This window comes from Hirundo rustica, chromosome Z, assembly GCF_015227805.2.
Source record: "Hirundo rustica isolate bHirRus1 chromosome Z, bHirRus1.pri.v3, whole genome shotgun sequence".
In the NCBI taxonomy this organism is placed as follows: Eukaryota; Metazoa; Chordata; class Aves; order Passeriformes; family Hirundinidae; genus Hirundo; species Hirundo rustica.
The window spans coordinates 86,018,477-86,083,418 of NC_053488.1; the positions used below are offsets into that span (position 1 = coordinate 86,018,477).

At 46.2% G+C, this 64,942-nt stretch overlaps 3 protein-coding genes across 6 annotated transcripts; 2 read left to right on the top strand and 1 right to left on the bottom strand.

Annotated features, from left to right (window-relative positions):
- Positions 1–4,680: 4,680 nt before the first annotated feature.
- LOC120765865 (non-histone chromosomal protein HMG-14A) lies at positions 4,681–12,661 on the bottom strand. Of its 4 annotated transcripts, none has more exons than XM_040091064.2 (7): positions 12,612–12,661; positions 12,356–12,399; positions 11,136–11,165; positions 10,432–10,461; positions 9,922–9,972; positions 6,607–6,750; positions 4,681–5,395 (listed from the first exon to the last, which is right to left on the bottom strand). In XM_040091064.2, exons 2-7 carry the CDS (start codon positions 12,368–12,370, stop codon positions 5,348–5,350), a joined length of 318 nt encoding a protein of 105 aa, XP_039946998.1. In that variant the 5' UTR covers positions 12,371–12,399; positions 12,612–12,661; the 3' UTR covers positions 4,681–5,347. The 4 variants fall into 4 exon arrangements, with proteins under 4 accessions (XP_039946998.1, XP_039946997.1, XP_039947000.1 ...); XM_040091063.2 differs by having other exon boundaries at positions 12,356–12,458; positions 12,612–12,628; XM_040091066.2 differs by lacking the exon at positions 12,612–12,661 and adding an exon at positions 12,502–12,591.
- An 8,637-nt stretch (positions 12,662–21,298) lies between these two features.
- Positions 21,299–51,687, top strand: SH3BGRL (SH3 domain binding glutamate rich protein like). Its single transcript, XM_040090902.2, has 4 exons — positions 21,299–21,425; positions 43,828–44,013; positions 46,645–46,725; positions 49,611–51,687. The coding sequence occupies exons 1-4, from the start codon at positions 21,381–21,383 to the stop codon at positions 49,641–49,643; spliced, it is 345 nt and encodes a 114-aa protein (XP_039946836.1). The 5' UTR covers positions 21,299–21,380; the 3' UTR covers positions 49,644–51,687.
- A 2,680-nt stretch (positions 51,688–54,367) lies between these two features.
- Positions 54,368–58,518, top strand: LOC120765627 (TLR adapter interacting with SLC15A4 on the lysosome-like). The gene is made up of 4 exons (XM_040090680.2): positions 54,368–54,439; positions 55,664–55,719; positions 56,873–57,080; positions 57,185–58,518. The coding sequence occupies exon 4, from the start codon at positions 57,230–57,232 to the stop codon at positions 58,151–58,153; it is 924 nt and encodes a 307-aa protein (XP_039946614.1). The 5' UTR covers positions 54,368–54,439; positions 55,664–55,719; positions 56,873–57,080; positions 57,185–57,229; the 3' UTR covers positions 58,154–58,518.
- Positions 58,519–64,942: the final 6,424 nt, after the last annotated feature.

Sequence of the window (64,942 nt, forward strand, 5' to 3'; positions counted from 1 at the left end):
AAACAAAACCTTGTCGATTTTGTGAGATTTTGGCTCTGGGATAACTTCGGAGCAGCTCTGGCTGAGAATTCCAGGCTTGTTTTACACTTCATCCCCAGTGGAAGCAGCACACCTCACTTGCCAGGAGGGAGGCACTTCCAAAGGGGAACAACCATGCCCTGGAACCCCCTTACTGGGAATGCTGCCGAGAGCGGGAGGTGGGAGTGGACTTGATCACTGAGCAATCCAACATTTTTCCCTGTGTTATTTATGCTTCCTCCTCTCCCCCCCTTTTAAGAACGTCTGGAATTGTTTAAGATGTGTCCAATTGTATTAAGTTGCCTTTGAGAGCTTTATGGTGTCAATTGGATTCCCACTCTTAGGAACAGAGCTTTCCAATTTGCCATTTTCCCCTTTTCTATCACATTAGCACCAACTTCCTTTCAGTGCTTTCAGGTGTTACCTCAGCCTGAAGTTCATGCTAATCCCTGGACATCACTTCCATTTGACACAGTTCCAGTGATTCCCTGGTCGGCGCTGCCGGAGGAAGGGAGTGCCATTTCTCTGGGATCCTCTCCCAGCAGCCCTCCCTCGCTCCCTGTCATCTTCCAGCAGAGGTGGATAAATCAGGGCAGACCACAGAACCATGAAATCAGAGTGGTTTGCATGGGAAGACCTTAGAGCCCGTCTCATTCTATGCCCTGCCACGGGCAGGGACATTTTCCACTATCCCAGGTCGCTCCAAGCCCTGTCCAGTCTGGCCTTGGACTCTTCCAGGGACAGGGCAGCCTCAGCTTCTCTGGGAACAGACGAAAGGTGTGGGAGCAGTTCTGATCCTCCGCCCATCCCCTCCTTGATTCACCCTAGCCCAATCCAAGTCACACCCCTTCATAAGCAGGGGACGGTGGCCACACAAGTCACCAGTGACATCTGTCCCCTTGTCCATGCTCCCTTGTGACCACCTCCAGCTCCTCCGGGTACTAGGACAGTCTCTGGAAGCCGCGTTGGCGCTGTTCTCTCCAAGGACAGAGGCTCCTCGAAAGCCGCCCAGCACCGGGCCCGGGGTGTTCCCGGCTCCTGGAGCCCATCCAGGGCATCAAGTTTCAGAGCAGGGGTTCCCTGCAGCTGCACGGGAGAGGAGCAGCACCACTGGGACAGTCAGAGGGAGTAGCCATCGTTCCCATTGCAGGGATTCAATTTTCTTTCTCCTTCATCAGATTAACACCAGTGTTACTCCATTAACTGCCAGGGAGCTGCTCTTGATCTGACAATCAGACCTGTCCATGTGTCACAAAATCCCAGACTGGTTTAGTTTGGAAGAGACCTCAAATGTCCTCGTGTTCTGCCCCCTGCCACAGGCAGGAACACCTCTCACTATCCCAGGGTGCTCCAAGACCCATCCAGCCCAGCCTTGGACGCTTCCAGGGATCCAAGGGCAGCCACAGCTTCTCTGGGCAGCCTGTGCCAGGGCCTCCCCACCCTCATGGGGAAGAATTTAATCCCAATAACCAATCTAAATCTATCCTCCTTCATCTTAAAGCCATTCCCCGTGTCCTGTCCCACCATCCCTTGTCCAGAGTCCCTCTCCAGCTCTCCTAGAGTCTCTTCAGGCACTGGAAGGGGCTCTAAGCTCTCCCCAGAGCTTTTGCCTCCCCAACTCACCAACACACCCAACGCTCCCAGCCCGGCTCCAGAGCAGAGGTGGGTTTTTTTTTTTTTTGTTTTTTTTTTTTTTTTTTGTGTTTGTTTGTGTGTGTGTGTGTTTGTTTTTGTTTTTGTTTTTGTGTTTGTTTGTTTGTTTCTTTTGGGGTTTTTTTTGTGTGTGTGTGTGTACAGTCGCTTCTCTCAAAGGAGCAAAGGTAGATGTGGGATGAACCTGCAAAATCCTTCCTTTTATGTGCTTGGAGGGGTTGTTTTATTTTATTTTCCCTTGTTTCCCCCTTTCTTTACATCCCAAGGACCTCGCTGTGATTTCCATTCTCTGCTTGCTGAAGCAGCTGTGCCTTTTCCCTCGCGATCCTCCTGTGCTGCTGTTGCACACTGCTGATGGTGGAAACCAGGATGAAGTCTGGAGGTGCCAACTCTGATTTCCCCATTCCTCCCAGGACAGTGACCAGTGCTTTCAAAGTGGTTTTCAGTGGGTTTATTGTTCTGAGCAAACAAAAGCAAACGCTTGCCCAGCTCTGTTGAAGATCCTGTGAGCACACTGTGTGAGGACACTGCTGCTCTGGGAGCCTGCACCAAAGGCTGGATCATGGAATTACAGGAACATTTAGGTTGGAAATCCCTCCAAGTCCATTGAGTCCAACTGTACCCCCAGCACTGGCAAGGCCACCACTGGCCATGTCCCCACGTGCCACACCCACAGTTAAATCCCCCCAGGGATGTGACTCCAGCCTGTGCCAGGGCTGGACAACCCTTTCTTCTCTAATATCCAACCTAAACCTCCCCTGGTGCAGCCTGAGGCTGTCTCCTCTCATCCTGAGAAGCTGCGTGGACGCCTCACCCTGGCAGGGTGCTGCCAACACTCAAATCGTGTCCCATGGCATCACCTCAGAACCATCACTATCTTCACACTCATGAACCTCTTCACCGTTGCATCTTCAAGGTCCCCAAATGTTATGATGGAAAATGATAATCAGATCCACAGCAATCTGTGGGTCATTCCTAACCAGCGTCAGATGCTGCAACACCTGGAACACAGGGAAGAGCCGGCCAAGGACTTCAGGGAAGGCACTTTCTCCACAAATCCCAAATAAACCTGGAAGTAGGTTGGCTCAAGAGTTTGAAACCTCTCCTTTTCAAAGTAAGCCAAGCTTGGGAGCTGCCTTGGATTCAGTCTAGACACCAGGACAGCCGTGGAGGAGGGTTTGGCCTAAACCAGACAATCCATCAGTTGTGCAACTCTCTCAATACCCCATGGCTTCGAAAAGTTATGAATCTGAGCAAAATGTTCTTGGGCAATTTTCTGTACTTATTTGAAAGAGGAATTTGATTAGAACAATAGTTATAGAATTAAGAACAACTCCCACTCTGGCACTCAGAAATAACCAAAACCAAACAGTCAGTTTTATGTTCTGTGTAGCAACCTCTGCACTCAGACAGAGAGACACGATTTGGGATCAGAGTGACCTCATTCCAAAGGGCGTTTGTACCTTGGCGGATGGATGGATCCTGTGCTGAGAAAATACCAACTAAATTCAGCGTCTGCTGCTTAAATCACATGCTTGAGATCCTGGTGACTGGAGGCTGGAGGGATGGTCCCACAGCACCGGGGCTGGGAGAAGGGGCTTCACCTTCCTGCAGGACCGCAATCCCGTTCGAAGCCCTTTCAGAGAAACCACTGGGGCAGGAAATAACACAAATCTAAAATATTTCCAATACGCATTCTCTCCCTGGAGCAGTACGGGCCACTGGGATGTCTCACCGGCTGCTGGCTAAACCCATGGAGTCATGGAATCCTGGAATGATTTAGGTGGGAAGGGAACTTAGAGATCACCTAATCCATCCCGTGCCATGGGCAGGGACACCTTCCACTGTCCCAGGTTGCTCTGAGCCCTGTCCAGCCTGGCTTTGGGCGCTTCCAGGGATGGGGCAGCCACAGCTTCTCTGGGCAGCCTGTGCCAGGGCCTCCCCACCCCATGGGAAGCATTTATTCCCAATATCCCATCTAACCCTGACCTGTTAAAACCATTTCCCCTTGTCCTGTCACTATGTTCCAGTATAAAAAGTCCCTCTCCCTCGTTTTTATAGCCTTTTTAAGCACTGGAAGGGGCTCCAAGGTCTCCCAGAGCCTTCTCTTTTCCAGGCTGAACATCCTCCATCCTCAGCTCTCCCAGCCTGTCTTTGTAGAGTGGAAATTCAGTGAATCATTTTTAGATGTCAGTCAGGATGAACTATAAGAACATTTGGACTATTGGATCATGTTCCAGCTGGGATGTTCAGTCCCCCCCGGTTTTACCCATATCTCAGCACACTTCCACCAGGCACAGGGAATCCAGTTACTGCTCCATCAATTTTCACTGGAGGAGAGACCGTGTCCCAAAATCTCTTCTGGATTAAGGGAATACACTGCCAAGGAAAAAGCCCCTGAGAACTCCCTCACCTTCACTGCTGAGGAAGCTGGAGCCCCGGTAACCCTGAGCATTTGTACAGAACAACAGGTGGAGCAGCAGGAATAAAAATCCCCAGTGCCTCACGCCTGGAAAACAAAACATCCTCTAGTGGCCCTGGGGGACTGATCTGAACCCCACTGAATCCAAAACACTCTCGCTGGGATGCTGTTTGGACACAAAATACTCAAGCTCTTGGAATTCCCCATTGCTGGGCTGAGGAACAATTTAATGAGAGAGAGGTTTCTGCATTGCAGACATTTTTCTTCTTATTAAATAGATCCTGTAGTTGGTGATGGATGCGAAGAGACTTTCTATAAAAGCAGCTTTTTGCAGGAGTTGAGAAAGTTGTACAAAAAAGCTGTAACAACAGAACTGGGACTTAACCCCAGTTCACTGCTCTGGTCCAGTTCTTTCCCAGAATAAGGAAACCTGGATTAATGGGAAGTCACACAACTGAGGCAGAGAGGGACTCCAGCCCCAGCCAAAAGCCCAAAGCTTTCCAGCTCCTTGGGCTCTCCCTCTCCCACTGCAGCTCTCCTGGAATTTGGGAGCTATCTAGCAGCACAAGCAACAAACCACAATCAGCTTTTGAGGAGTCTTTTTTATTAAGATAAATCCAGCAAAATTCCTAACAGTGGGTACATACAACCAACCTGCCCTTTTTGAAAAGAAATGTTTGTATTTCATTTAAAAACAGGATTACACTTTTATTTATTTATTTTTCTTTTTTTTCTTTTTTTTTTTTTTTTCAAAACTGACAAAATAAAATTACATTTGGGAAACAACAGATTTCCAGCTCTTAGGTTTTTTCATGAAAATAGCTCACCTTCTTTATAAAAGCAACCCACAGAACCACTGGAATGTTTCACACGGTTATTTTTTTTGAGACCTCCCCACTTTAAGAAACCATACAACACATACAAGGGAAAAATTAAAATCTGAAGTCTGTAAGCATGACTTACACAAAAAGGGACACACTGACAGAAGTCAAAAGCTACCACCACTTATTCTTTCCATGTACCATACAAACTATTACAATCACAAAATTTAAAAACAATGACTTTTTTTTGTTGTTGTTGTTTTGTTTGTTAGGGATTTAATTCCCAAGTAACCGAGATGAAGATGTTCCATAATTAAATTCATGCTAAAAAAACCTGCATTTATAAAATAGTTGATAAAAATATTCCTCTCTGTTAACAATACAGCATGGAGGTACGGATACCAAATGATGGAGATACAGGGCAGGGTTAACATTACTCGGACTTGGCTTCTTTATCATCAGATGCTTCAGCAGCTGGTGCCTAAAAAAGGGGTTGGGAAGAATAGAAATATTATTGGTAATGCTAATTGGATTCCAATCTAACCGGCATCAAAAAGACACCAGTTTGTTAATACAGACATGGACAAGGCTTTGTGTGGATAGACAGGAAGCACGGAAAGTATCAACACAACTGTGGGCTGGTAATTCTTAAAATGAAAACATGGGAGTATTAATTAGTGAGGTAATTTTGAAGTAAGTGCCTGCAGAGAGGCAGAGGTTTGGAATGTGTTTTAATTAGGATCAACGATATGTTAGGGGAAGTTCAAGCCCTCATGATGGGGCACTGGAAGAATCAACCACAATCCTGCTCTGTCTAAACTTTGGGGAATCACTGCTCACCTTTCTCTACAAAAATGTGCTTTTACTTTTCAAGTCCACACACCAAACCTGCAAGACTCCCTCAAAGCCCCTCTGAAGCCACGTAGTGCTTTAACCAAGCAGCTCCCGATCTTGTTTTAGAAATGAAAGAATAAAGGAGCCTTGGCTGGACGGTGACACTCAACCCATGAAGAGACACCACTGTCAGCGACAGAACACAATGGGCTGGGCTGTGCTACGGGCAAAGAGAGCCCTGAGAAAACACTGCTTCACTATCAGCAAGGAATGCGCTGGGACAATCCCTCAGCAGCTGGTGGAGCCTGCAGCTGGACCTAGCAAAAGGCAGCTGAGATAAGGGAGCTGCCACAGCAAGGACGTGTGAGAAGAGGCTGCTGCAGATAAGAGACAAGACCGAGTCTACTTTGCAAATCTCTTGTTGAATTGTTCTGAGGCAAATAATAGTTTTAAAGAATTGTGTAGAACTCAAAAACAGATTTCTGGCCCAGCACCAACCCGTGCTGAGCAGCAGAGGAACCCAGCAGTCCAGAGGGGATGTGCAAAGTCAGCTCAGGGCTGGAGGGTGATGGGCTCCACTGTTCCTCAAATCTTGGGCACTGCTGTGAGCCAGCCCCAAGAGGGACCAGGGCCAGCAGACAGCACCTGCGGAAGGGCTCCAGCACAGAGCAGGAAGGAGCTGGAAGCAGAAGGCCGTTCCTGCAGGCTCTTCCTGGGAACTGCCCGGGGCAGGTACCACAGCTGCTCTGCCCTCACAGTGTGGCAGTGACCCCCCACCCTCTGGAGCCCAGCAGAGCTCCTGCAGCTGTACTTCCAGCACATCTGGCTCTGTTCCCAGCTTTAGTGGAGCTGAAGTACCTCATTAGTTTTGGTATCTCCATTTTCAGAGTGGTTTTCTTCTTTAGCATCCTCTTGTTTAGTTTCCTCTTTGCCTTTGGCTCCTTTCTTCCCTTTTGTTGCTGCCTTTTTGTCCTCCTTTTTATCATTTGCTGCTTTTTCTTTCTGTTGATAAAACAGACAGTGAGATATTAAATCCTAATTTCCACCTTGTACATCTTGTAGCATGTTCTCAACTCCAAAACTCACTGCAAAACCTCCTTCCAGCCCCCAAACTTTCTGTTGAAAAAGATGAGATCGAAGTTTCACAGGAAAAATGTTCTCCTTCTGTCTGTCCTGAATGTGTTACAGGGAAGTGCAGAATATAAAAGCAGCCGTGGCTGGGGTTAAAAGAATTCTTATTTTAAATAGGCATTCAATTAAATTAGCTAAAAAATGTTAAACTGGCCTGTACTTCTGCCCTGCTGCTGAAAGGCAGCCACAGAACGAAACCAACATGTGCAAACACCAGAATACTTCAGATGTGCTGTTAATGTAGCAGTATCTATTTAGAAAACTGTAACAAAGCTGTAGGCAAAGGTCTCTTCCCTTTCCCTGCCAGAAATATTCCTTGTGATAATAAACCACTTCCATGCCAGAAAAACTGGGGTTCAACATTTGCTAACCACAAGAGAGTTGCATTTATTAAAGTGCAGTTCCTTATAGGTGGATCAGGCTAAATCAAAACAAAACCCGAAACTTGATGCTTCTGTAGTAATAACTTTCCGTAGGCAAGGTCAGATCCTGACCCTCGTTAGTTTCACTTCCAAGGATGTGCCCCTTGCTGCCAGTGAGTAACAGCACTGGCTCAGCCCCTTGCTTGATTAACCTACTTCCCACAGAAGAACCAGAAACCCTGCAAGACCTGCTCACAGCTCTGAGTGAGGATAAATGAACATCACTGCATATACATATATCCACTCAGGAGATTTGTCTCAGTGGCTACAAATTACCAAAAGGTTACAAAAGAAGTTTACTTTCTTACTTCAGTCCCTCAGTTATTAATGCACAGTTAATTCACCTTAAAAATGATCTGCTAAAGGCAGACTCAGTGTTAAGGGGTAAAGTCACCTGACTCTTAAATTATTAAAAAATCACCAAAATTAACAGCAAATCCTCCAGTAATGCAGAAAATTTAGGGTGGGGTCAGTACATATTCAGTGCGTGAGGGTCTCTCTTTCCTCTCCAACCTCTCACTCCTCAGTCTGAGGGATTTCATCCCATCTGGAAAACTCTGCTACAGTGTGGTGTCAGGAAACGCTGTCTTGGGAATACCCAGCATCCTGGTGCTGTTTGGCAGTGAGATTTAAAATTACAATTTGTACTACGGCACTGCTTATCTGTTCCCTTATCCCAGAAAAAGAATCCAAACCACAACAAAACACTAACAGAGATAAAACCAATTCTCTGTGCTGGGAAAGTCCCATTTCAGAAAACACTGGAGGAGAATCCAGGGAAACCGACTTCCATGGCTGGACTGACTGGAGAGAAAGGGCCCCACAGGATGCAACAGGTCCTCAGCTACAGCATTTGTGTTAATTCTCCTCAATATTTTTTCTCTAGAGATGGCAACAACAGTTCAACAATCAGGTCGTGCATTTTAGAAATGACAAAACTCCTTTGCCAGCTCCATGTTTTTCAATATTGCAAAATTTAACAGGTGAAATCTACTCTGACACACAGGAAACCATTCCAAGATACTGAAGGCTGACAAGTAAAGCACCTGGGGCAGACAGGAATTAAAAATGCCTCCATAATTCTTACTCCATCACCCTTTCACTGGTGTTGATGCAGTTTGAGGAGCTCTGGAGAGCCAAAAACACAGCTCAAGTGTCCTGGCTTCAAACAACACCTCAGGAGCACCAATGCTTCCAAAGTCCAGCTGTGGGCAATTCCCAAGGCACAGCTCCCAGGGGATTCCTGCATGATCCCAAAGGGAGACCACACCACTCAGCTGTGCACTGGGGGCCCAAATGAAGCTTTGCCAGTCCCTTACAGACAACTCTTGCATCCCTGTTCCTACAGCTTTTCACATTCAGGCAACGCAGCTTTAGTGTTTAAACCCCGCAATGTTTCCGTGAAAATAAAAAACCCAAACTTGGGAAAAGACCCAAATACAGTAACGCGGATCACCCACTGCTGCCCTGCCCTGTGTGCCACCAGCACCTGCCCTGGGGCACCAGCCACTACAGGGAAGCGCAGTGCAGAGTGTCCAGTGCTCCATCCAGCCAGGAATGTGGTCTAGAATTCCAGCTGCACGGCCAAGATGGAACAGGAAAACCTCGCTGTGCACAGCAGCACCGAGATTACAGAGCTGAGCCCAACATGACACCTGGGGTTCTCTCTCTTTTCCACGGCATCTCTGCTGCTCCGCACAGAGGATGTGGAGGGGAACAGGAACACCTGGAAGTCTGCTGGGCCACAGGCAATTGCAAATTCCTTTTCAAAGGAAAAGGAAAGAGCTCCTGGTTCCTAGCCCATCATCTCCCTCTGCAACCAAAGCATCTCTCCCCGCTGTGCTTTGCCCGCCTCATTATCTCAAACCACAAGGAAAATATGTGATGGGAACAGGTTAAAAACAATCCCTTAAATTTCCTTTTGTTTTGCTGTTGTTTGTGTGTGGTTTTTTTTTTTTTTTAATCTGCAAAATCCTAAATGTTTACAGAAAAATCTAACAAAAATGCACTGCAACCTGATGGCTGGGAAGTCTGATGAGAAGGGGATGGAAAGAAATCCCTCGTGGATTGCAGAACTGCCCCCTTTGAAATTTCAAACTGTTGCTCCAAACTAAAAATGAGCTTTAACTAGTTTCTTTTTTAATTATACTGTCAGACATGCCAATGTTTTTGACATTTACAGAAATATGCGGCTGAAGGGGTCTCTAGAACTCTGAGTGATTAAAACGTGATAAACTGATAACTAACTGCAGAGAAGGCCTCAGAATGTAAATCTAGTAAGAAACTGTAATTAAAAGCACAATTTCCAATGCCTCTTCTAATTGAGTCTCTGATCTCTATTCCAAGCATCATTTTCCCAACAATGCACTATATGAAACTTCAGAATGGCCTTGTAAAGCAGCAGCAAAGCCTCACCACAAGGGATTTCAAGTCTGCCCAGTTTACCACATTCCTTCAGTAGAAATTAGATAAAATTATGTCTTTCCCATTCTTTTAGCTCACATAATTCCATCTTAAAGCTTTCGGGACAATAATGACAAAGCAAAGTGGTTAACGTGGAGGGGTTTATCCCTGTAAATACCTCAAGAAGGAAAATATAACTTCAGTTCAAGACCCTTACCTTAGGTGCTGCCTTTTTGGGCTTTGGCTCCGGTTTGGGTGGAGCAGGTTTCTGCAAAAAAACCCACAAGAAACAAGGTGAATATCAGAAATAAATATTTATTTTTATACTTTCATGAGCATTATGTTGTTAACTTTTAAAAACTATTTGTTGGCCCTGTGAAATATCAACGGGCAAATTACCAGGCAAAGGAGAGAGCAGGTGATTTACAGAGCCACGAGCATTTGTATGGAGAAGCCCTACAAGGCACAAATCCATCCTGAAATCTGTATTCCTTAACTCTGGATCCTTGTGCCCAGATGGAATGTGCACTAACACAGACGTTGTATCTTATGTGACAAGCCTGGGATGTGGGGATGCTCAGAGAACAGAAACGTGGAAAGGGAATTTTAAATATTGCAATACTCCAAGTGTGCCTTTCCCAATTCTGAGGGAAAAACCCCAATAGTTTATTTTTAATTGTCTCCATCCCAAGTGATAAAATATTAAAGGATAAATACAGATACTCACAGCAGATAGTCTGGCTGACCTTCTCTTTGGCTGCGGAAGGAAAGATATGTCAGTAAAATTCGGAGAGCACAAAAACCACATCTTTCTCGTACCTGTCACCCCAAAATAACGTGGCATCATGAAACCACATAGAAATCTATGATTTGTGAAATTATGGGCATTATGGTGAGGACCTTGATGCTTCCCCATCCCTGGAAGTGTCCAAAGCCAGGTTAGATGGGACTTGGAGCAACCCGGGATGGTGGAAGATGTCCGTGCCCATGGCAGGGGGTGGCACTGGGTGAGTTTAGGATCCTTCCAACCCAAACCATGATGTGATTCCATGATCCTTGTGCGTCTAGCTCAAGATATTCTATGACTTCCTGTAAGTGCATCTTTGCTCAGCAGTTCTCTGCTGCCACCACTTTACTCTGCTGACACGGTAACGGCTGAAGTTTCTTTGCTTGCAAGAATGATAAGGCTAAAAGGGACGTGTTCCCACCCGAACCTGGCCCCGACCTCAGCCCAGGGAAGCTGCTGGACCCCCAGCACCACCTTGGGTGGCACCACCTGGCATCTCAGGGGACAGTGATGGCCCCGAGCACCCCAAAACCAGGCAAAGGCCACCCCCAGGGGCTGAACACCCCTCTTGAGCTGCCTGGGTTTCCCAATTTCTGCAGAAGCCCACAGGAATTCTTAGAGTGGGGACCACGCACAATTCTTACCTCCTCCTTTGCCTCGCCTTCAGCTGGAGCCTGCAAAGAAAGTGAGACACTGACGTGAGAAGGCAACACCATCCCCTGTGACTCCACCCGAGCCCTGAGGGGAGCGGGGTGGGGGGGGGCTCACAGGGCCTCCCAACACCACCCGCAGCAATGGCGGCCTCCCCCCATCCCCGCTGCCTCAGGAACTACAACTCCCACAATGCCCCGCGGTCGCCGCCGCTACGCCACCACGCCGTGTTCGAAAAGTTCCCGCCAATTTCCCCTCACACAACAAGGTCGCCGCGGGCCCCGCAAGGACAATGAGGGACAACCGGGAAGGCGGCGATCGCGCCCGCCCGAGGCGTTTCGACTCGGTCTAGGCCCCCGGCGGGCCCGTCCGGGGCCGTGAGGCGCCTGGACCGGGTCGAAACCTCTCGGGCGGGCGCCCCGATGACTGAGGCACGACTGCGTCCCCGCCCCGCCCCCCTCAGCCCGCGCTGTGAGGGGAGGGGGGGCCGCCCCATATTCCCGCTGCCCCAAAGTTCCGGACTACGGTGATAAATCCCTTTTCCCCGCTTTCCATGAAGGCCAGTTTCAAATTCTGCGCCGCCTAATGGCCCCAAATTACCATTGCACAACCATCTGGTATGACAAGAAGTGGGAGGCAAAAAAAAAAAAAAAAAAAAAAAAAAAAAAAAAAAAAAAAAAAAAAAAAAAAAAAAAAAAAAAAGAGAACAAAGGCAAACGCAGGAGAAAGAGGCGACATTTAAAGGCGAATCCAGCCGTGAATGGCGCGATGGGGATTAAAAGGCTGGCGGAGGTGGGTGGGGGGCTCTGGAGGGGTCGTGGCGCAGGTTTTGGGGGGGGTTCGCTACCCCGCGTTCTCCACAGGGGCAGCACAGCACTATGGCTGTTTGTAATCCAGCATGGAGACACTGCTGCTCCAGCCTTCTCCTCCTTCCCAAACAAAACAGCCCAAAAGTGAACTCGCCGCGCTGCCCTGCCCGCCCCGAGCCCTCTCCCGCCGCTCCCCGCTCCGCTCTAGGACATACACCAAAAATTAAAAATGCAAAAAAAAAGAAACCAACCAAAAAACCCAAAAACTCCACACACACGCGCGCGCGCGCGCTAATTTTTTTTTTTTTTAACAGCTAAATTTCCGCGATTGCCGCTTTAATCTCTCCCCCTTCGCTCCCCATCTGCCTTCCCTCCGTTTTTAATTATTTTTTTTTCGTACTTACCTTTCTTTTGGGCATAGTTGCACCTTAATAGTTGATTGCAAAACCTAATAGAGATAAGATACCGAAAAATAAATGGAAGCGGCGAAAAACTGTTCCGACCGTCCTGAAAAAAAAAAAAAAAATAGACAGGAAAAAAAAAAACCCACCCAAAAATAAAAAGGAAGATGTTTAAGGGACCAAGAGTTAATTGCGGCAAAAACTGAACCAAAAAAAAAAAATCCCCCCCTCTTTATTGCAAACAGTAAAATACACCAACACGCAACCAAACTGCATGAATGGGGAGCGCGAGATGGGCCCGGCCGCTGACTGACGGCCGCAAAGGCCAATCGGGGAGCGGGGAGCGGCGCGGGGGCGGGGCGTGGGCGGGGCTGCCGTAGCGCGAGCGCCGCGCGCTTTCCGCGTGTGCGCGGTCCGGAGCGCGGCCCCGGCGCCGCCGCCTCCGCCCGCCCGCCGCAGGGCCCCGCGCCGCCGGCCCTGCCCGGCCCGCCGCCCTCCTCGGGCCGCCCCAGAAACTTCCCCGAAAGTTCCCGCAGGCCGCAGGACCACAACATGGCCGCCTCGGCCCCGCGGCCTGCGGGAGCGCGGCCGGCGCCGCCGCTTCCCGGCCCTGCGGTACCTGTTGGAAAGGGCCGCGGCCCGCCCGTGGGCTCGGCCGGCGCAGGGAGGGGGTCGCGGCCTTTGTCCGGGCCGGCCCCGCGTGGGGTGAGCGGGCGGTTTAACTGGCCCGCGATTGTCTGAGCGCTTCGGGCTCTCGGTGGTCTCTTGGGCTCTTGCACCTCGGATGACGCCGTTGGGGTTGGCCCCGGAGCGGGGCCTGCGAGCCTGAGGTTGTTCACAAGGTGAAGTCTCACATTTCGGCACGGATTAAGGAAAATCAGCCCTCGTTTTCATCGTAGCTGCAAATGTCTGGCAGTGCTTCCACCATCAATTTTGTGTATTTCCGAAGGGAAAGCACAAGGTGTATTAATATCGCCTTCAGGACCAAAGCACTTCGCAGTAACACTTGAAGCAGGAGCTTGCTGCTCTGAGGTGTCACTGTTCCTGCCCAAAGCCAGGACAGCCCTTTATATAACCTACAATAAAGTTGATTCTGCAATCTTCCTAGAAAGCTAGTACCAGCCTTAATCCTCCCCAAGTTTTCCCCAACATCTAAACTCTACTTTGGTTGTGAATTTCAGCTTCCTTGTTCCATATCCGTCAGATCCAAAGGACGATTAACGAGCATCAAATTCCAGTAACACTTTACAGACTGCGTCGTTTCACATAATACTATAACTTTCTCCCTAAAACTTAATTTTTCTAGACTAAACAAATTCTTGGAGGTGTCATGATCTCATAGGCCTTATTTTCTAAACCTTTTGTCATTCTCAGACTCCTCTGGACTCCACTTCGCGTTTCTGTCCAGGCCTGTGTCCAGTAATCAGGTTAATTAGGTAACAGATCTGAGCGTGGCGTTCGCAGAGTCAGCAACAGCATCACCATGTTGGTTCAGACTCCTCCTGATCCCCTGTAATCCTTGGATCCCTTTCAGTGCTGCTCCCTGAACAGCTGTTCCCCAGTTCTTGACAAATTCATGGTGACTTTTTGATTTGTCACTTGTTACGTCACCTCCCTCTCCAAGGACTGAGATGTCAATAGTTTATTATCTTCTTGCACTTTGCAGTTAAGCTGAGCAATTTTCCGTCCACGGAGGTACCCTTCTTCCCCTTCCTCCAGTCAATGTTGATCCATCAATGCCGTGATTATTTTGTTAAAACACACCAGTTATTTAAGGATGGCTCTGACTGGCCTCCTTAATTATGGGAAAGGCATTTGCCAGCCTCAGTGCAACCACGTAACCAAATTCAATCATGCCTCCTTTGAGTCCTCCTGCATTAATCAAGATTTTAAATAGTGTTTCCAGTAGTTTTCTCCATCTTTTGAATTAAATCTGGCCTGAAACACATTTCAGCTCTTGGTCTCTGAGTTCTCTGTCACCATCAAGATTTGTGCTTGTGTTGCCTCAGGAGGTTTGTCCTGCCGCCCTGCAGTTACTCTTTTATCCTTTCTATATTCTGGCAGAAGTCTTTGTGGAAAAGAAATGGGAATTTACTGAAGGGACTGTCACCATCTTCTGAACAACTTACACAACCAACAGTTTGGATCAAAGTGCGCAAGTGAAGCACAGATTTAAAATTCACAACTGATTTTTGCATTACATTTGCTCTGCCTTCTTTTTCACCTTTACATTTTCTCAAACACTTTTATTTAAAGTAATAATTAAAAAATGCATTAAACCACGAAGTGACCTAAGTAATGCCTAGTGAGAAGGTGATTTCCCTCTAAAGAGACAGGATAAGCTGCTGTGAGATGCTGTTATACTTCAAGTTACAATGGCTGTTACTATGAAGGAAATTACAGACCTGCTTGTAGCCAGGAGAATGAGTTTATTCTGGACTATTAGTTTGTAATGTGACTTTTTGGATGTTTTTGCCCAAAATGGCATTTTTTATTCAGTACAAAAATCACCTAAAACTGAATTTATGAATCATCTCAAAGGAACAAATCAAAAATGAATCTTCTTTTTATATGTGCCATTGTTTCAATGAGAAAATTCCATGCTAAAATTTGATTTCTCTTTCTATAAGGAGTCGTTGACTCCAGAGGTAAAACCATCCCGCCTTTAAACAGAAACGTGGGGCTACATCAGACCAAGAGTGACCAGCACAGGATGGTCAGTCCCGACAGCCCACACTGAACTTACAGAGCGATGCTCAAATGCTGAGGAATGGTTTGAGAATCGGGAATGGCCTGCAGAGGAGGAGAGCCTGCTCCTGATATCAGAGATCTGTAGTACTTCAGGAATGTTTTCCTGGACCACCTTCTTGAACTGCAGTAGATCAGAACATTCCTGAATAAAGGCAGAACAGACGTGACCGCCTTCTCACCTTCCTGGAACAGGCAGTCAGACACATGTTCCTTTCTCATCCCTTTGTGTTGAAATTCATGGGGGTTGGAAGGTTAGGAGATTCTTTTCCACACATTCTGCTCTCAGCCTGGTTCGTTTAACTGTGCGACAGCCCCACAGTCACGAGTTCAGAGGAAGGGAAATTAGGATTCTGTGTGTGTTGTAGTCATGGCACATATGACCAGTAATAATATATATATTTTGTGGCAAGATACCACATTTTTGTGTTCTGTGCCTGGTGTTTAAAGTGTCCTTCTGCCTTATTTTATATAACTTTTGGGATGAGTGGATTATTGATCTACAGAAGAGGTTTGTGCTTGGTTAATTTTATAGTTTGTCCTGGGTAAAAATTGATTTTTGTGTCAAATTCAGTATTGATTGCAATAAAACATTTAGAGCTTATTAATTTGGGAAGATGAGGGTGAGGAATTTAGGATTCTCACTGAGTCTGTTTATCTGTGCTTCAGTAAAACCTTTGGCTTAGTTACTGCTTCTTACCTGGTCCCCGATAGTGAAGGCGTGATGAATTGTATTAAACACAAAACACAGGTAAGAGGATACAAGAATCTAGGTGCATCTAGGGACTTCCGAGCTTCTATCCCAAAGCAGGAGCTCACACTGGAGTTGTCTGGACTCCCCTGATAGTCAAGAGAAAAATGCTGGCACCTTTGGGAGCTGGTGCACTCCATTCTAGGACAGATGTTCAATCAGGCGTTCTAAACCACAAAATATATTTCCTCATTTAACACAAAGGAGATTATTCACAGATTTGGTGCATAAAAAGAAATGGAAATGTCTATTTACTCTTACAACACATTGGTACAAGCTGCCCAGAGAAGTTGTGGACTCCCCATCCCTGGAAGTGTCCAAGGCCAGGTTGGATGGGGCTTGGAGCACCCTGGCATAGTGGAAGGTGTCCCTGTCCATGGCAAGGGGTGGCACTGGATGAGCTGGAAGGTCTCTTTCAACCCAAACCATCCTGAGATTCTATGACATACCAGGTTTTCAGCCCAAATATCTGGAATAGTTATTCTGTTAATACTGTTTTAGGACACTTTGCTCAACTGGGCCTTCAAGGGTGGCTGCCCTGAAAGGCCAAAGACACAATCGTGAAATCTGCCAACAGCCTTGTCTGTCCCTGGTTCCTTCTGATCCAGGGCTGGGCTGGACAGAACACACTTTGTGCTCTGAACACTAAATCCTGCCTTTCTCAAGCCCATCCTGTGAGAAACCTGCAGTTCTCACTGGATGTGAGCTCTGAAAGGAAGCAAATGGGGCTGCAAATCAGTATCTGCTGCCTGCCATAAGGTGTTGGAGGTTTTTACATACTTGGAGATGGCATTCACAGTCTTGGACTTTGCAGAGGCCTTGGGGTCTCCTGAGTCAGCTTTGGTCAAAGGGTCTGCTCACAGACTTGCTCACCCTCAAATTCTCTCAGAATCTTCAAATGGCTTCTGGGAAGACTTTGAGTAAAATAACTTCAAAATCAGTGCTAAAGGTAGGATGGTTTGTGAAACTTCGCTGAGCTTTCTTAGTCACAGCCCTCTCAGTTACTTGCTGAGTCTCCCTGGGAATGGATTGTAAAAGCTGGGAGCACCAGCCGTGTCCTGAGGCTGTGTGTAGAAGCAGTTTTACCCACTCCAGGGGTGCAGGGAGGCGCATCTGGCAATGGTTAGGTTGTTATTATTCGCTGTGTCTATTGATTCTACCCCAACCCAATGCTTTGGCGCGAGACAGATCCTCAGGCAAGCTCATGAGTTCCTGTCTGGGAACTCCCTACCCTCCTCCTCCTCCTCCACGAACACATGCTAAAAACTCACTGTGGTTTTCTGCCCAATTATGTCTTCTCTGCATGTTCCTGTTAGCCCTCCATGGCGGACTGGTGTTAGAAATCATCTTTCAGGACTCCTGCTCCTGCCAAGACTGAAAAATTACTTATTGTGTGTTTGAAGTTTTTCTAAGTCGTGTGTCAAACTCTGGTTTTTACACAATTATCTTCATGTTTGGCTTCATAGAATCCCAGAATCCTAGGAAGGGACCTTAAAGCTCATCTCATTCTACCCCCTGCCATGGCAGCAACACCTTCCACTATCCCACATCCAACCTGACTTTGGAGACTTCCAGAGATGGGGCAGCCACAGCTTCTCTGGGAACCAGTGCCAGGGCCTCACAATCCTTACAGGGCACAATTTCTTCCTAGTACCCAATCTAGATCTACTTTCTGTCAGTGGGAAGCTGTTACTCCTTTGGATGTATCCGTAGCCCTGCAGCTGTAGTTTTCCTTTCCTTGTACTTCCTTTGGGTACTCCAGGGTAACTCAGTGCCCTTCAGGAATAGGCACAGGACTTGCCAGAGCCCAGGCTGGCTGCTGGCTCAGGGTTGGGAGAATGGATGGCCGGTCTGGAGCACATGGAAAAGCAGGGATTAAACCCCAAGTGAGGAGCTGTGTGTGGCCAGCCTCACTCTGGATGGGAGATTGTCTTCAAAACAGGGAAGTGGTGGAGTCACCATCCCTGAAAGGGTTCAAAATTCTGTAGATGACACACTCGGGAAAATGTGTTAGCAGTGGCCTTGGCAGTGCTGTGTGAGCGGTTGTATCCATGGTCTCGGAAGGCTTTTCCGGCCTTAATGATTCCACGGTTCTTTGAAAGCACTGCTGACCCCCACCCCCAAGGCACCAGTGCAGATGTCCCCGGGCCTCCAGTGTGGCACAGAGCCCCAAGCAACTCCCTCCTCCTCTTCTTCCTCCTCTTTTTCTTCCTTCTCCTCCCTTTCTTCCTCCTCCTCCTCCTCCTCCTCTCGGGCTGAGGGGAGCGGGCCGGGCCCTGGCTGCGATCCCGATGAGCGCCAGCAGGGGGCGCGCTCCGGCAGCCAGCGCGGGGCTGGGGGAGCTGAGCCGGGCCTGGGGGGATGAGCCGGGCCTGGGGGGATGAGCCGGGATTGGGTGGGCTGAGCCGGGCCTGGGGAAACTGACACGGGCCTGGGGGGCTGAGCCGGGCCTGGGGGAACTGAGCCGGGCCTGGGGGAACGGAGCTGGGCCTGGGGGGCTGAGCCGGGTCTGGGGGGCTGAGCAGGGCTTGGGGGAGCTGAGCCAGGCCTGGGGGAGCTGAGCCGGGCCTGGGGGAGCTGAGCCGGTCCTGGAGGGCTGAGCCAGGCCCTGGGGGAGCTGAGCTGGGCCTGGGGGAGCTGAGCTATGACGGTGCTGGGCGGTTTTAAGGCAGCTGCACTGTACTGTCACTCACTGGTTCCACTGCACAGATGAAGGGCAGTACTCTCAGACTTGCCGCTCTGTGCCGTGAGTGATCTCCTCCGCCCTGTGCCTGCCACAGTTACCCGTAAATCAAGGAAACCCGGCCTTGCTGAGTTAACACTTGAGGAAGATCTCTTGGACTGCCCCACCCGCTCCCACGAAGCCTTTGGAGCAGGGGAGCAGTTTCCACCTCCCGCAGCACGGGATGCAGCAAAGCCAGGAGACAGTCTCTGAGTCACAGTTTGTGCTTTGGCTCCAGTTGCTGCCAGGCTGGGACTGGGACTGCAGGATGGATTTCTGATTTCCTCTTGAGAGCGCTCAGCTGATGTCCCGTGCCCATCACACCTTCTCCATTTCACCCAGATCCACATCATCTCTGGCACAAGCACGATCCGAAGCAGACCCTGGCACAGCCTCACGTTTCTCACAGGTAGATTCTGGATTAATTTCTCTCCGTGATTACAAAGCAGCTGTGGAGCATGTTCTTCCCGACGTTTTGGACAAGAGGGAATTTGCAATTGATACGGCAGTATCTTTCACTGTGAGATTCTCCTACAGTCCCTTTCTGAAAACAAGTGAATTTGCCAGCGCTCAGAAGGCTCCATCCTTGCCTGTGCTCTAAGGAAAAAGCGACGGGATTTTTGCCATCACTGGCAGTGTTTTAATGTGAAATCCCAGGATGACTCTGGGATGGCAAATCCCTTGGGCTTCCCTTTTGAGAGCACCTAAAATTTAGTTATTTTGCTTTAGGTTTTTGGTCTACATTGAGAAGGATATTTCATAGCTTCCCAATTGTTTAACAGTGAAAACAAAAACAACACCGTGACTTTTACAGGAGTAGCCTGGGAATAGAAGACATCATATTTTCCCACCAATAAACTAGAAAATTTACTTTTATGAGTCAAGAAAACCAAGTTGTGTCAACAATACCTGATTCGTGCATTGCTCTTAACTTAATAAATCTATTTCATGAAGATAAATGCCTCCTAGAGTGCACTTTTGAGAGTAATGATGATAGCAGTGTTTTTAGGAGGCAGGAGGACAAGGTGCAGCTCGCTCCAGGTGAATCTCACCTCTGAGGAGCTGATTCCAAGTCTCCGAGAAGAGAAGAGCTGGCAGCCAGCCAGGAATGTGACAGGGGAGCCCAAAGTTCAAGTGACCCTCCCTCTCCCATTCTCCACCTGCATTTTTTCCTCTGTTCTGATAAGCTGTGGTTTCTCCCTCCTGCGTTCCTTGCCATGAATCAGGTTACACACTGGGGCCAGCAGGAATTCTCAGGGTGTTTCTCAAGCAGCTGGAAAGGGGCTGCATAAACACAACAGAAGAAACATTCTTTAAACAATTCTGATCTCTTGGACTTAACTCAGTTTGTTTTAAACAGATTATAAAATACATCATTTATTCTAATTAATTTTGAAATTCCTCGAACCAGGGAATTTTTATGGCATACCATCATCCTCAATAAATTTTGGTTTATTGCTTTTTCAAACATATTAAAACTCATGACTGCTTCAAAGATTCAGATAGGTATCAGAAGTAATATCAAATTGAGGCATATCCTCCTCAAAACACTTTTCTTTCCGTTACTATTGGCAAATTAATAAAGCAAATATAGATTACTTAAATATTTTTTTTTAATTCATTGGGTTTTTAAAACTATAATATTTTATTGTTAGAAAAATGAATCATTTGGACAAGGAAAGCTTGTTTGGAAAACATTTCAGAAATACCTCCTTGTTTTTCACCAAGAGGGGAACAAACATCTCGCTTTCATCTTAGCTTGTAGGTGTAAAATTGTAGCTTCCTGTAACTGTTTTTAACTGTGCACATTTCCCATTTGTTGTGAACCTGCTATCAGAATAGAGAATAAAATACTTGTGAGGTAGTAGTTGGGAGTACCAGAGGCAAGTGGGAGACAGGTGCTGGATATAAATTTCCTTCAATAACATGTCACCGTGACTATAACAATTAAAAATGTGGGGGATTTGATGCCTTGTGTGTGTCTGTGTGTGTGATACAATAACCACAGGAACGCGAAGAACTCTACTGGATGCCACCTGTCCTTTGGCATGGCAGATCACTTGGGCAGTACCTTCTACGCCGGAATAGTTTTTAGAAGGAAATTCTTATTTCTAAACACCATTACCCAGAAACAGCCACCCACCCCTGACTTCTTGTGCCCCAGATCGAGGCGAGCGGCCAAAGCACGGGGTCGCACCGCGGCCGGAGCGGGAGCGGGGCAGGGCCGCCGGTAACGACGGAGCCCAGCACGGAGCCGTGGGTCGTGAGGGGAGCTGCCATGAGGGGACCCGGCCATGAGGGGACCCGGCCATGAGGGGACCTGCTACTCAGGGGAACCAGCCGCTACCATGGCGACCCTCCTACGCTTGGCTCCCTCCCTCTCTCTGCCTCCCGCCCCGGTGTCCCCCGGTTCCCCCTGTCGCTGTCACGGCCATCCCGAAGCCGCCCCGCCCGAGCGCCCGCGTTCTCTCGGCGCGGCCCCGCCGCCATGGCTCCCCCGCCCCCTCCCCCGCACGTCTCGCGCGGCTCGTCGAGAACGCTCCTCCTCTCCCCTTTCTTCTATCTCTTTTTTTTCTTTTTGGTTTAATTTTTTTCCCTTTCCTTTTTTACTATTTAATTATTTATTTTTTTTTAAAAAAAGCCATTTTCCGCCCTTCCGGGCTGGGGCGGTGGCAGCTGCGGAGAGAGGCGGGGCGAGCGCTCCCGCCGCCTCCCAGCGCCCGCCCTCCCGCCTCAGCCCCAGCCCGCGCCCGAGCCGCCCTCACACACCCACCGCCTGCCCGGCTCCGCATCTCGTCGCTGCCAGCATGGTCATCAAGGTGTACATCGCCTCTTCCTCCGGCTCCACGGCGGTAAGCGGCGCCCGGGGGAAACTTGTGCCGGACGAGGGGCATCCGGGCAGCGTGGGGAGAGGCCGGGACAGCCGCGGTCCCCTCACGGCGCCCGGCGCTGTGCGGGCGGTGCTGCGGCTGCCGCCGACGGAAAGCGGCATTTCCTCGGTGATCCCGCAGCCCTCGCTCTGTGCTAGGAAGGCAGAGCCACCACAGTTTGGGGGGGGGGGGGGGGGGATTTGCTGTTGTTCATGAAGTTAAATTCTAAATGTGTCATCCGTCATTCGGTTTTGATGAGTTTATTCCTCGTTGGTTGTGGCAGGCGTGTGTGGCCGCTGTCCCAGTAGCCTCCCGTTGTAGCCCTGTTGGGAATACTGGATTTCGCTTTCCGTAGCTCCAGTGTGTTGTAGGCAGAGCTCGGACTGTTTTTCAAAGGGAAATTAAAGAGATACACAGAAATAGCGGGATTTGCGCCTAGGTTCAGGTGTAGCTCTGGGTCCTCAGGATCATCTGGTTTCAGTTTGATCCGTGTGGGAGATGCTCCGAGGCTGAAATCCGGGGGATTTGGTTGCGCTTGGTTATGGATGTGCTGGAGAACTATAAAATGCCAAGTACTGAGAAAATGCCAGCTATTGCAGTTAATGACCAGTGACTTTTACTACGAGGAGATAAAGAGTCTGAGGTCTGGCTGTATGATGACCTTTTCCTGTCACTGTTCATACTTCAGGTCCCCAGACTTTGGGAGGACAGTGATGTACAGAAGATAAAAACAAGCCCTCACTGCATTCTCCTTTGCTTGAGTGCAGCCACTGCTCTGTGGGCTTCAGCAGATCAAATACCAGTTGGTAAGCTTGGGGTGACGAGCTACAGATGGCACAGGAGCCTGTGCCTCAGGTGTCCCTGCTGTCCCTCCCTTCCCGGGTCATTTTTGTTAAACTTGATGCCAGCGCTGATAGTGCTGGTGCTGGTGGTGAGAAGCCGAGGATTATTTCATGCTGATGTGGGGAGGGTCTTGAAATCCTGAGTAGTTCATTCATAAAAGGAATCCAAAGGGATTTCTGCTGGGTTCGTACAGAGCGGTCACCTGGAAGGAAAGCAGCAAATTGTAAAAGTAATCCTTTCTTTCTATTGCAGCTGTTAATAGGTTTCAAGTTGTCTGCTTCAGTTGCTATAGATTTTTATCAGCGCCCTCTTCGTGGCACCTATTGATTTCTGTCTGTCTGGTGATACTGAGCTCCAGGGGTGCAAGCACAGATCTCAATCCCAACTGTGTTTTTCTGGTTTTAGATTAAATTTTTAATTATTAGCTTAGCGTTTTCTATGGTGCTGCCTGGTCCTTGTGTGGGTTGTACATGTTACAAAGCTCCAGTCTGACTAACTGCTGCCTTTCAGTCTCCTTTGTGCATCCCTGCCTGTGGAATTTGAATGTAGCGTTGGTGTAGTCTGGTTTTTGGGGAATTCGAGCGTAATGTGCACATAATGGCCAGTTTTATGACGTGCAGATTTATATATATACACGCACATACACTCATGCCTGTGTCTAAAGCTGGAGCAGCTCAAGGGGTCTTGTGGTAATGAGCAAGACTTGTACATTCTTAGATTCCTGCGTACGCCGAGGGTGTTTCTGTTGGCAGGACCAGCCCAGCACCACACTGGGTGATGTTTTCTTTCCAGTATAAGAATTTTAATCGATGTTTCAACCTAAAAGTAAGACAGAGAGGCACCTCTTTGGAGGGGGTGGGAATGAGTTGTTTCTGTGGCTCTTGAAACCGTTGGTGAGACAGGCTTTGCTTGGGGGACCAGAGAAGCCATTCTGGGTGCTGAATTTGAAACAGCCCACTCCAGGAATGGAAAATCCACATCAGAGAAGATTGCTACAGAGAGATGGAACAGAGACAAGGCTGTTTGCAGCAAAGTGACTGAACTGGGTAACATCAGCCTGGGAAGGGCTCTCGCTCCTGCTAAGTCATCTTTGTACTGTAGTGACACCCGGTGCTGTGTTATTTTGGGGTTTAGAAGGCTAATTTGCCAGAGTAGAAGTAAACCAGAAATAAGCATCAAATCTCCTCCTTCCTGCCCCATTTCTCTAAGCTGAAGAAGCTTTTGTGAGACTGGAAAGTGTCTTCCACTGAAGGGAAAAGGGCTGAGGTTGCTTCACACCTCATGCCCTGGGGCTGTGAGTCTTGGAAGGTGCCCAAATTTTGTGGTCTGTTATTGGCAAAGTCCTGCTTTGTTATATGGTATAATTTGCCACATCACAGCGTATAAAATGTTTCCCCAAGGCACTTTTCTCTATAGTGTTTATATTCAGTATGATGTATCTGTGAGGAAAAAACACTGTGTGAAGCTTGTGTCTAAGCAAAGACATTTTATGAGTGTGTTTCAAGGGATTTCTGGAAAGTATGATGATTTGACATCTTGTCTGGCCTCCTATTTGAATTTCATTCCATAATGCGATCGTTCCACCACCAGCTTCCTGCTGTGTTTGAAAGTCTTACTTGGGAAGCGGCCCTTTGTCTTTAATCTTCCTCGCTGTGGATGCTGTGCTGGCGAGTCCTGGGCTGGGCAGGGATGCACGGGGATTGTAATTATGAAGATGAGGTTGGGACACCCACATGGGAATGTGCATGTGGAGCTGCTGTGCAGGAGCCTTCCTGCATGGCAGATGGTCAAAGTGAGCAGTGTTCCTCAGCCTGGGACAGTGATGGAGGCAGCGGACAGAAATGATATGCAAATGCTGCATTTGGAAGCGTGGGAGCGTTGCAGGAGCAGGGGCTGTGCTGACTGTGAGAGGGGTTTCACTGCAACCTCCTGTCCAAATCCTTCAGGAGGTGAGAGGGAGAGAGGCCTAAGAGTCAGTAGACTCTTGCTCCTGGTAGAAAAGGATACAAGGAGGGAAGAAGCTGAATGGCACAAGTCCAGTGTGTGATTTTCTCCACAGAATTTTGATATTTTGTTGATTTTGGGGCAAGAGATTACCTAACACCAGAATCCCTTTCTTCCTGAAGGCAGCTGGATTGCCCATTTTATTGATCTCACGTAGAAGGGAACCAGCTGCTTAAATTCTTCTTGGTCTTATGAGTGTGCATTTGTTACCAACAACTGTCTTGAGTACAGACTTTGAGAGAACTGTACTTGTTCCTGCAACACCTGCCTTCAGATCCAGGGGTATGGCTGAAACTGGAGGCTGTGGCTGTGGAGCTCGAGTGCCAGCACTGGCTGTGGTGGACTGAGCTCTGCCCTGTGCCACTGCCAGCACTGGGGGCTGTGGAAACTGCCACATCCAATGTCTGGTGTCCAGATGCTCCTTGGAGCCAAGCGCTGCCTCTTTGTGATCTACAGCCCACATTTCCATCTCTCCCAGCTCTGCCCTCCTCCCTTGTTTTGATGGCTGTGTGAGTGGTTTTCTTTCCTTGCCTCCTACTGCGACTGCAGACATGGCAGAAAGAAGAGATGATTTCCAGAGTTGGAGTCAGAGTCCCACATTAGATAGACCTGCTGCTGTTTAGGGATGATTTTAGAGATGAAAGGAAATTTTAATTTATTTTTCATTCACAAAGTCAGGGATGTGGGGGGGTGTTGGTATTTTTCTTGTATTGTCTTCTTGCTTGGGAAAGGATCTAGGCCTTCTCCTCCCCACCTCCCAAGAGATGAAGGGGAAAGTGGCCCCTGGTCTGGAAAATGAACATTTGCTCTGGACCAGAGCTGTTGGAAATGATGAGAGCATGTGTAACCACCAGCTCTTGTCCCTGTTCAACAGCTCAGGGCTTTGGGAGGGCTGGCGAGGTTGCTTCATCTTCTGAAGTTTGAATCCCAGGGAAGTAATACATGTTTAAAAAATTAATATTTTACATTTAAATCCCCCAAGGGCCTTTTTTTCTCAGATGGTGGCAATAAATGCAAATAATGCCACCTTTACAGAGAATGAGCAGAGTGTGTGTGCTTTGTGTTTGTGTTGTTTGGCTGCTCCGAGGTTTCATGGAATCAGAGAATCGTTCACGTTGGAAAAGGCCTCAAAGCTCATTGAATCCAATGGCTTTGCCGTGGTGCCAAGCCGTGGCAGGAGGTGGCTCTGAGGGGAAGTGCAGCCACAGCAGGGTGGCTCTGTGCACGCAGTCCTTATCAGCGTGGATCACAAGTGTCCCTTGTTCTGCTGCCACGTTCGAGGTTCCCAGTCGTGAGGCATCCCAGCCCGGATGTCTGTGGTCACGTTTGTCGCTGCGGAAGCCCCGAGCAGCAGCGGCAGCAGACGGTCAGGAGAGCTTGTGAACTTCCTTGGGCTGCCTGGCACGGCACTTGGTGTGGGAAGAAAAGGCTGATAAAAATCATGGGTAAATAGTCTTGTACTGTGATGCAAGTTTAGGTAAACGCACATATTATGGGGAAATAAGCTGCATCTGTAGTTAAAAAACAATCTCACGGTGTATGCAACTTATATACCATGGGTAAAAACTGATTTGTTAAGCCAGGTATTGAATTTTAAACCTCTCTTTTGTGGAAACATAATACATGTGAAGGATTTTTTTGGACATCCAGTGTTCACCAAACAGAATTTCTCTCAATAAAATGGTAGGAGTTGTTCTGAGTTAGAGCTTTTGGGACGGAAGACAAAATCCGTAATGCGGTTCAAGCTCGGATGTGTTCCATCTGCCTCCTGGGTTGTTTTTTGTAAAGTCGTTGTTCAAAACTTGAGATAAGTGAAATATTTTTCTTAAAATATTGCATTCAAAATTTTAATGGAACCAGAGATTAAATTGGCTGCAGTTGTTGGAAGAGTTTTAATATATCAAAATAAAAAAACTTTCTACTGTTCTTAACTCAAACCAGTTTCTGACAGCAGGGGAAAGATGGAAAATTCTATTTCACGGTTAAAGCCAGGAAAGGCTTTCAGCTGAGAATTCTTCTAGGTTGTATATGCAGGTAAGACAGTGTTTATTCTGAGGTGGTGCATCAGGATTATGTCTGTGCTTGGGGAGAAGAGGCAGATTTTGGGGAGAGGCTGGATGCTGTCAGCTTGTGCTGGCTTTCCCTTGAACCCTGAACTGCAGCGTTCTAAGACAGGATCCACACAGTGTTATGTCAGGGCTAAGCATTTGTGCATTTTAAATAAATATTTATAGAGCTGAGTATGGAACTTTCCTTATCCTGGGGCATTAAAGTTACACTCACAAAATTCCTCTAGAAGTTAGTGAATTGGCATCTGCATTAATGAGCAGAGGGTGCCAAGACTTGATTCTCTGCACAGTTATTCTTACTCCTTCCAGGAAAGGAGGAATTGGGGAGCGGGGAGACCACGGGAGCTACACCAGCATTGACAGAATTCAGCTGTTCAAGGTCAAAACAGAGTTTATATTCCCCTCTGTGATGAAAACAAGAGCTAAGGATGCATTGTTGCCATAGCTAAAGGGAGGTGAGCTCTGCCTGTTCCTTTGTCTCCCCAGCCTTGGACGCGCTCATCCCAGTTCCTGGCACTGACTGGAGAGACGGAAACCTGAACCAAATCCACATCTTATATCAATATTCTGCTATTCTGGAATGTCTGCTCAAACGTGAAAATTTGGTGTTAATGCCGTTTGTTAACCCTGGCTGTATGCAGGGGAGATTCTCAGTTTATGATTACATTTAAAGGCTTTTGTTGGTCAGATATTTAATAGAGCCTGAAAGAGCTCTAATCGTAATGGTTATTTACTGTTGTTTGTCCCAGAAAAAACACTTCCATCCAGGAGCACGTCCTCCCTGGGATAGCACCTCCAGCTCAGTATTAAGGCCGTTTTCTAATGCTGAAAAGGCATCAGAGTGAGACTGAGCTTTAAAGCACCAGAAAAAAAATGTGAAGGGTCAGCATCCAACTGGCCTGACTGAGGTTTGTGCTCTCAGGATACAGCTGAAGTTGCTTTCACATCCTGACTTACAGCTCCTTCCTGGACTTTGTTTCCCTTGTGAGATGTGGATGTGGTGATTTATTTCTTTTATTAATGATCTGAAGTTCAATTTCTGTGGGGCTGTTTCCACGCATGAATCAGCCTCTGTAGAAATTCTAAAGCGCTCGAATGTAAAATTTTAACTATTATCTGTTGTTCGATTGCTGAAGTGTTGGAGTGAAGAGAGGAGCCAAAGGCAGCTGTGGTTTGAAAAAGGATCTCAGGGAAATCTGCGAGCTGCGAGCCGTCTTCCGGTGCTGCACAAATGGATGTTATCCTTTACTGGCCTCTTTCCCAGGGAATGGTGGACAGAGGCAGAGCAGGGTGGAGAATCAGGGCAGTGCCAGAGGAGAAAGCTGTGCCTCACACCTGAGCTACCTGCAGCATAGGAGGGAGGGTGATCCATAGTATTGAATCCCTGGAGTTCTGGAAAGTTTTGGACAACCATTAGCCAGGTTAAAAATCTCTTTTTCCAGAAAGAAACTAAGCTGCTGTGGGATGAGAGAAAAGGATTATTTATTTCCTTTTTGGATTGTGTAATTGATTGCACGTCAGTTACAGAAAGCAGATATCAATCAAGATTTGGAAATACACAGGCAACTTTTACAATCTGCAGAAATTACCAGGAGATTCTCATGGAGATCTGTGCTGGACTCTAAGCAAACAGTGCAAGAACAGCCTGCTGTTGGCTGTCCCAGCTTTAAAACTGGGAAGAAAACGGCTGTCCTGTGCAAGAACGAGGTTTAAACTCGGCTAAAATACTGTTTAGCAGAAAGGTCTTGGACCCATAGTAGCTAATTATACAAAAATACCATATTCATGGCCATGAAAAGCAAACAGAATGTCAGGAATATTTGGGATGTGAAAGGATAAAAGAAAAACACCCCCACTGGATAAATGTATGGTGATTGTGTCTTTAATAGGCTGGAATCGTCTTTAAATGACATAAGAAAGTGGAAGAGGGGGAAAAAAGCAGGGTGAGGTGATCACTGTAGGAGGAACAACCAAATAAGGCAGAATTTCTGGATAATAAGGTGGAAGCTGTGGCTGCCCCATCCCTGAAAGTGTCCAAGACCAGGTTGGATGGGGCTTGGAGCAGCCTGGGATAGTGGAAAGTGTCCCTGCCCGTGGATTGTCTGTAAGGTTCCTTCCAATGCAACTCATTCCACGATTCTGTGAATTCTGCACTTGAGAAGGAAAGAGCTGAAAAAGTCTGAAACGTGATAACATCATGTCAGGCATGGGAGAACAAACAGGAAGGGATTATTAATAACTTTTCCTAAAGGAATGACTGAGGAGAGCAAGTGAAAGTGGCAGGTGGCAGGTTCAGCGTAAATGAAATGCTTTGATAACAGATTTCAGGGAGAAACTCCCTTCCAGAGGATGTGGTGTACAGCAGAAAGTGCTTGGGTTGGGGAGCAGTGAGACAAAGAGAAAAGTCTATTAAGGGCTATTAAACCTTACTACTATACCTCTGATTCAAAACTGTGGATTACTGGAGTCTGAGAAGAAAGCTGGATGTGGCTCTCTGTGCTCAATCTGTTGGCGTGCTCTTTCCTGGGATCTGTGACCAGTGGAGACAGGAGACTGGGCTAGACAAGTGTTGGAACCAACCCAGCAAAGCTTTCTTCTCTTCTTGAATGAAATTGGCTCTGCTCTGAAAATTATGTTAACAGTTTGCATTAAAAAAATTAAGACCGTGTTGTCCAGGAAAATGTTGGGTGGAAAATAATAAATGTGTGTTTTGGATATATTGGGTTGGTGTCTCAGCATTTCTTACATAAAAAACAAGCGTTTGGTGATTTCAAGACCAGCATCATTGTGCAGATGCTGACACACTGCATGTTTAGCTCATGTTTAGGCTAGGTGATCAGACACCTCTCCTGCCTTAGGCAGAGATCAAAGTCAACTGGAAAAGCCTGATAGAAACAGCAAGCAGAAAGCTCTGGGAAAAATAATCACAGTTTTCACATAAACCCACGTTTTTATGGGAGTACTTGTTGCCAGGCAGGTTTAAACAGCACATCTGTATTCACCTCATGGGGTCAACCTCTGGCTGTGCTTATATCACTGGGAATTCTGCCATGGACTACAGCAGGACAAGATTTTATTCCTTAGGAAACACTAAATGCTGCTTATCCAAGACATTCCTGTGCACATGTTGCAAATGTATTTGGCCAAAGCAGCAGCTGCAGAGCAACTGGTAGAGCAGGAAAGGAGCAGAATAACTCCATGAATGAATTAAAATATATCCCAAAACATTCTCACTGGATATGGATAGAAATGAAGTTCAAGTGAAGCTGATTTATGGCTAGTATATATTTGGTGGGTTTTTAATTTTTTTTTTCCCTAGGCAGGAAATACAATGTATATGGATAGAAATATAAAGGAGCAGGTTTGCAAATTTCCTTGTAATCCTGATTAAGAATTAGAAATTCCTCCCTGTAATGCAGATAAACAAGTCCCTTGGTTCTGGTAGCTCAGTCCATGAAGACTTTGTGCCTGGGCAATCTTCTTCCAAGTTTTTATTCCCTTCCATCATTAAAATACACCAGGAGGTCCCTGTGAGAGCCTCCCTTCACCTGCACAGGTCTGGGGTTTGTTGTGTGTGCTGTGGAAAGATTGAAGTAAATCCGTAAATCCATAACACTACCTTGGGAAATGTTCCCCTTGGAAATTTATACTTAGATGGACTGAGGAGCAGCTGGACAGACAGCTCTGTCTTCCAAGGAATGATTTGGGACCCAAGCTGGCAGCTTGGAAGGCTTTGGGAGAGCCATCACCTCCTGCTGCCGGCCATCAGCATTAGGCTGAGGCTGAGGAACAGCAGGGGAATGAAGCCATTTTGGCTGCTTGCCCAGGCCTGGAGAACTCCATCCTACAGCAGATAAACAGCTGGGGACTTAAACTTTGAAAAAATAAAATGCAGTGTGTATTTATCTTAGTTTCTGATTGGGGTAAGCAGATGCTGGCTTGCACTGAGGCAGAAGGAAGCTTGTGGTTGGGGGGGGGGCGGGGGAGGGGGAGGAAAATAAGCAGATACCATGGTGACAAGAAGGATCTGTAAAACGTAAAAAAGACAGTGGGGAGTTGCAGAGTGGCTCCAGGTCATGGCTCCAAGGCATGGGCAGCATCCAGATCAGTGCTCCTGCTCTGGGGTGAAGGTGGCACTTCCCTGTGGGCTACAGGGATGCAGTGGGTGAGAGCAGCCTGGGAGCAACCTCGCTGTCTTGGAAAATGCTCCACTTTGTTAGTTCCTTAAAGAGTCACTTCAGGATGTCTCCTGAGCAGTCCCGAGAGAAAATTCCCAGGCACTGGCCTTCCTGGCTACGGCTGGCAGAGCTTGGCCAACTCCTGTATTGTTTCAGCTGCACAAAGTGTTAGAAACTGCAGTGTGGCCAGGTCTGGTGAAGACAATTTATCTCTCCTACTTAGAGAGACAGTTTTTAGACAGTGTTTTATCCAAGTAACATAGAATAAGATCTGGGGCCTTCAGGATGAATCACACTTGAAATGTCACCCAGGGCAATTAACTACCGGGTCAGAAAACTGCTGCCCTTACAGGCTGTGCTCTGCTGAATCTTTCCTCTCCAGGATGCTTTTGGGATGCTGTTCTGTCTCAAGACAGCCTGGCTCTTCTTGCAAGAGGAGGAAAATTTCTATTTAATCCATAGCTTTTTCTCTTCCTTTGTATTAGGGTATTTAGGTATTTTAGTTGAAGAAAGAATCTTTATTCTCTTAAAAAAATTACGTGGTTTAATTTTAGAACAGCAGTCAGCAAAAGGACTCTTTGTTAACTAAGATCTGTGGTATATGAATTCTTCAAATATCAGAAGCACCTGCATCCCTAAGGCCATGTTGTATTTCTTCTTAAAGTAGTCTTTTATTTAAAGAGTAAAAGCCTGGGAATATAAAAGCAGTGAAACGGCAATTAATGCTGTAAACTTTTACTCCTGTCGGTTAATTTAGCCTCTGTGTGCTAAACCATACAGGAAATAAACTTTGCTTTTATTGTAAACCACAGGGGCCTCGTGCAGAACTGTCTGTGCTTTTAACTCCTTTACTAACTAGAGTTCAGCTCGTCACACAAGCACAACCAAACCTGTTTTCCTTCTGCTATTCAGGGCTCCTCATCACCACTAGAAAACCAGCTTCTGAAAAATAATTACTGGAGCAGCTGTTTCAATAAACCTCCCAAACTGCAGCCCAGTGTGTGTTGTTGTCTCAGGCTGCTTCCCTGGAAATATTATTGGAGTGCTGGGCTGATGTGGAGGGTAAAGCCCAGGGCGCTGAGGTGGCACCCGGCTGCTTGTGTCAGTTCTTGCAGGGTGGAGTTGCTGCCAGCATTGCACAGACCCGTCCTGGGATCTCCATGAAGCTGTAGATAAAGGAGAAATAATTCTTCTGGCTTTCAGAAAGAGGCTGGCTGAAAAAAACAGATTTAGAACCTGATGAAGGGGGTGAGGCCCAGACTATCAGGACTTTTTAAAGTTTTCAGAGCAAGTGGTCAGATGACCAGCGGCACCTTTGGGGCCTTTCCCCTGCTTTTCTCAGCCATATGGTAAATGTTTGGGTATTTAGGAATATATCATGTGTCAAAGAGTTATCTGCATCTTGTCACACTGAGCCTCACTGTTTTGTTGGAGATCAGTTTTCTGTGTGGTAAATTGCTTTGCAATCCATGTGCAAAGCCTGGCTGTGGGGCTGGGCTGTGGTGTATTGATACATTTTGTAGAATTCAGCCAGAAATGATCCCTGAAAGTAAATAAGCAGTGATTAGAAAAAATAATTATTCCTGATGACTAACAGCTCAGGAAAGAGAACTCTGAGATGTGAAGAGAAAATTGTTCGAGGAGTCTGTGACAGAGGTAGCTTGGACTTAAATGACATTTTTTTTTTTTCTTCCACATAGCAAAAGTTCCTTGTTCCCTGTTTTGTGACTCAGGTGAGAGAGTCGAGTGAGATGCTGATGCTGTGAAGACCCCAGGAATACATAGAACAGCTGGCAGGCTGATGGGTCAGAATCCTCCCAGGCCCTGCCACTCTCAACCCTGTGCTGTTCAGGAATTGTTAGTTTGGTACTGGGCTTTGGGAGGAGTGGGTCTGTTTGTTTTTGTTTAACCCCACACCGAGTTTGGATGCTGTGACAAGGCACATGGAGTTTCCAGGGAAACTCTGCCTGCCAAGCTCCACGTCTGCTGCAGAAAACAACTGTGTGTAATAAATGAAGAGTTCGTATTCTGCTGCTGCTTAATGCTTTGTCAGTGCATAACTGAGATAATGGAGCCTGTATTCCACAGTAGGAAGCTCGGTCTCTGTTGATTTTGGACCAGACGAGCAGTTTTCAGGCTTATAAAAGTCAAATGCCACAAGACTGACTTAGAAAATTGCCAAGGGTCAATTTACTTAGTATTGTTATGGTGGTGTTTTCCTTTGGATGATGACAGTTCGGGGTGTTGTGGTGGTTCCTGGGCAGTTTTGCCATACATCAATGTTTCTTTACTTCTTCACCTAAAGGAAAGTAAGAGGAGGCCTAGATCTGCAAGCTTGATTTTGCAAGATATGCTTATTCTGGATAACTTCAGTAGTCATTAAAAAAAGTAAAAAATTTTCATTCTGATATGTAAATATTTGCATTTGCAAGTCCTTCCTGTTGCTGAATGAAGCAAAAGCCTGTGGCAGGAATGGCCCAAGGCAATGGTTTGATCCCTGCTTTCAGTCCTTATTGCTGCTAAGAGAGGCAGTCCTGGCTCATTTCTTCCCTTTGCTTGTGATGGCACAAGAATCCTCACATCAGCTGTGAGCTGGGCTGGGGCCCCAGAGCAGCACTGCTCTCTGACTGGAGGGGATTCCCGGCACAGAGCTCCATGGAGTGCAGCCAAGGCATAGCCTGGCACCGACCTCTGCTCTCTGACCAGGGGCAGGACCCCAGGGAGCAGCTGGAGCTGTGTCAGGGAAGGTTCAGACTGGATGTTATAAAAGAATTCCTCATCCAGAGGGAGGTCAGGCACTAGGACAGTGCTCCAGGGAATGGTCATGGACCCAGAGCTCCAGGACCACTTGGACAGCACTCTCAGGCACAGCATGGGGTTACTGGCATGGACTCAATGATCCCTGAGGGTCGCTTCCAATTTAGGGTATTCTGTGATTCTAAGTGGTGAATCCATGCTCAGGAACAGGCCTTTGGAGTTGGTGGAGCAGGTCTCTTTCCATATCCCTGATTTATGCAGGTTGAGTGTCTATGGTCCTGGTAAGGAGCTGTGCTTCCCATACCACCTCTCCCAGATCATCCCACTCACACCTGGCTGGATGAGGTGAGGGTTGGGAGCAGCCTGTGCAGAGCCCCTGCGTGAGGATGGGCAGGCTTTGGATCTTGGAGGGGTCAGGCCATAGGAGCTTGAAGTTGCTGCTAGGCAGTGCCTAGAGACTTCCCAGAGACTCAGGCTGCTTCCCGTGCAAAGTTCATCCCTAATCAAACACAGCGCCTGGTGGGGTTGTTTGCAGAGGTCACGTGAAGGGAGGGGAGACTCCTGCTGCTGTCCCTGGGCCTGGAGCCCAGCGTGAGCAGAACGAAGAGGAGTCAGGCACCCTCCATGTCTCCAGTCAGACCTTCCTTGTGGGAGGGGACTAGTGTCAGCCTGACGCCTCTCCGGATCTGCGACATCTCCCTGCATTCAGCAGTTGGAAGCTTCAGTTGCATTCACTGTTCTTCTGTGTTCAGACTCTTGGGTTGTCTGCAAGACGTAGGCAGGGAGGTTTGGTGCCTTTGCTGGTACCAACTCCAGTGCTGCCAGAACTTCCTGGGACTTTTGGGTTTTAACTTCTCCCTTGCCCACCTGCTGGGGATCTTGTGTTCCATGTGCATGGAAGTACAGTGTAGAAAGTCTCACTGCCGTCCCATGAGCAAATGTGTCCTTTTTTTGGCTGATGATGGAATGAGATTTTAAATGTTAAAATATTGCATTAAAATCCCTAAAAATTGAACTTTTGGCTGCGTGGGGTTTGTTTGGTTTTGAAATCCAGGCAAATAATCCCATTGGGCATTGCTGTCACTTTTCACAGGACTTTAAAAAAAAAGGAAAAAAGAAAAAAGAGAAGGAAAAATCCCAGAAAAACAGAAAGTCAGTCTCTGGATGCACGCAGAGTCTGTGCTTGGGAGGCAGTTTTTGAGCAAGCCATGATTGCTGTGTGGAAGAGCTTTGGCATATCCTGACTTGTGAATGACTTTGACTTGGCAGTAGTGACTCTCTGTAAGCCATTTACAGAATGAACAGAAGCATCTAAGCAGAGAGTAGAGGGATGTGTCATTTCTGGCTTTGGTGAGGACACAGATATCCTGACTAAAGAAGAGTGCATCTGATCTGCACAGCCCCGCAGAACACTCCCAGGAGTTTGTCCATCTCTGGCAGGCTCAAGACTGAGCTGGGCTCTTGGGCAGAACAACTGGATGCTGCCAGTGCAGTCAGGAGCCTGGACAGGCCAGGAGATGCTGAATGAGCAACTGAAAATGTGTTGGAGAGCAGCCAGGGAGAAGGAGAGTTGAAGGAGAATGCACTGTGTCACCCTTCTTTTCAAGGAATCATGGAATACCCTGAGCTGGAAGGGACCCACAAGGATCAGAGTCCAGCTCCTGGCCCTGCACAGACACCCCAACAATCCCACCGTGTGCATCCCTGGGAGTGTTGTCCGAACATTCCCTGGAGAGTCCTTTCAGTGCCCCACCACCTTTTCCTTGCAGCCAAGAAAAAAGAAGTATTTACTTCTGAATTCAGTGAATCAGTAGGAAAAGAGATGGGGTTTCAGCTGACAGAACCATTTTCCTGTACTGGAACAAAATGTGAAGTTTATTAAATGGTACTTTTAAACGTGGGCTTCAGGTGTTGTTGATAAGATGTTCTCTGTTAGAATCCTGGTAACACCACAATAGTCCTTGACAGGCAGGTGCTAAAGGATGAATGCATTCACCCCCACACACTTCCCCAGTGCTTGGGTATCATCTGTTAAGAGCAGAATTTGCTTTAAGCTGTGATAATAACCTTGATCCTTAAGGTGCCTTCATGGAAAGTAAACCTAAAACACATTAAAAAGTCATCAGGGCTTCGTTAGGCAGTGCTGCTGTGTGCCAGAAGCTGGGGAGATATAAATAAGGAAATGTTACTTGTCTTCCTGCTTGACAAATGGGTAGAGGAATCTGCTTTTGGCCACTGCAGGAGGAAAGTAACTAAACAGACACTGGATGTTGCAGCAAGACAGTTCTGACCTGTTTGTGGTCTTCCAGTATCTTGTTAGAATTTGACTGTAGTTGAGGTGTGATGGAATTGGCTGTACTGAGTGTCTGACATCAAATTAGTGACACTGAAAAACTTAGCTGGAACGTTGAACTCAAACTCTCCTTGCTACAGCAAGAGAGAAAAGGTTTCTTATTTTTTCTTAACTAATTCCTTGAACTCCAAACAGCAAATTGGCAGTGTGGCACTTAGGAACCTGCTCAGCTGTGCTGGGCTGTGCCAACCAGAGAGGCCAGGCTGGTGTGGCTGGCTGAGCTTCCCAAAGCCACCCAAGGTAACTAAATGCCAAATCCCACTGGGATTTTATTCTCTTTGCAGTCTGTGTCAGAGTAAATAAAAGTGAGTGGGAGTTGGGTCTCTAAGCGCCCTTGGCTCCCTTGAGAGTCCTGATTACCCAGGACTTTAGTAGATGGAGGTGACGTTAACTTTCCTGTTTGATTCTTCTGGTAGGAAAAACTTGTTGCGTGCACAAGGATCTTTGGACTTGGGTGGTGTTGGTGTGGGATTTAACAAGTTTTTAGGCCTTGGGTTGTTGAGTGAATGCAGTTACAATGGCATTATAATCCATGAGAGAAGCTTTTATTTTTGTTCTCATGAATCAGCTTTTTCATTTATGTAACTTTCTATGGTTTCTGGAGCAAGCCATGGTCTTGTTTAGGGAAGTGCAGACTTTGTCCTTTGTTCCAGCTATATTTTTGGCTTGTATTCCAAAATCTGGTCTCTGGGGTGGTACCTTATGCCAGGCTAAAGCCCTGTTGCAGACAGCCCATGTGTGCTGCCAGACGTGATGTAACCTCCAGGTTAAATTGCAAAACCCTTTTGGTAGCCTGGATTTTCCCCCAGCCTCACCCTTGAGTGGAGGTCCCTTTGCATCCTTTCACCTTTTCTTGCTGTTAAAAGGTGTCTTCCAAACCCACACGTGAGCAGCAGGAATGTGGTTGTTGCTCTTAGTGGGAGCTGGAGCCTGTTCCCTCCTGCCCCAGGTCCTGGGCTGGTGATGCTGACACAGCCCAGGGTCGGTGGGTGCCTGGTGGTAAAAACCATTTCCAATTTTAAGCTGTTGGGGTCTGACCACATCAAACCAGCGCTGCTGTGCAGGATTCACGAGGATATTGCCATGGGCTTTCCCAAAGGACCCTGCAGGGAGAGAGTCATATGGAGTACACATGGAGTCCGTCTGGTCTCTGCAGAATTTCGGGAAAATAAAAAAAAAAGAGCAGCACAAGTCCAGCATGAACTTTTCCAGCCTCCTGTGTTTGATTTCGGTCCCGTAAGTTCATGGTGGTTTTGCTGTGTTTGTCCTCAATCTCATACCCTCCAGACCAGAATCCATCGGGAGAGACAATGATGGCACCATTCGTGTAATGCTCTGCTTAAAATAACCAGAACAAAGAAGTGCCTTGAGTTCTGTGATGGTAATTACCCAGACCTAAAAATAAGCAGACGTTCTACCAGGCAGGGAGAAATAGGAGTGAGACAGGGATTGCTGGGAGACACCTGGCAAAGCTCTGATCAATCCAGGTCATTGCTGGAGTTACCTGCGGGTTTCCCACCCTCTAACGACATTTACAGTGACACCATCAGAACTTGCACATTGGATTTTTTAAGCTAATATAGGGGGGAAAAAATTGTCTTATTCATACAAATAAAACCAACAAAACCACTCTAGACAAAAAAAAAAAAAAAAAAAAAAAATAGTTTCTGGAATATTAGAGTAAAAGCAAGGAAAATTTTGATGGAGGCCAGGACTGAGGCCGCTCGGAAGGGAGCCCTGTTGCCATGTGCTGGGGTGGAGAATGAGCTTAGGGGGCTGTCAGGAATCTGACATTTAAATCCATGGCTGAGCTGCTGGGCTGTTTAACTCCTACAAATTAGCTTGTAGTGGGATGAGAAATTTCTAGGCATTTTGCAGCTCATTTGCAAGGAGGAGCTTCTGCATTAGGGACTGGGGTGAAGAGGGCAGGGTCAATTGAGAAATTAGGTGAGACAGATAAAAACCCCAATAGTTTTACTCTAATTCTGAAAAGTGGCAGTGGATTGTGGCAGTGTGGCCACACCTCAGTCCACAGGACACCCTGTGACGAATCAATTTGTCTTGGCAGCACTTGGCATTCCTCATGCTGCCCATTCCTCCCCGGAAAATCACTTCCGGGGGGTTTCCACCTTGCTGCTGCAGGCTGCCAGCGGAGTTTGCTGAGCATTTCTTGCCTTACTTTTCAGCTTATCCATCTTCAGGAAACTCTGAAGCTTCTGGGGAGCTGATGGCTACAAGTCTGGCCACAACCAGTAGCATAATCAGGAGTTTGGACTTCACCTTCCTGCACAAAGCAGCTGCTTCTGGGATTTAAAGATTTGCTCCCACTAAGGATGAAGCAGCGTCTTTAAAACCGTCTTTAAAACCATCATTGGCATACAGTACAACTGCTTTAAAGCTGTAGTTGCCTTTGCTTATCTGGAACCCAGAGGGCTGGAATTGGAAATGGAAAAAAATCCCCTTTTAAATGTAGTGTCTTGAAACTGGATGGAGAAATGTGTAAGATCCTGCTCTAAGGTGTTGCTTACCTGTTGTCCTTGCGCTGGATCCCAGCTGTAAGTTGGGAGAGGCAGTTCAGGACACACCTGCAGCAGGAGCTGGAATTGTTGGCTGAAATTGTTATGGTTGAAAAGAACTTTGAGATCATTGACTCCAACCATCAACCCAGCCCCAGCCCAATGCTCATTACTAAATCATGTCCTCAGGTGCCACATCCACACCGTTTTTGGACACTTCCAGTGAATGGTGACTCCACCGCTTCTCTGGGCAGCTGTTTTAATATTTCATAAACCATTTCCATGAAGAACATTTGAATTCTACTTCCTAACATAAACCTTACCTGGTGCATCTTGAGGCTATTCCTTTTGTCCTGATGCCATATAACTGACGATATATCGATGGCTGGGAATATCATAAGAAATCTCTTTGTAATTCTTTTAAGTCCTCACAATAAAGCATGAGCCATTTTATCCCATCATTGGGAAAGAAATTAATAAAATCTGTGGTTTTTTTCCCTGCATGGAGGTTGGTACACAGGAGCCTCAGAAGTGGTGGAGAAGCCCCGTGCCAAGGGCCAGGACAGCAGAGCTTCAGTCAGCAAGTTTGTTGTTGAATCAAAACAGCAGCGCTCAGACTGTAAACTAAATTTGAGTTCCAGTGGTCCATAAATAGATTTCCAAAACATGTGTATTGTCCAACAAGGATTTATTTATATACTGAAAAAATAACAAGGCTGAAAAAACAACCCAAACCCCTTTTTGGCCAGCAGTGTGGACTGGACTGTGCTCTGTGTGTGTGCCTGTGTACACCAAATGAGACAGACCCTTCTGTGAAGTTCAGTTCCCAAAAGTGTTTGAAATCAGTTTCCCTGCAGTGGGGTGGTGCTGGGAGAAGTTGGCTCTTGAGCAGCCAGCACAGTCCTGGCTGGAGCTGAGGCTGGAGTAATGCCTGCTCGCTGGAGCAAGGTCCTGCAGCTTCATCCCTCCCTCCTTTCTGCTTATTATCTTCTAGCTGGGTTATTTTTAATTTTTTTTTCAACAAGTAAAGATTTGGAAGTTAATCGAAAATGTTGCAGCATTTTCTGGAAAGTTTATTCCCACTTTGAGGTTAAAATTTTATTTTTGATGGATTAATTTGTTGGCAAACATCACCTGTATGTACTCTTAGCAGCTTTGATGTGGTTTCTCGTGTTACTGACATCACTGATGGGAGTTAGATCTAAGAACAATAAATTGAATTTCTGATGTGTACTGAAGTGAGGGGCAATACTTGTTCACAATTCTACGCTCATTTTTATTATCTATTTTGTGCCCATGCTTTGTTGAAAGCTTAATGTTTCATGATTGGCTTGTAACTGGAAAAGAAGGGAATCTTGGTACCCAGTGGATTTTGCAGCACAAGATCACAGTGTGGGGTGAGACTGCTTAACCACCAATAACTTGCCATAAAGATATTTCTGTCTTGGGACCAGACCCTGAAAGCCAAAACAAAGAGAAAATAGATTTATTTCATTAAATGTTCCTTGCAGTATTATCTTGGGAACATCATTAGCAAGAAGTAAAATATCTCCACTCACCTTAGGAATTGTTTTTCTCCCATGTGTGTTGAGGCAGAGAAACCAGGATATGTTTCTGTTTCTGGGGTTGGGGTGAAGACACCTGTGAGCCAGACGGGCTGTTGCCAGGGCTTCTTTGTTCCCAGGCAGGGCAGTGGGGAGCTCCAAGGGATGCAGCCCTTCCTCCCAGCAGTACTGACTTCACCTGCTCCCACACCTTCTCCTTCCATCCGTCTGTCTCCATCCCACTGGGATTTTCCCCTGGTCTGTATCTGTTGGAGTCCAGGGCATTCCTTTGGTTGCCCCGGAGGGTCAGGGACCTGGGCAGGGGGGTCTGGGACCTCAGCCCAGAGCCCAGAGCTCAGACACTGGATTTGATTTCAGTCCATGGGAGAGGCTTCTTGCACTGCAGGAAGCATTGCAGGCCACAAGAGTGTAAAAAATAGTAGTTTAGTATATCACAGGGTGGAAAAACAGTGGGTTTGGGATTTTTGGCATTGAAGTGAATGGGGCAAGATGGAGAATTTGGGGCGTTGTCTCCTTCTTCTTCATTCTTCTTCCCTCACTCCATTTCTGCAGTGACATGGCACAAAGTAGTTAGTGAGGATTGGGTCAGAGTAAAGATGACCTTTTTAGTAATAGTGATAGACATTGGTAAGAAATAGTCAATAAAGAATACGTAGCAATTAGTATAAAAGGACAGCCCAGAGACAGGAGGAGTCACCAGATGTCCGAGCCACGGCAAACACCTTTTGGACACTGAGAAAATTGTAAGATAAGAACTAATAAACGAAGCATGTAACCTTGAAGACTCCATCTTTTCCTGTGTTTGGCACAGACCTTTGCAGAGGGCCAGAACTCTAAAATCACCTGAATGCCGGGGAATTTAAGCTCCAGGAAAAAAGAGCCCCCGACATCTATCCATCCATTTTGCTCATTCCCTCTACTCCTGCTCCCAGCCTCTTCCCTTCTTTACAGCTATCTATCCATCCTTATCTTCAGTTTCTCTCTTCTTGGGCTTTTGTGTCTCCATAAATCCTCCTGCCCCACCAGGGCTGATCCCGAGCCTCAGGGCCCCGCTCGGCTCCCCAGCTCCTGCACTGACTCCAGCACATTCCTGGCTCTCCACTGCTGCTCTCGGCCCTGCACAATGTGTCAGGAGCACTCGGAATAAACAAGGATTTTCGTGTTTGCCAACTGCAATGAGCTGCCCTTTACTGGCCAGAGTGGCTTCAGACATGACAGTTGTTTACATAGGCCGAGGTGCGTGGTCTGGGAAGGCGCTGGCCGCTGTCCATGCCTGCCCAGGCAGCTGGAGAGGTTTTCTGGGAAGCGAGCACTGCGTGTTGACAGGCGCATCCTGAAGAAAGGCTCCTCGCTCCTTCCCAAACATGGGCAGCAGGAACCATCTTCCAGGCTCTGTCCTGAGGAGAACGTGTGCCCTGTCAAGTAAGACAAAACACCCTGAAGCAGCAGCAGACGTCTCTTGCTCTATTTTTGGCCCTTCCCTCCCGTTGCTATTCCACGGCCTAAAATTAATGGAAGTTTTCTAAATAAAATCCCATAAAATAACAGGATCTGGCAGCTCAGTGTCCCTGTTGCCCAGCAGTTGGTGCCCTCTTTCTCTGGAGCATTTTCTGCTCTTATGTAAGTGCTCATCACCATGGCAGGAGGACTTGTCTGGAGAGCTGGGAGAAAACATTGCTGCTTAATCTTCCAATTTTTTTTTTGTCTGGCCAGAAAACTAGGGTTCCAGACTAATATTCCTCATGTATCAACACCATCCTTGCTTTTCTGTGGAGTCCTCTAGAGAATTACCTTCCTTGACTACAGACGGCCTGAGCGCAACAGAGACCAAACTTCATGCTTGCCTTGCAATGGTGCCTTTTATAGGAGAAAAAAAGTACATTTCCAGCTTTATCAGCTCTTCAAAAACAAGCAGAGAGGGTTGTGATCACCCTTTGGAGCCACAGTCATCAGTTTGGGATGTGGTTGTAACTCCTAGAGCTGAAAAAACAACCCAGACTGTCCCGCTGTGAGATACTGGGAGGGTGTGAGGATGTGTGTGTGGCTGAGACAATCTATTTGTCAGAATGATTAAATTAAAAAAAAAAAAAAAAAAAAATAGAGTGACTTCTCAGGGAGGGTAAGAATTCCTGTCCAGCTCAGAGCTCTTGTTTTACATGGAAGAGTGTACAGGTTAATGGTAGGGCAGGTAAAAGCTTGGTCTAATTCCTCAATAATTTTGGGGCATCTCAAAGTGTGTTCTCACTAACTAATGGATTTTGGACAAGTTAAGAACCTGAGAGTAGTAAAAACTATTTGGATCTGAAATTTAGAAAGTAGGAAATGGTTAATTAAAAATGTAACTGATTCAGGGGAAAAAATTACTACCAGGTCATACTGACAGAAGAGTTTACAGTTCCAAAGACCTTTCTCTTATTTTAGCCCTACGGAACAGTTCATGAAGGAGGTGCTCCCTGTTTTTCCCCTCTGAGCTGTAGAACATAACAGAGAAAAGCTTCCCTCTGCTTCTCCTGCTGCTGTTGGAGGCAGGCAAGGAAACCTCTTACCCGGAGCTTTGAGTCTGCTGAGAATGTTTTTATACAGCCTCTACACAAATTATTTCCTCGTGGTGCTGTTAACTCCTCCAGTTTGATTTATTTTTAGCTGCGATGAAAATTAGCAATATCCTTGTGCTTTGGGGTGCTCACACAGCGAGTCCAGCGGCTTCTGTGCTGACGTGGTCAGAGGAATTACATTGGCTTCTCAGCAGGCAGCTTCCCTGCTGGGGCTGGGAGCACATTTCCCTCTGTCAGGAGAGCAAGATCTGTCCCTTTGTGCTGCTCGGAACTGGACGCACCCCTCCTGAGCTCTGCTTTAACCTGCCATGGATAGAGCAGCTCCAGACTGCGTCAGGGAGTGCTTGAAGATTCCCTTTGGGATTTGCCGGGCTCTGTTCCCCAGCCCACATCCCTCTGGGCAGCAGTCTCCTCATACTCCCTACTGCTCCTGGCGCTCCCGGCGTGGCTGGGTGCCCGTGGGTGCGGGGCTGTGTGAGCCGGGGCACGGGCTCCATATTTGGCTCCGGGCTGGCTGTCCCTGACCCCGGCAGCTCCGGGTTTGCCTGTGGCCGTATATGGAGCGGCTGCTCCGGCAGCTGCGGCTGACCTGAGTTAGCACCAGCAACATCTGTGTGAAGTGCCGCTCCTGCGGAACCCAGCTCATTATGGTAAAGCCAGGCCTTGGACTGGCTTTGCAGCCAAGGGCGTAATTTGAAGAAAACAAATTTCCCATTAAACTCCATTTTTGTATTGTTTGTGCACAGTTATAATCTCCTTTGTGGTGGTAAAGTCATGCAGAGGGAGAGCAGAGCATAAGCAGAATGTCTCTGTGTCACGAAGTCAGTAATTCATAGTGACAGTAATAAAAAGCTCCTTCCTTCTGCAGAGCCAGCACTGTGCTTGCCACGCAGATCCTGCTTTTCCCCTAGGTGCTGTGTGAGTGCACAAGGACTGGTGGCATCAGGTGTGGGACCTCACCCAGCTTCCCTGACACCAGTTGGGATGGGGATGTGGGGTCACAGTTCTCCAGAGGCTGTACCTGCCCTGCTGACACCCAGGACACAGCGGGAGCGGGGTTTGTGTGCAAAGAAGTGTGAACCAAAAATGCTCGGTGAGGTCTCTTGTCACTGAGGTGGACAAAAGTCTGGACTTTCAGAAGGAATGGGGGGTTCAATCTGTGCTTCCAAGGGCACAGGGAAGCGGTTTGTACCTCAAATGTGCCTCCAGCAAACTCCACTGCACCTGATAAAACAACGTTCCCCTGAGTAAAATCTGGCCAGCACCAGGGCCCTGCTCACACCTCTGTATTTGGGTGGGCACCTTTAAGGTGCCCAACACTCGCATTTGTGTAGGGACAGCACCTGTACAGTTTTGTACCACCCAAGTCAAGGCTCAGCTCTGACTCTTCAGAAGATACTTTATGATTCTAAGAATTTTCTTACCACTCCCACTTTCAACCTGGTTTGTGCCCCTTGGTTTCTGTATTGAATCCCAGAGCAGCATCAAAAATTATTTCACTGATTTCGTTTGCCTTGTCTCCCTCCCTCCCTCCTTTGTGACAGATTAAAAAGCAGCAGCAAGATGTGTTAGGCTTCCTGGAAGCCAACAAAATTGAATTTGAGGAGAAGGACATCGCAGCTAATGAGGAGAACCGGAAATGGATGCGGGAGAACGTCCCTGAGGACAGTCGGCCAGCGAGCGGGAACCCTCTGCCCCCTCGGCTCTTCAACGACAGCCGCTACCTCGGGGTAAGGGCTGCTGCAGCTCTCCTGTGCTCATCCCACTCACCTCCAGCTCTCCTGTGCTCATCCCACTCACCTCCAGCTCTCCTGTGCTCATCCCACTCCTCTTCCTCACTGCCACCACCTGTGCTTCACTGTGGTGAGCAGCAAGGAAGGGCTTGCCCAGCTGCAGTTGCCCAAAATGGGAAGGTTGTAGGAGGTGTTAGATATTTCCCCCCATCTTGGGCTTTTAGTAATAATTGATTCTTGAACATTCTAGCCACACCATAGGGGAGATTAAAATGTAGACCTCTTGATTTGTATCCTACCTTGCAGTACATATATAATTTTCGTTTCCTGCGGGTTTTTTCCCATTTTATGGCTTTGAAAATTCCCAGGTTTTTTTAATCCTCATTTTCCCCGTGATTTTGAACTAACGCCTTAGAGAAATCTGTCCCTTTTACACCAACCTTATGTTCTGTAGCAAGTTCGGAGATGTGTTCTGCCCCTGTGGGGTTTGCCAGTAAGTGTGAATCCCAGATCATATGAATTGATGTCTGCCATGATCATAAATCAGTTTTCTGATCCTTCTTGGATCAGCTCTGCTTGCCACAAGGAAGGCTGCTGTGCTTCACTTACTGCAGGGCCTTGGACAGATTAAAACTTGTGTTGCAAACACAAATCCTACTGTAATTATTTTAATGCTTGATCAAAAGTAAGTTGCCCTGCAGTACTTGTACCCAGCAGGCCATGCTTGAATGATTATTAGATTAACTGTTTTATTTTAAAAACTTAGTATCTTCTGAACAGAGCTCACAGTGTACATTCCTCGTGTCCTTTTGAAGTCTGGTTCTGACCTGCACAGTCTGTAAGTCAAGACCTGCCAGTTCTGGACCTTTGTGAGACAAATCTCTGCCTACTGAAAGAAACTATTCTCAATGTGCCAAGAATTTTTCTTGCTTGTAACAGAAGCAGAACTTGAAATAATATCCACAGTGAGCTGTTGTGCCATTTGGCTCTTAAAATTTTACTGACTGGATGTGACATGGAAAAAGGTTGGTCTGGGGTGGCAAACATAAGGACCAGTAGTTATCTGAGAAGGGGCTGGTGACAAGGTTTTTGCTATGGGTTTATTTCATCCCTAAAATTTTGGTCGATGTCACGCTGAACTTCAGAAATTCGGTCAGTTTGTGTTGCTGGATTTGAGTTGCTACAGTTCAGCTTTCAGGAAGGTAAAAGTTAAATCCGTGCCCAGAATTTGAACCTCTTTCTGTGTTTATCTGATGCCTCTCAAGCATGAAGTTCCCAGTTTGTTCCATCTGATGCAGCACAACTGGCAGAGCAAAGAGCAAATTGGCCTTCCTGGCCTCTGTGCCAGCAGAGAGGCTGGAACTGGAGATGCTGTGTGGGCTGGCATGAGCCCTCCTCCTCAGGCCCAGGAATTCCTGTCCTGGGAGATGCTGCAGAGCAGGCTCATGGACTGTGCACCAGCAAGATAAACAATCCCTTTGTTATCAAGCGGCCCCACTCCTGTCAACAGAAGGGCTTCAGGGAGGATTTACCATAATCACACACATTTTTATCAAACCAGCACGCAAATGCTGCATGTGCAAATGGAGCAATAATTTGATATCCCTGAAGTCCAGGCAGCTGGAATCTTCTGCTCTCTGTACTTTGTTCTGTTCTAGCTGCAGCAGCCTCTCCTTAGAGCTGCCCCCCTCAGTTGCTGTTCCTTGGGCTTTTGCCTCCCAGACAGTCAGGAATCCAGAGCAGCGTGCCCTAAACAGCTCTCCCTGACTCCAGCCTGAGACGAAGCTGCTGGCTGCCTTGGGCTTCCCAGCCAGGACTCTGCATGGAAACATTGCCCAGGAAAGCTGGAAGAGGCTGGTAATGAGCATCAGTTAAAAATGGAGAGCAGGAAAGTCATTGGACTGATCCCTGCTGAGTTCAGAAGCTGGAGTGAGGGAATTATGTGGTAACTTGGACAACAGTGAGCTTGCACAAAACTTCTGGGTTCCTTTAGTTGGGGTTTGGCAACTCGTATTTTTTCTTCATTTATTTATTTATTTATACCTTCATTTTCCTGGGAAGCAGCTGTGTGTGTTTAGGGCATTTGTAGTGCACTGTGAGCGAACAGTGCCACCCCATTGCCTTCACTTGCACAGACTAATCCTTAATAGGAAATGTGATGGGAAAAGTGTAAGAGTTCCAATTGAACTTCTGACAGATTTAAGAGCTGGAGTCCACAGTTGCACAATTGCCATCCCTATCTGGAATCAGCAATGACATCTGGGAACATAAGGGTTTCTGATGACAAGGTCCAGACTCAGTTGCTTCTTCAGGAGGAACGTCCACACCAGAACAGTGACAACACCTGCCTTGTGTGGAGTCTGTCCCTTTGGGAGAGGCTAGAGCACTTCACAGCAACATCTTGTTGGGACGTAGAATGAACTTGCAGCTTGTCCCTTTCCAGCCAGACCAGTTTGTGTGCTCTTAGTGCTAATGCCACGTACCTGAGCTAACGCTGGATTTTGCATTTGGCCACAGGAAACAGCTTGCTTGGTGTGGGTTGGGTGACACCCCAAACTGAGTTGAGATTATTTCTGACAATTCACTCCTCTGTCTTTTATTCCCTACCTCCCTACTGCCACGGTGAAGGACTACGATGCTTTCTTCGAGGCACGGGAGAACAACGCTGTGTATGCATTCCTGGGCTTGACTGCACCTCCTGGATCAAAGGTAGGTGAGCACCTCCTCCCAGGGAGCCTGTGGCTTTCACCTCCTCCTTCTCTGCTCAGAATAGGATCTGGTTCATGTGCTGTCATTGTTCCCATCAATCTCCCTGGGAGATAGTCAGTCTCCAGAGGCTTTCACGCTTCAGTTTCAAAAGAGGAGTTAATATTTGCACTGAAGAATGCATAAGAAACCTAGATGAAAAAATAATTATCCCAAAATCAGACTGTTTTCAATTCAGTAAAATAATTTAATTAATATGAATTTTTGATGAGATTTTTCTACAAGAAAATCTCTTGAAACCAGAGCCACTGTTTCTGAAATAACACGGTCTTGTTCAGAGTAATTTTTCCCTCTGGCTTGTTATCCAAAGCTTATTTTCCTTTGCCAATTATGAACTGGGCTGCTGCTTTGCGAATGCAATGGGCTGGAATTCTCCTTTTGATTTTGATAGGATAAGACAAGCCTGCTTTATACATTTCACTTGACAGCAGCAGGATCCTCCAGGTCACTTCCAGCTTTCCTGTTCCAGTGGATAAACACGCCGCTCCCTTTCAGCTTTGCTCGTGTTCGAGTCAAAGGTCATGCTGTGCACATCACTAAGAGACCTAATTTTAAAGGTGGATGGTGACCCAAGAGCAGTGAGCACTGCAGCTTGTGGGGCAGACTGAAGCAGTTTTGAGAGCCAGGTTTCCAGCAGTAGTTCCACTGGGATGTTGTGATGAGGAAAAACTGCCTCGTGCAGAGTTCTGCACCCTAGCATTACCAGATGCACACAGGCCACGGTCCTGGTGAAGTTCCTTGGAACATCTCCACTGCACTGCTCAGCAGAATGTGCAGGATGGAGCCAAGGAACCAGGAAGCAATCCTGAGACTGTGGGATGCAGGGAAGCTCGTGCCTTTCCCCTGGGAAGTGCAGTGGTACCCGAGAGCAGCTGCTGCCATAACAAATCAGGTCACCTGTCTCAGTAACGTTGGAAACGTCGCTGCTTCCCAGACCTGCTGGCTGACAGGAGCTCTGCTTCTGTCCTAAGGGATGCTCCAATTCTGTCCTCACCTGAGGAAAAGGTGAATTTTAAACAGGAGGGATAGAACACAGCTGTACTCTGAATTTCTGTGTTGTGTTGGGCTGATGACGGTAAATAACCTTTGCAGAAGTGACATCCTGCTCCTTCATCCTGTCTGGGCTGACTTTGGGAATCCCTCTCACAATCAGGATGTCCAGTCAAGTCGGTTGCAGGCTGCTGAGGAGGATACACAGATTTGTAGGTGCTGAAATTCATGTTTCCAACATAGCTGTGTGCAGCTCTGTAGGGAATGATATGGCAACTGCAGAAAATGACAGGAGGCTGGGAGCAACCTTGGCAGGAAACCTCCACTCAATGCCCTCAGGAGAGATTTGGGAAGTTACTTGACTCTGAACACAGAGGTTTGATACTAATGCTAAACAGGACTGGCTCAGAAGTTAGCATGGTAAATTCACGTAACTATTTTCTGAGCCCTGGAGGTTTGGTTTATCCTTTGGATCTACAGCCTCTGGGAAAGGCTGGCCTTCAGTTTATCTTAAAAGCTCTACTTCAAGCAGTATGGATGGGTGTTAAAGGGAGAGGATTTTGTGAGGTAAAAGCTATGTTTAATTATTTCTTTATTAAGGATTTGAGGACTGAGAGGATGCTCAATGAGGGGGCTTGAGAGAGAAATAAGGAAAAGTATGAAAGAGGGACAGTGTCAAGCCTGGAAAGCTGAGCCTCTCCCAGATAACTTGCAGGTCTATGCCCAAGGAAATGGAGTTTGACCTCCAAGAAAAATAGGTTAGCATATTGCTTGTACCAACCTTCCTGGGCATAAGGAAAGTACCAGGAATCCTCTCCAGCTTTCTACTGCCTGTTTTGAAGAGAAGTACTTTGTCTTGAAAAAACCCCAAAAAACCAGTGAGACGTCACCATTGTAGTGCCCGAGGCTGGTTAAGGAAGTTGTTACAAAGCCAAGGGAACCTTTTCCTCTTTCTTACCATTCAAAGTACCACTTCTCTTTTACAGAATATCAAACATGCTGCTTTTTTCCAGGCTTTGTAGCTCTTTTTGATCTTCCTTTCATTGCTCACCTGCCTTTTGTGCCGCGGATGGCCAGGATATCCTCGCATGAGGCCTGTGGGTGCACGGTGACATCTGAGCCCTGGTGACATCCTGGCCCAGTTCTCTGACCCATGACAGGCCAGCAGAGCAGAGCACGGGCCAGGAGCACGGCAGCTCCAAGCCAAGCTCTTCCCACGCCCTGAGTTCAAAGGCAGGATCAGGGCAGTTAGCCAGGAAAACCAGTGAGCCACCACGTCCAAGATAGGGGAGATTCGCGTGGGACTTCCTGCCCTGCAGGATGGGGTCACTCACTGTGTCTCCTCAAAAACTCATACAGGCTTCTTGGAAATTCCCCTCTTAGTCCTTTCTCCTCATGCATTTTGTTTGTTTAGCAGTGCTGGCTCATGGTAACAATGATTTTGAATCTGTTATCTTGAGTATTTCTATGCAGTCACAAATGCAAATGACATAAACGCATCTTGGCAGGTGTTGAACTTTGTACTTTCAAATAAACCAGGCTGTCCCCACCTGGTGCAGAGGTGCTGCACTGAGGGCACTGGGAATTCATCTCTCACTCATCTCCGTGTAGGATGTAGTGCCTCTAGCAGGTAATTAAATTAATCTGCAGTCAAAAGTACACTGGGAGAAACCAAAAGGAAATTCCTTTTGCATTTCTTCTGTTGTCATTCTGTTCCCCTTTGTGATTACCTTACAAAGGCTGAAAGAAGATTGAAAAATGCAGGTTATTGTTTTATAATGTTCCTTTGGAAATACACTGAGAAACTACTAACGTGTAATTTTTTTTTGCTGTTCCAGGAAGCTGAAGCACTGGCCAAGCAGCAAGCATGAATTTCAACTGCCTTAAATGTCTGTAAAGGGAATTTCCACAGCTTTTTATAAAATAGTCCAACTGTCTCTGCTTCAAGAAACGTAGATGTGATTTCTAACATTTAATTGGTGCTTGCAGCATTCACTGTCCGTAACACAAATTGAACAAAGGATGGAAATGGAAATTTCAGGGTAGGGAGCAGGAGTGGGCTCTGATGGAAGCCGAAGCAATCAGACATGAATAAGTTACATTTAGTTTAAACTGTCCTGGCAATTCATCCATTTTGTGTAAACTTAAAGAAACTATTTTAGTACTAAAAATGTAGATGGGTTTTACCTAAAAATCCAACTATTTAAAACTACGGAAAACAGCATCTAAAACCTTGTCAGATACTAATTTAGTGCCTGAGTTGCCTCAAAAATGTTACTGAGTTACGCAGTAAATTTTCAGTGTCTTTCCTGGTTTCAGATGAATTTGTAGGTGGTACCATGTAGTTTAACCATTGTAGTCACTTTGGAAGGTTGTGTTTGTCTTCTGTAGATTGGATATTTAAGGTTTGTATTGTTACACACTGAACAGGTGATAAAACCCCCAACAAACCCCATGTATTTTTCATTTAAGTGATTTGTGTGGGCTCTTAGGACAAAAAGGGCAATGGACATGGGTCCCTCACTCACAGCTGCCTAAGCACGAGCGATGACACATCTGGGGCAAGATTCGATGTTGCAAACAAGCCAAAACAGCCAGAAATGGCCTTTCCTTACCTGTGTAAGGGTGAAAGCCTTTAATGTATTTCTCTACAAAAATACCAGTTCACACTGCTTAGAGCATTAAACACCACACTGCATGTTCAAGTAGCCATTAGGTTCATATAGTATTTTTTCAAATGAGGAAATAAATGTTTGAATAGCGAAAGTTATTGTAATTAAGTGAGGCTTCGTTTTTTTAAGGTTTAAAATCTTCATTTCCATTCTTATTGCCATATCATAGAGCTCTCACAGGAACTGCAGATCTCTCAGTGTCACGTGTGGGTGAATTTACCACGTGCAATATTAACCTGTGTGTTCTCCCACTGCTCATGCGGGAGGCTGTAATTCCTGGCCATATTTTAATTCCTGGTTTATCATTTTGGGAGCCTGGGAAGCAGTTGGAAGCTTGTGCTTACAAAAGTAGCACATCATCACAAGGCAGAGGGGTGGATGGATGCTGCCTTACCTTAAAAATTAACAAACACACATCTGTGCTTTTTTATTAACAGCTTTTGTCTGGAATTACTGCAATTCTGTGAAATTTATGATCTTTTGGGGATGGAAGTCTGGTTATGTTTTAAATCCAGCACTAGATTTTGTTGTTCACTATGATTTCGTCTTTCTTGAATGAGGTTGTTTTTCTTTCCTAATGTTCACTGAATCTTTCTCTCTGTCTAAATTCCTGCTCCAGTTTTTGGGAACTGTGGAATACTAAGGGAAGTGTGGTAGGGAAAGTGGGATATGACACACAAGTCTTTATAAACACACCAGTTTGCTGTGCTTTTGGTGCAAGTTTGGTGAATTACAGCCATTATTTTGGAGAGGCTGTAATTAAAAGTTGCTGCCAAATTCTGTCAGTTCAGTGACCCAAAACATTCTGAAACGAGGTCAATCCCTGTCTGGACGGTCAAGAAAATTGCCGAGTTTAAGAAAGCAAAGTCACTGCCCTCGTCTGTCCCCCTGTTGCCATATGGGAGCATTCAAACTGTATCAGCATTCCTAAGGCAGCTCTGGTGAGCCAGGCTGAATTATTCCTTTGTCCGGGGGAACAAGGCACTGACACAGACTGAAAATACCGAAAATCTCTTTGTTGTGTGTGTAAAACTTGAGTTTTTTGATACAGATTTCTTGCATGACTTTAGGAGTACCAGGAATCTGTTACCTCTGTGCTGGTTTTCTGTTTCCATGGGTGCAGGAACTGAATTTGTTTTTTTCGTATTTTTCTTCCTATGTAGAAAGCAGGCATTGAGGATTTAACCCGTATGTTAACCATTCCTGTATCATTCCAATAAAGTTGTTTTGGAACACTTTCTCACTCCATGACTTGTTTGCACGTTTTGTTCACAGTTTGGAGTTTGAAGCTGAAAGAGGTGAAGTTTTCAGATGAAAATACTGCTTTTTAAAAGTTCAGGATTTATACAAGGTGAACATTGGTGAAGTCTGCTGGGTTGGATCTCTCACCTGTTGCAGCTAATGGGATTTAATTACTAAATGGGATTTAATTTAGGATACACCTACCCAAAATAGCGTGTCAAGGTTTGGGTTATTTCTCTCATTATCCTGCTTTCCCACTCATTCCCCAGGGCAGGGGACTCATCGGAAGTGGCTGGGATACAGCAGCTGCTCCCACGCTCTGAGCTCACCCACCCCTCCCCTGCTCGTTTACAAACTGTAATTAATGAGCTTTATGCTGCTCACAGCAGGGAGCTGTGTTGTTTTATATTTGTGTTGCCACAGGGCAGTGCAGGATAAATTTTAAACTAAAACTTCATTTACAGCTTCCCTGTTTGCCGGGTAGATCTGCAGGTACCTCCTTCCTGCTTCACGTGCTGAAGTTCTGCAACACCTGGAAGATGTGTGGAGTTACAGAAATGTCGTTCTCTGCCTCTGACCTGCCCTGGGATTTGCCCAAATTCCAGACTTCAGTTCACATCCTCTGGAGGAAACCAGTAACTGGATCTTTTTAAGAGTGGTTGGTAATTTTTACAGGATCAGCTGCTGTGTGAGCAGCTAAAGCACAGGATGACTTCTCGGGGGGATTACTGCTTGTCCTTCTGCAGAGTCTTAGAACTGGCCCGTAGCATGGGAAAAGGGCCACAAATGCCATTTCTAAGTTGTAATGAATCCCATTTACTTCCCCTGTGTATCCACTCCACGTGTGCAACTCAGAAAAATCTCTGCTTTCCTAGGTTTTTTTTAATTAAAAAGTCTTAAGCACCCAGTTGTTATTCATTACTGTAAAGCTCAATGAAAATAGTTTCCCAAAATCTTTAAAAACCAAGCTACACATGTGCATGCAATGTGTGACAACTTTCCCTACACCACATTGCTCAGATCCTAATCCCATGGCACAAATAAATCATTCCCAAATTGCTGCCTTTTATTGAGTTTCCTGCAGAAATATTCTGTGACTTACCCATATTCTGAGAATGTTTTAGATTGAAAGGTTCATTATGACAGTTTTGAAGTTTATTATTAAAAATTTCAGACTGTATCGGTAAACTTGCAGAAATGCAAAAGGATTTTAAAAGCTGAGGCGATAAAGTAGAACTTGCTGGATTACTACAGGTAAGCAGCATAGTGAGTACTGAGTATGCAAAAATACACATTTAGTGCAAAATGTATGTTTTGTATTAATGAAGTATCAGACTTGGCCTTGTATATCTTGTAATGAGTAGTATATTATTGTATATTTGTAAGTATATATACATATACACAACATAGCAATATGTAATTCTTGTATACTGTAGTTTCTTCTAGTAATTCCTCGCACAGGTTGGCTTATTGAAGGTATCATCAGGAACTTTGCAATTTCTTCATTTTAATTTGCTCAGTATTTCAAAATCCTTAATAAAAGGAAACCAGCACATCATTAATCCAATGTCAGCAGCACTATAATTCCCATGTGGCCTCAGTTCTTTCCTGAGCCCTTTGGAAGCACGCAGAGTAGGTTCTTGTGTGTTTACACGAAGCGAATTGGATCAGACGCACATTTTAGAGCCAGGAACTGCCCAAGTCCCGCCCGCCCGGCTGTGAGGGGCCGCGATGGCGCCCGGGCCCCGCAGCGCCTCTGCCGCGCGCCGTTGCTGCGGTAACCAGTGGCCAATCAGCGACCGAGGCGGGCCCTTCCTGCCTTTCTATTGGACAGTATAGCTATCAGTCAACGTTAAGCCTCCGCCCCCTCTTCTACTTAAGCCACGCTGGCTGAGGGCGCGGAGTGTCAGGGGGTTCCTCTGAAGTGGGCTTGCAGCGGGGAGTTCGAGTGAAATTCCCTTCGGAATGGAAAATAAAGGGCCCTTAACAGCTGTGCTTAGGAAAAATCCCCAGCATAAAACCTTTCAAACCAGTCAATATCTGTGTCATGTTTATGTGCGTGCAAAGTACACAGCCTGTGTTGAAAGAAGGGACTTTTTTTACATAACAGACGTAGTTCATATCATTTAGTGTGGTGGTATTTTTTCCCCCGTATACGAATGATATTATATGAGTAATTTTTTATTCTTTTTCAATATATATTCAGCTCTAAATTCTGACATCCTTGCCTTGTTGTTTATCCTAACTGCAGTCTGTGGTCAGCTTCTGAAATAACTGCGGTTCTGTCTCAGTCTGACTTTATTTTGGTAAATAAAAGGGTTTTGGTGAGATCTGATTGAGAGAATACATTGATTTCCTTGGATATTGATGCATTTAACGCCTGAATCCTGGAGTGGTTTGGGTTGGAAGGGATGTTAAAACTCACCTCATTCCTCCCCCTCCATGGGCAGGGACACCTTCCTTAGATCTGTTTGCTGGGTATGAAATTGAAGTTGATTTGCTTTTAGTCACTCCTCACAAATTACCTGACTTGATTTCTTCCTCTCTCTCTCTGTTACTTCTGTGTTCTGTTGAAACAGCTGCACAAAGGTTCCAGCTGCAGCTGGCACTAATTGCAAGCTTGGCGAGGCTTACAACTACTTGGAATTTGATCCTCCCTGGTTCCTGCCCGCCGAGACTGCGGGCAGTGACTGCTGGAGTCCCAGCCTCACCTTCTGTGCATAAATTCCTCATATAAGGTGATTAAAAATCAGGTAGTTTTGAACAGCTTTTAAATATTAAATCATTTTTATATAAATTTGGTGGGAGTAAAAATAGCTTTCATTTTGCCTCCATAAAACCTGAAGTTTTTAAGGAAAATACAGGAGAAAAGGAGGGAAAGAGAGGTAATTTTACAGACTTCATTGAACCTATTTGGCCAGAATTACTCCAAACCTAATTTCTGAGGCACAACATGATTTTCCACTGACAAGGAGGCAGGGTTAGATTGGACATTAGGAAGAAATCTTTCCCTGGTACAGATTGCCCAGAGAAGCTGTGGCTTCCCCATCCCTCGAGGTGTCCAAGGTCAGGTTGGATGGGGCTTGGAGCAATCTGGGATAGTAGAAAGTGTCCCTCCTTGTGGCACTGGATGATAATTTGTGTCTTGCTCCGGTCATTAAACAGTGTCTTTTGTCTTTTTAGAACCTTTTGTCTTGTACTTAATGAGATTCAGCTTCTGCTTCATTGGGGATTTTTATCTTCTGAGAAATAGGAAACTTAGAGAAGCCAGCAACAGAGAACTCTTCAGAGTGTCTGTGCGCTGGGGAGGGGTGGCTCAGTGCGTGAGCTTGGCTTCAGCTTGAAGAGGACACCTCAAACCACCACGGGGGCACCTGGGATGTGCCAGAGTTAATTTTTGAACCCCTAAAGAGTGAGCTTGGTCAATGAGCAACACGGCAGTGCAGAGCTGTCTGTTGGCGGCTGATTTCAGATTGGCACATTGTCCTGCTTGCATGTCACAGACACAGGGTATTTCATCAAAATCTGGGTGAAAGGAAGTTGCCGACTTCTTTCCCATCAGTGGCACATCGCAAGACTCTAAATTTATCTGTGTGTTTCCAAAGGGGAAGTGGTGTAAGTCCACAAGTCAGCTGAGCAGTACCGAGCTCCTGCCAGTGGAAGTGCTGGTGGAATTCGGTTCCGATTTTGCTCTGCCCGGCGCAGCCCTGGCCCTCTGCTCCTTCCCCATGCCCTGTTCTGGCTGTCAGCAGCTCCTCGGCATCACGCTGTGGTCAGAAACATCTCAATTCACTTTCGAACATCCTCTTTTAGACGTAGCCCTCTCTTTGTATTCAAGAACCGCGCCCTCTCCCAGCGGGATCACTTCTGTTTTATGAGTTAAACCCCCCGGGGAACTGCATCATGAGTGCGTCAGGCTTTTTCTGCAAAGACAGCAGTGAGGAAAGAGTGTGTAACCATCTGCCCCCTCCCTGCAGCTATAGCAGGAGAGCTCTGGGCTCGGGGAAATCCTCCTCAGACCTGACTGGGCTTGGTAAGTTGGGCTTTTTGTGCCTTTTTCTTTTCCTTATGCTTTTTTTTCCAGAACACAGGAACCACTTATTTTATTTGGAGAAGTCCAGTTTTTCCAAGATTACCATATTTTACTTTCAAAGCAATAAACCAAAATTTATCAGCAGGAGAGGGGCTGGGTCCCCTGAGGTACCACAGAGCAGGGTAAGGACCTGGTTACCTGTGTCCTGCAAGGCAGAGAGCATTCCAAACTCCATGGATCTTCAGCAAGATTTAGACTGCCAATTCTTCTTTCTTTGGAAATTAGTTGATCAAGTCCCTTAAATGCTTAAGGAAGTATTGCCCTGCTTTTTGCATTTGTGAATGACTCTGTAGATAACCAGCTCTGCTGCCAGTGTTCCTTTCACCTTCGGGGAGGGACCTGTGTCACAAAAATAAATAATCCCACAAATAATAAACCAAACGGTTGTGCTGTGCCAGTGTGTAAATTTTGGGGGAAAGGTGAAAATTTCCATCTCTCAAATAACTGAAGTTTTGGAATATCTCCTGGAAGGAGCGCTGGGGTGGAAAATGACCCAGTGTAGCGAGTTTCAAATATACCAGGGTGTAGGGGCATGGTGAAAAGTGTTGAGCCACAAGCACACTTTGGGTGTGTGGATACTTCAGTTATGCAGAGATTTAAAGGATGTTTGAAGGACTGAATGGTTTTCTTAAGTTCATGTTTCCCATTCCTCTGTAAGAGCAGTGCTTCAGGTCAAACTCTTAATGTGAAGGTTCCCATTGATTTTAACAGTAGGTAAATTGGAAAGAGGTGGTAAGGAATCATTAAGTGTAGTAAATTAGTTTGAGACACTTATCTCTTCACTATTATCACTGTTGGGGGAGGCAAATTAACTATATCTTTTAAGTTCATCATTAAGAGGGACTCTAAACACATTTGATCTGCATTTTGAATACAGTTTTATTATATTTGCAGAATTCACAGTTTCTTTTGAAGCTCCTTGGCACCTCACAGGAGTGCTCGTCAGAATACCTCTAAATATGAATGTAATCTTTATTTCCTTTCTATGTCACCTGTTTATCTACTGAAAATGGTTGTCTTGTAGCAGAAAACATTGATTAATTACTGATGGTATTGATACAGACAAGTGAAATGAATTTGCTGATTTTTACAGCTTAAAAAGTGCGATCTGTCTCAAGTAGCCACGATGAAGAAGAGACCTGGGAGCAGAATTGATGTTACGGATGAAGCAGCTGATTAAAGCCTCCCCTGTATCTTCAGAATGATTTTTGAGGACATGGTAAAGAGGAACAGCATGCAGTTTGATGTTTGCTAAAAATAAATGCTTGAGAGAGAAAGAAAAGTCACTGTCTTTGTGAGAGGTACGCTGTTCTTTATTAATAATAACAACAATAATAATATAATTATTCTATAATAGATGTTGAATAATAGTTGTTGTTGTATTGTGCCTGTCTTTCCGTCCCAGGGCTTCATGGAACTCTGGTGATCCCTGTTGCTCACACTTGTCACCATGCTGGCAGAAGGCATCCTAACGAGGATCATCTATAGAGAAATCTGTCATCAAGATAAGCCTTGCAAATCTCCTGCTTCCCGAAAGGCTAAAGAGGGAATCTGGAGACAGAAACTTGCAGACATCCCAAAAATTAAAGGCTTTGATGATGGATGTGAGAAGCGGGAGGAGCTCTCTGCCAGAAGCAGCAAAGTGGAAGCCAGGGACAGTCCCCGATGGGGATTCACAGAAAAGGAGCCTGCAAAAGATCAGGAAATGGTGGTTAAAGGAAATGCCTCCCCAGCTTTACATATCCCCAAGAGAGGAGGAAGCCTAGACCAGGTGGATTTGTACAGATCCTGGCCATGCAACAGCATTTACCAGAACTACCCTGACCTGCAGATCGGGGGGGACCATGTGGGGGGCCACACGTGTGACTCGGGCTGCGTCCTGGACCATGTGTGGGATGAACTTCCTGATGGACCCGTCCTGCTCTCTGCAGATATCCCCCTGGGTCAGTCCCCTCTGTGTGAGCATCCCAAAAAACCCAGCGGGATGTCCCTGCCTGGAGATGAAGCTGGAGAAAGGAGCCTCGTGCTCAGTGAGGAGCCCCTTTCCAACTCCACGCTCAACAAGTACATGGAAGCCAAAGTGGCAGAGCTCTACAAACAGTTTTTTGAAGAAAGCCTGGCCAGGTGTGGTTCCATAACAAACCTCCTCACCTGCAGCTGGATAAGGAACAGCCTGGACCAGATAAGTGTTCAGATCTCCCAGGAGCAGAACATAGAAACCTCCAAAGCCAGAGGAGCCCTCTTGCACTCGTTGGCTTTGTTCAGTTCCCGCAATGCTCCCAACAGGAACAGCTCCGAGTTCAGCACCCCAAACCTCCAAGTCTCCAACGCAGTGGATGCAAAATGGAGCTGCAGGATGGAATTCACATCCTGAAGGAGCTGCTCAGCTCAGGAGAGGGGTGGGAATCAGCTATGAATGTTTCACTCTAAAGATTAGGTCGGGGAAATGGAAACATTTGCACACTACACTTGCTCTAGTGAATATTTTAAGTCTTAAACCCCTTTGGTAGCAGGGGAAGTAAAAGTCACTGTTGTCTGTTTTCTAATGGAGAATTTGAAATCAATTTCTCTCCAAAATACTGGTTAATCACGTTTTTATGATATATATAGAATCGTAGAACTGGTAAAGTTGGAAATGACCACTAAGATCATCAAGTCCGACCATCAACCCAGCACCACTAAATCCCATCCTCAGGTGCCACATCCACACATAAAAGCATTAATTTTCTGCAAAATCAGCAAGCAAAGATGACTGTAGCATTTCTGAAAAAACAGTGCAAATTCCTGCATCTTCATTTGGAAATTTAAATGCAGATTTTTATATGGAAATACTGTTGATTAGCTCTCAAACATATTTTCTCCCCTTGCTCTTGCTTCTCAGCAAATATTTCAGCTGGAAATTATTCCTTATGTCACCACTGTAAAATGATAGATGAATTACCTGCTCTGCAGAAGTTTTTTTCTAATAAAGTTTTTTGTTGGGCGTTTTTGCTTGTGGTTGTTTGTTTGTTTGTTTGTTTGTTTGTTTTAATCTCAGCAGGACTGAGAAGAAGCTGCTCCTGAGGGAAAAGTGATCTGAGAGGGCAATGTAAGGACTTCTCTCTCCTGATTAAAATGACAGGAAAAGATAACTCCTGATAAGGAAATAAATTAATAAAATCAGACTCACAACATCCAAACCCTAACTGATCGTTGCCTGATCTAAAATTCCCATTGACCTTGGTGCAAGGAATATTAGCAATCCTGAATTTCATCCTTGCTTTCTAGGAGCATGAGAGAAAAAGGATGATTTTCTTCACTGTGCACTGCCCTAATTCCATGTGTGTCTCATTAATCTACTTCTCAGCGTTCAAAACCAAGCCAGGAGTCCTTTGGAAGAGGCCAAATGACTTCATTAAATTCCGGAGGAGTCTGGGGTGGGCAGAGGTCTCCAGATTTGCTTGGTGGAGGTGCAGAGAACAATTTAACCGAGCGTGAGAGGGCAGATATTCCAGAGGGCAGCAGTAGCCAAAGGGTTTGCAATTATCCGTAGCAAGAAGTGCTCCGTGCCATTTCTGCTGTCGTGCCCCAGCCCTTGCTGCCCCCTGGGATCTATTTATAGTTCATGCCAAAGTCTGGAAAGAAGTTAATTGCACAAGGTTCTTCCTCAGGAAATGAGGAAGTCGGAGGTTAAACCTGAGCTCCAGACTCCCAGCACCTCTGTCCTTTCCAGTGCTGAGGAATGCGTTGGAGGAGCCCCTCTCTGCTCTGCTGCTCACCTCAGCCCCAGCCCCAGGGATTAAAGTCAATGGATCAGCAGCAGCTGCTGCAGTGGGAGAATCCCTGATGGATCTGCTGCTCCATCCCTGGGACAGAAAGGGAGTGGCAGAGGAGAAAACGCATAAATAATGAGAGTTTGGCAAAACCTGAGGTTTACTGGGAAGTTGTGTTCGTCCCATCCCTTCTCAGGACTTCCCTTCTCAGATTTCAGAGTTCATTTTAAAATTAATTTTATTAAATATGTGGACAATTTTAGCTGGAGTGAAAACAAAACCACATAACAGCAGCATTTTGAGGAAAACAGGTAATTTTCCAAATGACATGTGTTTTCACAGCGCAAATGGAGGTGCAGGTAAATGCACGTTGTCATTGTAAAACACATTGTATTTTGTTATCGATTTTATGTAGTTTTGCCCATGGAAAAATATTTTCCATGTGCTTTCCCCTTCCCCTGCCCAGCATTAGTTAAACTGATTTAATCAACAATTTAAGTAACTTCTCAAAATTATTTTCTCTCTGTAGGAAGAAAGACGTTGCTGCAGAATACCTTTTAGGGGCAAAGTCTGTTAATTTCTAAAAAGATGAGACAAATACATCTATTACTAACTTAAATACTATTTTAATTGAATTTTATTTTAACTGACATATTGCAACCCATGACCCGCTTTGGTTTTATTTATATTTGGAAGATGCCAATTCCCATTATGAGTTTGAGTAAAACTCCATCAGCTGCACTGGAGCTGTGCCCATTTTCACTAGGAGGAAAAATGCCTCAGTGAACTCAAAATTCTATGGGGAAAATCCCTGGAAAGGTGCTTTTCCAGTCTGCTGAAGGGCAACAGCTGGATTTCATTACAAAGAAAGCAATGCCATATTTTACAGGGCAGACATCCACGGACAGATTTTGCCTGGAGCTGATTTTTATCCACATGCCAAAAAATCTGATGTTAGAGGAGAAATGCTGGCAGGGAATTTTTACCTTCATATCCAGCTCTCATTCTGTGTTCCCACAGAGGAATATTCACCAGGCCCTGGGACCCAGACCCTTTAGAAATCTTTAATCTTTAGTTAAATTTCCCCAATTATTCCTGTAGTCAGGATGTTTCCCAGCCTGCCTTAGTTGTGGGAATTAAGCCCCTCTAGAAGGTGACTTCATCTACCTGGAGGATAATTAGAATTTTTACATATTAACAAGTTTTCTGAGATTTGTTAAACAGTCAAATGGTGATATCTAGTGGTGGTTTCTTTTAGTACCTTCCAGGTCAGGATTTCCAGAGCTTTACAATCATTTTGCAATGAAATCTCAAAGTCCGTCTTTCTCTGGAGGGAGGATTATTTCCCATAGAAAAAGATGTCCAGGTGTGCAGAACAACAACTGCCATCAATTAATGTTCTATATGAGTTAAAATCAAGAAGGACTTAAAACCTGGAAGGCCAAACCCTTCCCTTTGGGACTAAAAATTCTGACTGACAATCAGAAAAATCTTAAACATTAAATACCTGTATTATTCATTCATCTCTCTTTTAATCAGGAAAAAGCTATTTGCTTGTTAAACGAAAGAAACTAAATCTGAGCAGCTTATCTTTTCATCCAAAATGTAAAATATTAATCTACCTTTAATGAGCTGAAATCTACTTTTTAGCAGAGTGGTCTTTTTTTGCTCTCCACCAGTTTATACAGTGCATGACAAAACTGATTTTTTTTCTCTCTGTTTTGCTGCTGGTTTACGTACTGATTTCAAAAATTCAGATATTTGATTGTAATTAACTTTTTTTTTTTTTTTTTTTTTTTTACTAGAATATCCTCAGCACTTAATCTTTGCTTCCTTTTCCTTTGCGTTCATTTATTTGTGATAATCCCATAAATCTCTTGGGAGTATAAATCACTTGTGAGGGTCAGTGGTCATTTGGTAAATGAGTGCCCAGGTGCTAATGAACCTTCCGCTCCCACATCCACCATCCTGGCTCCCTTTTGAGGGGAAATAAAAGAGTTTCAGTATGGAGCTGTGAATCCCAGGAGGTTGAAGACCTTCCCTTTTCCATCCCGTTACACGTAGGGGTTGTGGATATTCCCCTTCACTTGTGGGCTGTGCTCTTGGGAAGGCAAAAAAATCTGGAGGAGTATTTGATGCATTGGAGCAAAGTAGGGGGAAATTTGTGTGTGGAGCTGAATTATTGAAACTTGCACAAAATGTGTTGGGAGTCCTGTGCGGTCGATGTCCATCAAGGTTTTGTTTTCCTCAGGATGTTTGCTTGGGGCGCTCTTTGGAGGAGAAAGTTTGTTGCTATTTTTACAGCCTTTTAAACTGCAATGCCATGGGAACAACGTGGCTTTTCCTGGGGCTTTATTTAGTGGTGTTCCTGAAAGAAAGGGAACGAGGAGCTGAGGAGATTCCCCTGGAGAAGGGAAACTGCAGGACCCTGAGGACTGGGACTAAAACCAGCCGCAGAAGAAGAGCTGAGACTCGCAGGGGTTTCCTGTGTCCCACCACTGCTGCTCCTCCTTGAGGGTAAGTGGGAACAGCATCTTTCCTAAATGCAGCCCTGGTTGGGTAAAGCTGGAATATGGGCTCTGGCCTCCGTGGAGCTCTCTGGGAATATCATTATGGAGCCAGGCTGCTGGAGAGGTGGGGGGCCTCTGGAAAAGAAAAGGCTCTGGAGAGAGCTCAGAGCCCCTTCCAGTCCCTGAAGGGACCCCAAGAGAGCTGGAGAGGGACAAGGATGAGGACCCAGAGTGACAGGACAAGGGGGAATGGCTTCCCATGCCAGAGGGCAGGGTGAGATGGGATATTGGGAAGGAATTCCTGGCTGTGAGGGTGGAGATGCCCTGGCGCAAGGTGCCCAGAGGAGCTGTGGCTGCCCCTGGATCCCTGGAAGTGTCCCAGGCCAGGTTGGATGGGGCTTGGAGCAACCTGGGATAGTGGAAGGTGTCCCTGCCTGTGGCAGGGGGTGGCGCTGGATGATTTTTTGAAGTCCCTTCCAACTCAAACCAATCTCTCCTCCCGATTTTTTTAATCTTTTCTCCCTGTCTCCCCATCCTGGTGCAGGAATGGTTGCCCTGCCTCTCACTCCTGGGCTGGGACACAGAGTGTTTCCTTTCCTGGGCTCTGATTTGCTATTTAGGGATCCTTGATCCTCCTCGAAAAAGTTTCTAATTTTGTGCAATAGTATAATTTCTTAATTTGCTGTGTTGCTGTTTTTAGTTCTCCTTCTCCATCTGTAGTGATGACACACTTCTGCTTTCCATTGCCAAATTTCTAAGGCCCGCGGACCGTTTATTCCCTTTCTCTATTGCTCAACTGTACAAAGTTGATATTTCAATAATTAATTACTAATCTGAGTGGTAACAAAAGTTAAATAAGATGAGTTAGAGAACTCCCAGAACTGCTGTCACTTTTTTGTTTGTTTGTTTGTTTTTTTGGGGTTTTTTTGTTTGTTTTTTTAAGCTGTGTTTGGTCTTTGTTTCAAATGAGTGAGATTTATGAATGTAATGAAAGAAGGTGCAGAACTACAAACGAATTTCCTGAAAGTCTTGCCTTGAAGTTTTAAATTACCAAATTTTGTTGCTCTTTCCTGGTAGTTCAGTTATAAAAAAACCCCTTTTCTGGAATAGAAAGCCAAAACATCCATGTTGCACACGTTAAATTTATAGAAACCAGAGTGTGAAACGCTGTGTGTGGATATTGGTGCTGGTGTTTGAATAGGAAAGGCCACGGGCACAGCTCGCTTTCCTGCCCAGGCTCTGCTCCAGCTCAGCCATCAAACAGCAAGGACAGGTCACTGATCACAGGCAGATGGCTTGGGGACAGTTTTATTGAATATTTTTATATAACAAAGACATCCTTGGAAATAGCCAGCTGATTATGTTCATTCCACAAAGAGAAACAAAAGGCTGCATCCAGCAGGTAAAAAACTTTTGGGAAAGTGTGGATTTCTCCTGACAATGTGCGGGACCAGGGTGTGTTGTCCTGGGAGCAGCCAATAAATGGGAACCGATCTCCACACTGAGGTGAAATCCAAGAATTAAGTATCCCAGATCTCACTAGTAAGGAGGCAGAATGTGCTCACCCCTCTGCTGAGATGTATTCTTTTAACTTGGTCCGTATCAATATTCCAGATGCTCAGTGTAATTTTGTTTGAATTCTCCCCGAACCCAGATTTTTGACTGGGATCACTGGTGTTATATTGAACCTCAGCCTGCCCGGGCTCTGGGTGCCCAGGAGGCTCCCCAGCTCCCTGCAGCACCAAGTTACTTTTTAGTGTTCCTCTTGCCTGTGATGTGCTGACAGACCCCACGTGGTGGCTCGGGGTTTTCTGCAGTTTCCTGCTCCTGCTGCCCACAATAGCTGTGGGTGGAATCCTTCCCAGAAAGGGAAGTGGGATGAGTGGTTTGGAGCTTTTTAGGGTAAGGGGAAAAAAAAAAAAAAAAAAAAAAAAAAAAGAGAAGTAGTTTACTTCTAAAAAGGACCAAAAAAAACAAAACCAAAAAAGATGGTACCACTAAAACATCTCCTGGGTGCTCCCAAATATCTATCCCAGAGGTCATCATAGAGCACTGAAGGGTTTCCCTAGGGAAAGCCAAGAGCTCCCTCAGGGATAATCTGCCACGGCAGTTGTGGGGCCATGGTCAGGAGGTGGGTGTTCCCTCGGGAAAAATGTGCAGAAATGTCAGAAGCCTGAATTTTGGTCACTGCTATCACATCCCACAATAACTCTGTTCTTCTCCCAGTCTTCCTCATTCCACCAGGAGCGAGGTGCCCGTCAGCACAATTGTGGGGATCAAAATCCAGCCTGGAGACTGAAGAAGGTAGGAAAGAGCATTACGTTAGGGAAAAGCTGAAAGCCTGTCCATACACATCAGATCAAATGATGCTCAGATGAAAAAGTGGATCAATAACATCAATAGCCATTACCAGAGGAACAGCACGAATTCTGTTTTCATAGAACTTCAGAAAAACTTTTTGTCTTTGGCTTTTGGCTTATCCATAGTTAATATATAATGAACTTGGTGGTCTTAGAGGTCTTCTCCACCTTTAATGATTTTATAAGCTAACTTTCTATGAAAAATGAAGCATCTTTTAAAATTGTCCTCCCTGCTGACCTTCCTCAAATTCTGTCCCAGCTCTGTTGGTTTTTTTCTGGTTCCATTATTAAATAGATACAGATTCTACACACAAACCCAGTTTCCAGGATGCTGTTGAACTCCCCACTGCAAGGCTTTTCCCCCCTCGAAGGTGCAAACACTTCATTTTTGGCTTTAGGGAAGTGTAGGTGAGCATTAACTTTTTTGCTTTTTTCTTTCCCCATGAGAATAATGAAAGGCCAAATGGATCGTTTGGGGCTGGAGGGGAATGGGAGGTTGGCAGAACTCCTTTTCCATGCTGCCAAATGGAACAAGTCCTCA

Excerpts from the sequence above, each read along its gene's own strand:
- LOC120765865 (XM_040091062.1), bottom strand. The coding sequence starts at position 11,207 with ATGGTGTTGCCTTCTCACGTCAGTGTCTCACTTTCTTTGCAGGCTCCA. Across the intron at positions 9,973-10,431 it reads GGTCAGCCAGACTATCTGCT|AAACCTGCTCCACCCAAACC; the intron begins GTGAGTATCTGT and ends GTTTTTTTGCAG. Across the intron at positions 5,396-6,606 it reads GAGATACCAAAACTAATGAG|GCACCAGCTGCTGAAGCATC; the intron begins GTACTTCAGCTC and ends CCCCTTTTTTAG.
- SH3BGRL (XM_040090902.2), top strand. The coding sequence starts at position 21,381 with ATGGTCATCAAGGTGTACATCGCCTCTTCCTCCGGCTCCACGGCG. Across the intron at positions 44,014-46,644 it reads ACGACAGCCGCTACCTCGGG|GACTACGATGCTTTCTTCGA; the intron begins GTAAGGGCTGCT and ends GCCACGGTGAAG. Across the intron at positions 46,726-49,610 it reads CTGCACCTCCTGGATCAAAG|GAAGCTGAAGCACTGGCCAA; the intron begins GTAGGTGAGCAC and ends TTGCTGTTCCAG.
- LOC120765627 (XM_040090680.2), top strand. The coding sequence starts at position 57,230 with ATGCTGGCAGAAGGCATCCTAACGAGGATCATCTATAGAGAAATCTGT.